Below are 72,089 nucleotides of genomic sequence, written 5' to 3' on the forward strand. Positions count from 1 at the left end.
TTTACTGCCACTTTCTAGTGGGGGGGGGGGAGGAATGTGTAAATCAGAAATGCCCAAATTTTGCCACAGAAATCACATTTATTCTTTCTTTCTTTCTTAAAGGTCTGAGGGATCAGGCTTTGGAGGGGAGCATCATAAGTTGACATTATAACTCCTATAGAAATTTGGAGCACAAGTGAGACCAGTGGGTGTTTTCCCTTTAACCAATGAATCATATTTCAACCCTGACATATGGTTTTATACAGGGCCTTTTTCCAGCAGGAACTCGTCAGAACTCAGTTCCGGAAAGTATCAGGTGGGTGCCATTACCATTACTGTATAAGAGAATAAGGGAGGCATTCATGGTGAGTTCCGGCACCTCTTTTTCTAGAAAAATAGCACTACTTTTATAGACTACTTTAGCGAAACTTACCTCAGTCATATCTGGAGATATGAGACCATGAAATGTAGATTCAAAGAATGAATTATCGTGATTAGATAACATAAAACAGTTTGGTTTTCAGTGTAGATCGTTCATTACCTTCACTTGCCACCTATCCATGCACAGCAAGGAGCATAGCTCAATGGTAGAAGCCATGTTCTGCATGCAGAAGATTACAGGTGAAATCTCAGGCATCTCCAGGCAAGGATGGGAGACAGCCCAGCCACAGAACCTAGAGAACCACTGCCAATTAGTGAAGACAACACCAAGCTAGAGCGACCTATGGTCTAACTCGCTATAAGGCTGCTTCCCATGTTCCAGGTTGAGGTGCCTCAAGAAAGTAGGCCAACTGGTGTGCAGTCTGTGGCTACCCACATCCTGGGCACATGGTGCCCCTAATTAGGACCCACTTCCAAGTTTTCTTGCAAACAGTGACATCATTGTGAGATGGCAGGTTCTTGGGGCAATTCCTCATCAAATCAAGGAGCAAGCTGGGCAGCTGGGTGGGGCAGGGGTGTGAATGGCTGCAGTTCTAAAGCACACTCCCTTTGAACTTGCCCTGACTCTCTTTGTGACTTGAAGCACAGCCTCACCATTTGGAACCAGAGACTGCAAGCCTAGCACAAGTTCCAGTGTGCCTGGCTGCAAACAACACAGCATCCATCCGATGAGGCCCTGGGTTGCTTCCTCAGCTCATTGGAGCCTAATTGCCTGCTGGGAATGGTGGGGCTTATAGTCAAAGCCCCCTTCCAACCTCCAGCTGCAAATGGAAATGATGCTCTGCACAGCCAAAGGAAAACTTGGAAGGCCTCATATCAGCTGTGCAGAGCTTTAGGTCCTAGCTTCAAGTCCTAGGATCCCTTGCTGCAAATGATGGGAGCTCCCCACCAGCTGTTCCCCCTTCCTCACTTCTAACAGAAGGATTTGGGCAGGGGGAAGGAGAGACATTCACATCGAAAAATCTAAATCAGTATGCTTGAGTCTTCCAATTGAACCCTTGAAGAGCTCAAATTATTTCTGAGGGAGGCTGGGATGAACAAAGTGTACCCTTGATTAGAGAGGGGGAAGAAGTTTGATTCAGTACCCACTGCAAGGCGAATTGACTGAATTAGCATTTTCCAGAACTATATGCAAACTGAAACACAGCCAAATTTCCAAATTCGCACTTCTCCAGAATTTTGCAATGCAGTTCTCCAGGCCAATGATGTGTACAAAAATACATATACTAAGGTAAAGTGTGCATGTAAATGCATTTATTAGTGAAAAGAACACACTAAAATGCATTACAGAATGGAAAACTGCATTGCAAATATGTATGTATCAGGCAAAACTGTATACAAAAATGTGTATATTAGGAGAAAATCACACTGGTGAATTTTCATGAGGGCTTCCCCGCCCCACACAAAAAAAATATTCCAATTGATGTGGAAATGTGGAGAACTCAAGCTAAGACTGTAAAAAAAATGAAAAACCCAAAACTGATATTTTTGCTTATCCCCATCTCTATCCCTGATTTTGAAAACAAGGCCTATCATCTTCTAAAGCTTGCTTTTGGCTGCAATCTTCCAAAATTCTTGTTAAATGAAGACTCTTTCCTGGGATTACAAGATGGAAGGTCCCTGTTTCCCCTGTTACAAAACCAGGAAGTTCTAAGGCAATGCTCAGCAAACATGTCCATGAATTGTATAATGTAAACCCTATGCCTAATACGCATGCACTCATGTATGCAAAGCTCTGTCACTTAATGTAAATCTGAAATGTAAATCTATTATTGAAAAAGAGTGCTTGATCAAACAATGAAGCATTCCTGTGCCTGCAAGGCTACTGGAAAGAGAGGCCATTCTTCCAAGGCCCCCATCATATTGCCTTGCAAAGTACCACCTCCATTATGCATCTTGGGCTCTGTATGATCCCAGTCAGCCACTAGGATAATCAAGAACAGCCCTACTAAAGTTTCATTTGTTTGTGAGATCAATGAAAGCACTGAGCACAGCCTCTCCCACCCCTTTATGACCCTAGTTTTTTGGGACCCTAGTTGTCTGTGAGACAACAATCCTTAAGTATAAATTGAGACTACAGTATCTCAACTTTTGCTGGATGGATGTTGAGCTTGACTAGATTCAGGGAAACATGAGCAGAACAATGGACACCTCCTTACTCTACCCAAGAAGAACAGGGCCATACAAACTGTTCTCCTGTAGTGGTTTTTGGTCAAAAGCAAGGAGGGGGAACCTATGGCTTTCTAGTTGTTACTGAACTACAACTCCCATCCTTCCTGAACATTGACCTGTCTGGGGCTGAGAGGATTTGGAGTCTAATAGCATCTGTTGGGCCACATCCTGTTGCTACTTTAGTCATTGTTTCTGAGATATCTCCATAATTGTGAGAATCCTCATCATTTTTTTTAAATCAAAAAATCCTACTCACTGCCATTGTTTGCCCCACCTGCTTCAGCATTACCGGTATTTATTTTCCTTCTAATGGCTGTGCTATTGTTTTCAATAGTTACATGGGTGATCCCATCCAATGGAGGATCATGTTGTAAACAGGATGACATCACTGTTGGTTTCTGCTTCCTTCACTGAGCAGCGAAGTGCTCGTCACAAGACAATGTTTACATTCCACAGTCAAATGCTGTTGGGTTTTCTCACGGGAAAGGAGACTGGATGTGACGTACACTGGTTTCCTGTTTTTCACTGTTCTTTGCAGTTCAGTGTGATTCTCTCCGTGCATTAGAGGAGAGAGGATGCCTTTCTCTGCTCCGGCAGAGGGAAGATGTTTTTCTGTAAATTACCAGCTTTGAAGTGTAAATAAAGTAATATAGAGCATGTTGGCACGTACTTTTCATCATTCCGCTGTGCACTGGACACTGCTTATCTCCAACATTTGGTTATGGGCCCAGAAAAACGCAGTGTTTTGAGAATGGACTCCAGAAGTCGGGCTCCTGGCAAAGGAACAAAGGAGCAAAGAATTGGAGTGCCGGCAAAGGATCGGAATGCAGAGGGCCGGATCGGACGATATCTCTGCGCGTCAAGATGATTTGATGAGGTATGTGCTACAGCTCCGGGCAGCCTGCCAGCTTCTAATTAATGGCTTTATGGCTGGACTTTGAACTTTTATAGCCGGTTTTGCCGTGGCACAGGCAAAAGGCTAGAAGGATAAATTTTTCCTATGCTGGGGGAAATCGAAAGTAAAGCAGCTGCAGCAGTGTCGCAGCATGAATTTAAGACAGCAGAGAGAACTTTCACTTTTGAACTTGCCTTTGGAATGCGGTTTGAAGCAGCTGCAGATAAGCAAAGCAGTTAAGCAGAAAGGCACAGGTTCACAGGCAGAGGCTGTTTTGAATTTGCTTTTGGATTGAAGCAGCTGTACACAGACGCAGCATGTATAAAGCAGCCTGATTTAAAGCAGCAAAGATGACGCTAAAGGCTAATGCCAAAGTCATGATGGCCCTTCAGGATGCTTGTGGGATTCCTAAGCTCAATAGGAAGAACTATGCGGACTGGGTTCTCTATGCAGAGGCTATTCTGCGGAAAGAGGGTCTGTTTAAAGTTATTACAGAGACCCCCCCAGCTCCAGTTACAGATGAATGGAAAGCTATGGATTCCAAGGCAAGGGGAACTCTTACGTTGATAGTATCCCCAGAAGAGCTCTGTCTGTTGCGTGATAAGACCTCAGCCAGAGAAATTTGGGACGCTTTGAGAGAGGCTCACTTGAGGACAGAAGCTGGGTCCACAATGTTTTACTTTAACAAGCTGCATAATATGGCTCTTGCTGAAGGTGGAGATGTGCGTATACATCTGATGGAGATGCAGAATCTGAGACATGAGCTGCAACAGAGAGGACTCAACTTTCCAGAGGAAGTGTATTCCTTTATGATACTACAATCTTTGGGTTCAGGTTGGGAGTCTGTTGCGACTCAGATTGCTGTACAGCCAACTGCTCAGCTAACAGTGGACTATGTTACTGCCGTGATATTGAATGAAGCGGATCGCCGGGGTGCTAGCTGCATCAACAAGGGGGAGACTTCACAGACGTCATCCCATAGTGCAGTGGAACCACCAGATGGCGCCAAAGCTTTGAAGGCAGTGAAATGCTACTCGTGTGGACGTCTAGGCCATATGAAGAGGGAATGCAGAAATCCCAGGGCCAAGACAGAGCAGCGCAGCGAAAGCTCATCGCGTGGAAAAGGCCGAGGCAAAGGCAAAGGTCCGGTGTCCAGGACAACGCAGCACAAGGCAATGGTCTCACGCTTCACTCCAAAGGTTGCAGAGGTCCAGAAGACGTCTAGATCTTTCTTCGTTATTGATTCGGCTGCAACGCACCACATGTGCAACGATAAGCGACTGTTCGTGTCTTTTACACCGCAGGAAGGTGCGATTCACCAGGCGGATGACCACACAATCCCCAGTAAAGGCTACGGAACTGTTGTTCTTCACAGTTTGGACTTGTCGATACAGGATGTGCTTTATGTGCCAGATGCCAAGCATAATCTGCTCAGCGTTGGACAGCTGAATGAGCGGAAAATTGACGTTTCCTTTAAGAACAAAAGGTGCATCATCACAAAGAAAAATGATTATGTATTGCATGCTGAATATGTTGATCGTTTGTATGTTTTGTATTTTGATGATGTTGTGCAGGATGACACTTGTTGCATTGCAGGTTCTAACAAAAGTTTGCATGCAGAATGTATTCACGATTTTCATCGAAAATTTGGTCATTTGCATTTTGAGGCAGTATCTAAAATGCCTGCCTTGGTTGAAGGTATGACTATTAAACCCTGCAGGTACCACATGAAGTGCAAGGCATGCGCAGCAAACAAGGTAAAAATGGCTGCGAAAGGTAAGGTGTCTAGTAGGCAAGCTACAGAACCATACCAGGTTGTTCATGCTGATTTGGTTGGACCACTAGCGCCCTCTTTGGGTGGAAACAGGTACTTCATGGTTCTCATTGATGCATTTTCCAGGTATATTTATGTGTACAATCTCAAGCAGAAATCAGAGGCTTTTCCAAGGTTCAAGGAATTCTGTGCTTGGTTGGGAAATGTGCATGGTAAGAAGGTAAAGACTCTTTTCAGTGATCGCGGGGGAGAATTCACTTCTCAGCAGTTTGAAGCTTTTCTGACTGAGAAAGGAATTCAACACGATTTGTCTAGTCCTCGTTCGCCATGGCAGAATGGACTTGCGGAACGAGCAAATCAGACATTGCTTCAAGGGTTAAAAACCTTGCTGCATGATGCCAATCTTCCAGAGAGTTATTGGGCCGAAGCTCTCTCATGTTTCACTTACAGTTATAATCGCAGGTTATCTTCAGCGATTGGTTGTACCCCCTATGAGAAGATGTTTGGCAAGAAGCCATACATCAAACACATGAAAATTTTTGGTTCTGACATGTGGGTTCACTCACCACAAAACTCCAAGTTAGACAAGCGTGGATTGCATGGTATCTTTCTAGGTTATCAGAAAGGGTCTTACAGAATAATGATGACTGACTCTAAGACAATTAAGCTCACAAGAAGTGTTGAGTACAATGCCAAGTGGGGGGAGAATGTGGGAATTTTCCAATGTTATCCTGATGACAGTGATGAAACTGAGGATAGTCAAAAGCAACCGCAACAACCCACACCCACTGATGAAGGTTCTGATTCTGAGTCTGAAACTGAATCGGGTGATTCAGAGGATTTCAAGAGTGCGAAAGCCTCTATGCGACCCTCTGAAAGCTCTGATCAAGAATTGGAGGAACCATTATTCACAATAGGTCACTTTTCTCCTAAGAAGGAAGAAGAGAGTGTTGAAGACTTAAGGCTAATTCGCAGGTCACAGAGAGCAACAAAAGGCAGACCTCCAAAGAGATTTGCTGATGAGTTTGCTAAGATAGCAGTAACAGCTGTTAAAAGCTCCAAGAAGGTATTTGAACCTTCAAGTTTCCAAGAAATCCAGGATTTGGATTCAAAGGAAGCTGAGCCATGGTTAAATGCCATGAAGGCTGAGCTTGATTCCTTGGAAAGGAACAAAACATGGGACCTTGTTCCAGTAGTTCCAGGAATGAAACTGCTTGGAAGCAAATGGGTCTTCAAAGCGAAGACAGATCAAAATGGCAAGATAGTCAGACACAAAGCCAGATTGGTAGCCAGAGGTTTTGCACAGGTACCAGGTGAAGACTATCACGAGACCTACTCACCCACAGTGAGGTATGAGAGCATTAGGCTTATGCTCAAGCTAGCTGCAGAGGAGAATCTACACATTAGTCACCATGATGTGAATACAGCTTTTCTGTACGGATCTCTAGATGAATCACTTTATATGCTTCCACCTGATGGCGTACAGGTAAAACAGGGATTTGTTTGTGCTCTGAGGAAGTCCCTTTATGGTCTCAAACAAAGTGCACGGTGTTGGCACACAAAACTCACTGAAGTATTGTTTTCTCTAGGTTTTAAGCAAGGGAAAGCTGATCCATGCGTATTTGTCAAAGAGGAGGGGCAAAAGAAACTGTATTGTTTGTTTTATGTTGATGATCTTTTATTCTTTTGGAAGGATGTCACAATGTACAATAACGCCCTAGCTCAACTGAAAGAGCACTTTGACATGAAAGATCTTGGTGAGGTAAACAACTACCTATCTCTGGAAATAGAGAGAGATCAAGATGGTAACATTCTAATACACCAGTCACGTAAAATTGCTGATGTGTTAAGCAAACTAAACCTGATGGATGCTAACCCTGTAGACACACCGATGACAACAGGTTATCAGGTAGATGACACTGAAGAAGCATTTTCTGACACTACACTGTACAGAAGTGTGCTAGGCAAGCTAAACTTCATTGCCAGATGTTCAAGACCAGACATTGCTGTTAGCTGTAATTTGCTAAGCAGACAAGTCAACAATCCTACTGTTAAGGATTGGAAAGCTCTGAAACGCATAGCGCGGTATTTGAAAGGCACTATGCATTACAGACTGAGATTTAACAATCAGAAGTCTGGTGGTCTTGAGATATTTGCAGATGCAAGTTTTGGAAGTGACACTACAGACAGGAAAAGTACGTCTGGAGTTTGCTATAAGTACAATCAGGGTCTATTTGATTGGTCATGCAAAAAGCAAACAACAGTTAGCTTAAGTACTTGTGAAGCTGAACTGAATGCACTGTCTTATTCACTTAAGGATTGTGAATGGTTGTTACAATTGTGCAAAGACATGAAAATTCCTGTCAAATGTCCAATCCAGGTTTACCAGGACAACAAAGCATGTTTGGCTTTGCTGAATTCTGAAGGTTGTAAGCAAAGCACGAAGCACTTGCAATTGAAGTTGCAACATGCTAGGGAACGTATTCAGAATGGACTCGTAACGGTGTCCTATATGCCAGGTAATGAAATTCCTGCTGATGTATTGTCCAAGATTGTATCAAGGGATCAACACTGTACCTATGTGCAGAAGTTGGGTTTGTACTGATATTGTACGAACACGCTGCCCAGTGATGTTCACAGAAAGGGGGAGGATGTTGGTTTCTGCTTCCTTCACTGAGCAGCGAAGTGCTCGTCACAAGACAATGTTTACATTCCACAGTCAAATGCTGTTGGGTTTTCTCACGGGAAAGGAGACTGGATGTGACGTACACTGGTTTCCTGTTTTTCACTGTTCTTTGCAGTTCAGTGTGATTCTCTCCGTGCATTAGAGGAGAGAGGATGCCTTTCTCTGCTCCGGCAGAGGGAAGATGTTTTTCTGTAAATTACCAGCTTTGAAGTGTAAATAAAGTAATATAGAGCATGTTGGCACGTACTTTTCATCATTCCGCTGTGCACTGGACACTGCTTATCTCCAACATGTTGGATCATGTTGTAAACAGGATGACATCACAACCTTAGGTAGCTAACCCATGTGCTGACATCACTGACAACAAACCAAGCCAAATGAGGGGAGTCCTTTCTGAATAGCTGGATACTTTCAAACACTTTGGAAGCAATGACTGAAAATTTGCCCACGCAAGCATGTGCCCTCTCTCTCTCTGCCTCTGCATGTTGCTGAAAATGTTCAAAAGCAACGTGGGAACACAGTTTACTTAGTCGATAGAATCTGAGGACCTCTGCATAGATATACAAAAAAACTGATTCTTAAACAACTTGATACAAATATTGATTCAATAAGTTAATATTAGGAAGTTTCTCATCAAAATGTAAGTAAAATCTCCATCTCAAGTCAGAGGGTATCCAGGAACAGTTTGATCCTTAACCTACTGAATTCACCAAAGACCCACAGGCTGTTTGCTGACTTTTAGCTTGCAGAAATGATGTTACAAACTGCTTAACAAATATGTTGCTCTGCAGTGAGACAATATTCCTTTCCCTCCCCAGCGAATACCATTCCCAGTGATCTTTCCCATTCCAAGCTACCATCCTGGCTGTTTCCTGTTTTCCCAGATTTACTAAGGTGCCGCCTTCCAGCCTGAAGTTGTAGAAAGCAACCAACTTGATCCACAGTCTCTGACACCTTTCAACTCTGAATGTCCACCAGTCTAGCGTCTACCTGGGTATGTTTGTAATGCAGTAAAACACCAGTCCCTTGTTTGGCAACATTCCAGCCTTTTTCCTATCCTCAACCATTGAAAGAAATATTACACTTTCACTTAACGGATGCCCTACAAGTCACACAAAAGTTAAATGGAAATGTAAGGTATATGAACTCCCAGCTGTCTGGACATTTTCTGGGATGAAAGGGTAAAGAAACAAGTCATTTATTAGCAAGTGGAATTCTTTCTACTTTTCTTTGAAAAGCAAAACGATGCTTTTTCTGGTAAATTATGTCATTAGAACTGGCATCTCCTCTTACCAGGCAAAGTTCAGTGGTGTCATGAACTTGTTTTCATTGTTTTCCCTTTCAAGTCACCATTCCAGCTGAATCTCTCCAGGAACATTGTTTGTGTGGTTTCATTTAGGACACCTCTGGAATGATTATGGAGAAGGGGGGAGATGAGAGAGAGAATTCAGCCATTGACTTCAACTGTGAGCAGAAGTAAACCCTTTCATGCTGCTTCCAGTGGAGCTATCTTTGAATTTTTAGCAGTGGATGATCTTGCCTAAAAGTGCATGTTCAAAAGTACTAGAGATTTGGTTATTCAGAATTAACATGTGGCACCACAATGTGGAACTTTTCTTAGGAGTGTTATGCCACCAGAAAACAGGCTTCCCACATCTACAAATGGTTTCAACAGTGGATTGTTGTGGGTTTCTATCGAAGCTTGTCTTTTAAAGGGAGGGCGTGGTGGGAAAGATATAATTGTTTGCTGGCTGTTTCATCTGGTTTAATTGTTATAGCTGCTGTGTTTCCTAATCCTTTTAGCTGAGGGATTTGCCAATATATTTTGACAGTGGTACCTCGGTTAAAATCAGCCCTGTTTACAAACTATCTGGTTTATGAACTCTGCAAAACCGCAAGTAGTGTCCTGGTTAGCGAATTTTACCCCAGTCTATGAATGGAATCCGAACGGTGGAAGGGCACCGGCAGCAAGAGGCCTCATTAGGGAAAGCATACCTCGGTTTAAGAATGGCTTTGGTTTAAGAACGAACTTTTGGAATGCATTAAATTCGTAACTGAGGTACCACTGTAATTTTATCTTTGTTTTAAGTGTTTTTATTGTAAATTATGTCTTGTATTTAATTGCTTATGCAAACTGCCTAGAGAACTTGCAGTAAACTAAAGAAACAAAAAAAAAAATCCATTTTGCACATAACACTGTGAGATTCTAGCGAGACTCTGGGTTCTTTATATTCCTAAAGTATTGTTTCCAGAAGAAAGGTGGTTGGATAGAACTTGCAGTTTACAAGAGTGAGTGTGCTAGGAAGAGTATGCACAAGGGTGGGTAACCTGTGCTTCACCCAAATGTGGATGGACTCTGACTCCCATCAACCTCAGCCAGCACAGCCAATAGTTGGAGATGTGTTATTTATTTATTTCATTTTAAAAAACACACTGCTTGATTGTAAGCAACCTCAAAGCAGTTTACAAAAAAATAAGACAATAAAAGTGAGCAAAATTTACAACCATACTTTAAAACATAAAAGAGTTAAATACAATAATAGATTAAAATTATCTCAACTTTCTAAGCTGGTAATTGAATTCCAGTAACATCTGGAGAGTCACAGGTTCCCCATCAAGTCAAAGAAATGTCACAGTTTGCACAATTTGATTTGTAGCAGTCATTGTTTTCCCTAAAAAACCTAGAATTTAGTTTTGAGTTTCTCAGATTCTCTGGGTTGTATTCAATGCAAGTTCTACTCAAAGTAGTCCTGGTCAAATTAATAGGCATGACTAATTTGAACCCATTAATTTCAGTGAACCAAGTTTGAGTAGAACCTAGATTCATGCAACCTTTTGTTTTTGAAATGATGAACATGGTATGAAAAGTGTTTTTGACAGAAGATTGAATTGCTCTTAAAAAAAAGAAAGAACTGTTTTTGTTATTAGATCTTTTCTCTTGTGCTCCATGCCCTTTCTCCCTCATCTTTATTTATGAGTGTAACAGAGGTGTCCATGATTTCCCTGATGATGAAAATCATGGGTCCCAGTGGGCTGCTATTTCTTAACTAAATATACGCTAGTAAATAAATTCATTGCCACAGTTTCATAACTCTCCTTTGGGAGGATTGAAATAAGCTTCGGCAGAAGGAAATCATGAAAACAAATGAGTTTATTTTGGGAGGTGCTGATTGCAGTTACTAGAATAAAGTGAGAGAAAACAATCATTATTTGCTAATGTAAAACCTGATGATGTATTTCTTAGTAAAGCAAAAGAAGAGCAGATAAGGAATACTATGGAAGGATCAAAACAATTTTGAATGCTTAATTTCATAGTTTGGGAATGATGCAAACATAAACCATATTTGAAATGTGGCCACACAAGAACTCCTTCCAACAATCCATAGCAGGGAATGGTTCAGCTTTTGATGACTCTCCTGATGATTCTTACAGCAAAAATAATGAGACTATTACAGAGATTATTACAGTCATACCTTGGAAGATGAATGCCTTGCGAGTTGAACGTTTTGGCTCCCAAATGCCGCAAACCCGAAAGTGAGTGTTGTGGTTTGCGAACGTTCTTTGGAACCTGAATGGCCGACGTGGGTTCCACAGCTTCCGATTGGCTGAAGGAGCTTCCTACAGCTAATCGGAAGCCGTGCCTTAGTTTCTGAATGTTATGGAATTCAAACAGACTTCCAGAACAGATTCTGTTCAACTTCTGAGCTATGACTGTATTATTATTAGGATAATAGACAGAAATGGATGGATATGTATTTAGTTTAACATTGAAGCTGGTCCTCTCTTTTGATAAAGAAAACAATGCAGATGCATAGAGTTCCTAAAGAATTAAAACATTTCTTAGGATCACTACAAATCCATTTTCCCCAATACAATGTGTTTTTTTATGCTATGTTTACCAGTATATGCATTTCTATACACAGTTCACTCCAGCATATGCATTTTTGGTACATTATGTGATCGGAGAAATTTTGCATTGCAAAATTTGGGGGCGTGCGAATTCTGATGGATGGCTGTGTTTCACTTCATGCATTGTTTTAGAAAGTGTAAATTAAATAGGTTCACCTTTAAATCCAAACTGCATCAGATTTGCCTCCCATCCCTACTGTCAAGGACCCAGTGCTTTCATACCTATCACATGGGACTGAAATGGTGTGTAAAAGTATCTCAGAGGCCCTGATAGAGATGGGACTCAGGAAGTTCCTTTGTAAGGACCCTTCTTTCCACGTCCCCCCTGCCACTTTCAAAACCACATAATTCACAGCTGTAAAAACCTTGGTCCCAGTGGAAAGTTGGAACCAAAGACCTTTGTGTGGAAGAGCTGATTTTTAATTAGAATTGAAAATAGCATCCAGCTTCCTGCAATACTTCGTGTTTAAAATACAGGGAAATAAAAATAGACATTTGCAGGGCTCAGAATAGGCCTTGTTGCCCCTCAAGTCCATTTCCTTGTCCCGTTGTGATAACCTGTCAGTCTTGGGCCAGCACTTCCTCTCCCTTGCTTATCTATTGGGAGACTGTCTACCTCTGACTGTCTGAGTGACCAGCTTATAGATATATCAGCAGTCCCTAAATAAAAGAACATTGTGTTCTTATTTTTCATTTTCCCAGTTGTTGTTTTTTACAGAGATCATGTTTTCTATCTTATGTTTCATCTCCTATCTCCCAACAATTAGAGAAAGCTGCCTATTGTTAGCAATCTCTGAACGTCTTGCTAAAGCTACCAGCAAGTGCCCTGTTACAATATTTTGCCATCCTCCGAATCTATGCAAACTATTGGCCAAAACTGTATTGGAGTCATCCATCAGCAATCCTGATAATTCCAAATGCTGTTATAATCTGTGTGTATCTCGTGGAGACAACTATCTTCAAAAGCAACAGGACATCATCTGCAGGTCCTGCAATACAATTTATATCCTGGAATGCAAAAGAAAAAACAACAACACCCCTGGAATGTCATATGCAGCATGTAGGCTAAAACAACAGCCCTACATACAAACACATTTTAGAAGCTACCAAATTGGTGATTTTGACAAGAAAAGTGGAGCAATCTGTTGCTAAGTGTTTAATTCTGAGTACTACAACCTTTCAGAGTTTGCCACAGAGATGCCAACAAATCCAACAATGTGAGCAAAAAGGGAGAACTTATGGATGTACATGGTGGACACGTTAATTTTGCATGGCCTCAGAAGATAATACCAGCATCTCTTAAGCCAATGAAGGTCTCCAGTGAATGAAGGCCAGTCCCCTTGGAAACTGCATAACAAGTGATGAAGATGGAAGCCAAAATGTTTGCCTTAAGAATTTAAAATGTATGTTTCGTTAGTCTCTCTCTCACACATGCACACATAAAAATACCACTCAACTTGTTTTCTAGAGTTAGATTCTGCAGTGTTTGTTCAGTTATATTAGAGCATAAAATAGATTGAAAAAGAACACCTCTACTGAGGTGAAACATCTATAGAATTTTGGGGGAAGTTAGAAGAATTTTCATATGCATAGCAGCATTCTCTGTGTGACAGGACTCAATGGTGCAGAATGCCATCACCAATGTTGCTTCCCATGGCAGCCATTTTGTGCTGTCACCCACAATTTTTTAAAATCAAGATATGAGTACCTGCACCTCAATTTTTTTTTAGCAATTTTTTATATTTCTTTTGGCACTGGGAGAAGCACATACCTCAGCCACATTCTGGCCAAAAGAAAACAACAATGCTTTTAACACATGGAACTCCATATATCCCGCTAAAGCCCATAAACAGCCACCAAATTCATCATCTTTGCCATTCTTTTTTTGAAGCCATTGTCGACAACAGGGGCAATGCTAGATGACACTGCATATGTAGGTCCTGGGACTTTGAAGAAGTGGCAGCCAAGATGAGCAAAAACACTTTGCAACAGCCCATTAAAACAGTGGCAAACAATTTCCTTAGTCTAAGGAAGAGAGGAAAATTTGGATGAGGAACTTAGTAGCTACTACCAACATAGCAAACATGTACAAGTCAGTTGCCAGATACCAGGGAAGGAAGTTGGCTTCATCTTTTCCAAGAAGCAAATATTTTAATTGGCTGATACTCTTCAGTTGCAAATAATGTTTCCAGGGTTCTTGGCTGCAGCTGCCAGTGAATTCACCAATCATATCACTAAGCATACATGTAAACATCCAAGAAATGAGCAGTGTTGCTGTTGGGTACCCCTAGAACAAATAAAATGAACTTCAGTTCAGCATACTGTCTTAAGACTTGTGAAGTGTATTCCATGGTCTTAGGTTTTTTTTCCCCTCTAGGAAATGAATAAGTAATTAAAATAACCTGAAAAGAACAGAATCCCCATGTCCATTCAGGTCTCTCTCAGGTTGCCAGCAAGGCAGTATTTCTAGCAATAGCTCTATGAAGTGGACAGCTGTGCCCTATAAACCAGTCTGGAAATATTTTTATTGCAGTTCCTTCAGGCTGTAACTACATAATGTCCATTAGACTGTGTTGAGACATTTACTTTTTTTAAATTAGATTTTATAGACTTGAAATGGATGACAAGGTATTTTTTACAGCATCTGCAAGTCTCCTTCTTCTGAAAAGTTCAGAGTGCCTTCCATGATTCCTTCAACCAATGCAGGGGTTTATTTATGTGCATAATGCCATTTGCACAACATTATGTACTTCCTTAGCTCACAGTTATGGACTGGGATTGGGTGTATTTAAGAGGTCAGCTCCAGCCACTGAGCCATCCATATATTGTACTACTTTATATCTGGAGTGGAAAATGTTAGGCCACATTCACACCATACATTTCAAGCATTATAATACCACTGTAAACAGTTGTGGCTTCCTTCAAAGAATTACGGGAGACACACTTTGTTAAGGGTGCTGAGAACTATTTGGAAACCTGTATTTCCCTCACAGAGTGGTTTAATCATCAAACTTTTGGAATTGTTGCTTAGTGAGGCGACTAGGGGGTCTTCTAACAACTCTCAGGACCCTTAACAAACAACAGCTTCCAGAATTCTTTGTTTAAAGTGGCATTATACTGCTTTTAAACGTAGAGTGTGAATGTGGTCTTGGAAACCATGTACAATGGGAAGAGAAAGGCCTAAAGAAAACATATGCCTTGGTTTGGGCAAAATGCCCTTAGCGCCACACTAGACAATACAATAATTGGTGTAAGGTTGCATTTTATTTAAATATAATAATGAAGAACTTGCATCAATCTCACATAACAAGTCCGAGCAGCTGTAGCCTGCATAGATGGATAAACATCTTCTGCCTGCTGCTAGGGCCCAAATTACTCTAGATCAATTGCATCAGCCAAGCTGGCATGATGGGAGACAAATGGCGTTTTCCTGTAGAGGGAAGCCAAGGGTGTATGACTTGACCAGTGCCAGCCACCCCAACTGATCGTCATTCAGTCACCCACAGGAGGTGGTTAGAGTAGTGCTCTCCGCCCAGCATGCCTCAGGGTGCTGACCAGCTGTAAGGCACTTACTTGCCCACAATAAATGCCAAAAGAACCAAGCAACCAAATCAAACCCACTATAAGACAATTAAGAGCAATGTGAAGAAGGTGAAGAAGTGCACCCAGAGACCAATCAGTGTTCACCCCCCAAAAAATCCCTCCTTAGCCCCAAGCACCAACTGGCAAAGGCTGGGATGCTGAAAAGAGGAAGGGTTCAGGGAGGCATGCTTTATAGACAGCCTGCTCCCCTGAGCTTATTGGCCAGTTCAGGCCATGTGGAGGAGACTCTCACCCAGGTGAAGGGTCCAGGTTTACATAGGTGCAGGGGAAGAAGTACAAGGAGGAAGCGAGTAAAATGAACCAAGAGAGGATTCCAGAGTCCAGAGCTCATGCTGTCATGATATGGTATGCTGAACATGAACTGAATAACAACCTGAAGTTTCATGGCTTGTTTCCAGAGTTAAGATGGAAGGAAACCAGCCTTATTTACCATGACCCATGTGACCTTCGTTCCACACCCGCTACCTGATAAGAAGTCCTGGCTTTAGCTTTGGATTTTTCAGCCACGATGGCAGTTCTCCCACTGCACTTAAAATAAAGTCTTGTTTTGCAGGAAGGAGGAAGCGATTGATCTCTTAATGCCGGAAGTAGTTGCCACATTTAGATGCACTTGGAATACAAATGTTCCTTTAGAAAGCTGAAAGGCCTGGGCAAGCAAAATATGGCGTGTGATCCTTCCAACCTCCATGAATGGGAACCCAGGAATGGATGATCATACAGTCAAGGATTTCTTAATGGGTCCCCGTTAGGTTATCTAAACAGGTTGCATAAATCATTGTCAGCATTTCCTATGCTAGCAATTAATAGGACCAAAACGGAGATAACTGTCTGGAGCCATCATACATTTATTATAACTTCCTTCCTCTTGCAACACCCTTTCATCAGTACAAAGCGATGCAGAAATGTGCACGTCCATTGTAGTCCTACCTGTTGTACTGGAGAAGATTCAAAGAGCGAGGGATATTGAGGTCATTTCAAGATCAGGACTTTCTGAGACCAGCTCAGGATTTCTGAGGATTTCTGTTTTGCTTTGTTTTTGTTTGGAGGTGGCTACTATTAACAAGTGATTGACACTGGGGTGTATCGTGCACACCTGCTGTTTTAAAACACCTATAAAGGGTTGGCAGGCATGCAGGTGCAATACTGCGGTGCAGGGGCCTAGCTTTGAAATGCTATATGCTACTTACAAAAGAGGAATATGGCACACAGTGCTGCCATATCTTCCTTGAATGCTTCCTTTGGCAAATCTGGCACTTAAGACCAAATTCGGGTGGGCTACACTCTCAGTGTATGCTGACTTGGCAATGTCCACAGAATGAAAGATGGAAGGACATGCTCTATAGAGAGCTGACTTCAGGCACTAGGTATATTGGCAGACCAATTCTGTGTAACAAAGATGTCTGCAAACGGGACATGAAGGTTGGCAACATTAACTCTTCTGTATAGGAATCCCTTGCAGATGATTGCAGTGCCTGGAGACATACAGTCAGGTTGTGTATCCATAGCAGTAAGCACAGTAAGATTGACTGCTGGGAGGAGCGCAGAGAGAAGAAACACACCTGTATCAGCGAAATCAGATGTCTTCATCTGCCCCACTTGCAATAAAACATATCTCTCCTGTATTTGTATCTACAGCCACAGCAAGCGCTGCAACTCTCCGACAGTTAGACTTAACCCCAAAGGTGCACTCTTCCATTGCCTCCCACGACAGACGGAGACCAACAAATGATACAAGATCATGTTACTCTGTAGACCAAGATCACATGCTGGATAAAGCATCTCAGATCTGCTTCAACAGTTGCAGTTTCTTGTTTTTTAAGTGGGGTGGTAGTGGGTTAAGTTCCTGAGTTTAATTTCTGCTTCAGCACATGGGTGGCATAGGGAATTGGGAAGCGGAGTGAAAAACAATATCTAACCTTGTTCATGCAATGGAAGAATGTGTGGTGTACAGAAGGGGTATATTTTACTGGCAGGTCTAAAGTCAATCTCTCACTTTGCTGGGCATATTTGGCTGTTTCTTTCTGGCAGTGTGCCAGCCCAATGCATTTGAAATATATTTATGTTAAATAGGAATGCAGAAAGAAAATGCTGGGGTGTGTCAGGGTGTAATGGTTGCAACCCTGGAGGCCAACATTTTAATTTAAAGCTTGAAAGGGCAATGCGCTGCACTTAGTTAATCCATAAGAACTTCCTTATTTTTCTTTCCTCACAGGTCTCCACTCAGTTTTGACATTCAGCCCAAAAATCCAAGAACTCCCAGGACTGAGTGCTGAGAAATGGCTTCCAAGGATTTAATATTCTTTGTCTTCTGATGCTTCCCCTGATAATCCAAGAGGATATATAAATAGGGAAAATGGTAGGTAAATGCTCCAGGCAGCCAAATTGTATTCCCACTGCTAAAACCTAAACTGTTTATAAAATAAAATCTTGATTTGATAATGAATCTAGTGAGATCATTTTTATGGAATTTTGTCCATATACTCTTATGATGCATATACCTTTGCTTTTCCAAATACAATGAATGAAGTGTCATAAAGCATATGCATCACAGCCTCATTCTTCTGAATGAATTGGGAGAGACTGATGTTAGATTCCTGCATGTTGCAAATATTAATGTAGAGAAAGGGCAGGGAAATGCAGGACGTGATGGCATCAGATCATACATTTCCACTGTGACATGCTATAAGAGAGATGGTAGGGGGTATATCACATTCAGCTGCTTTTGGCAGAAACCCAGCATTCCTTATCATGTTTGTTTATGCCCAGAGATACAGCATATTATGAAGCATTTTGGCATTTGGTGGATCAGCGGAATGCAGTAAAATCTCAGGTTTCATCAGATGGGGCTATTCAGAGCACAACTGAGGAGAATCAAGAAGATATGGGTTCTCATGACATCATCATATCTAACACTGAGGGGAGAATGCAGTCAGGTGCCACGAGAGCAGGCCTTTAAGGCTGGCCAATGATGCATGGTACAGACCAGTTCACGGGTTGAGGCAGCACTTGGAATCAAGAATGGAATTGCTCATGTAAGGTAGACAAAAGGAGGTGCATCTTCCAAGCTCTTCCTTTAAGTCAGGTGTGGGCAATATTTGGACCTCAAGATGCTGCTGAACGGCAACTGACAACATTCCTAGTCATTTGATATACGGTACTTGCTGAGGCTGATGAGAACTGTAGTTCAGCAACCTCTAGAAGGCCAAAAGTTCCCCACACCTGCCTTAAGTTTTAGAGTGCCTCCACTAATTCAGATTGCATTAAGTTGCATTTATTTGCTGTTCGCTGCAGAGCCCTAAATATTACCCCATAACTGTCTGCTGTCATTCATTCCCGGATGTGTGGAAGTGCCCCCCCCAAAAGTGTAAGCTCAGAATTTTCCTCAATTTCTAGTTCCATTTTAAGAAAATGTAGCTTCCTTGTGATTTAAGGGATTACTGCTAATCCTGTGCATTTTTGTTAAATCTGATTGAGGTGTCATACTTCAGTTTTGTTGTCCGTTTGTTGTTGGTAAAACATGTTACCAAGGTTTTCACTAGAAGGTTCACAAGAGGGTTTGCCATGGAGATGAAAAGTTTGGTTGCTCCAATCAAAGACTATTTAGAAGATGGTGGCCTGCCAGGTTTAACCACCTTGAAGATAAGACTCAAATGCTACAGAAGAACAATGGGCCTGATACGCCTTTTTGAGAAGCTTGAACTATTTAGACAGGCCCAGTGGCCTGGAAAGCTAAACAACATCCATATGCAATGATTATCTTGATTCCCAATGTCGAAACTGAAAACCTCTTGGCTTTAAACTTTAAGCCTGTGTGTCCATTCCCCTGAGTATAAGAGTTTCTGGCAAACTATCAGTTCTTAAATATCACTTCTCCAATTACGTTCTCACAGGTTAGTATTTATGCAGACCGAGCTTTTCAAATCCTTGTAGTTGGTACTGGGCTGCAACTTAATGCATTACAGGTGGCTTTTGGCGGTTTGGGCTCACAGGCCAAACTGATTCCAGATGGTCACACGGTATGAGTAATAACATCAGCTCATTAAGTTGCAAAGTTTCAACTACAGTCCCAGAATTATCAATGAAATAAAAGCTAAAGGAAAATCAGCTGTACTCTAAGTCATAAATAGGATTTTTCATAACTTTGAACTTTGGATTTGTCATTTGTTTCAATGTTATTAATAGGAGTGTTTTCTATGGAAAAAATATATGAAATGCTACTGAGCTCAGCTGCACTGTGAGTTCTGAAGATGTCTAATTTAAGAGTGATGCAGAATGAGACAATAGATACGTATAGAGATGTTCATCTTATACTGTATCCTGAAATGTCTGAAAGGGTAGCTTACATGGAGAAAGCTGTAGGCTTCCTACACAACTGTGAAATCTGATTGAACCGGGGCTTTAGTAAAATCATTAAAACTCTGTAATAAACCACTTCTAAATGCATACATAAATAGCAAAAATGAATGGTTGCTTAGACCAAGGCCTTTTTTCACTGCTTGGCTTTTGTGGTAGTAACAGAAGGGGCTCATAACTCAGGTACGTGTTCCAATACTTTTGTATCATGCCAAATAGGGAAACTATTGGTTTTGGACAAAGCAATGACCACTCACGCCTACCGATGTGGACCAAGAAGTATCTCAAAAGTGCCTAGAAACTGCAAGAGACAGAGCAAGGGAATTTTAATATAGCAAGCTTCCACAATTTACATATTATTTTTAAATAGCTAAGGAAGTAATGCACATTTAAAATATTAGCAAAATATGTGTATAATGTAATTTACAGTGCAATCCTACCCTTGTTTACTTGGAAGGTTCAGTGGGACTTACTCCCAGTAAGCGTGCTTAGGATTGCATCCCTAGCACTAAAAATCTGGATATGTTTTTTCCTGACCCAGAAGTTGTTTTCCTTCCCAGAGAACAATGCCTGCTTGGGTGGATTTCTTGGGGACAGCTTGCCCATTTAAATGATGCTTTTATTTATTCAAATTCCTTTTTTTAAAAAAGGAAGACACATTCAATCGCCATGCAAAGTGGTGTGTTTTGTGAATGCAAGGAGGATCCCACTTGGCTACACACCGTGCAAATCCATTGCAATGCTTGAATGCGAAATCCTCACATTGAATTTGCTTTGGCTCTAATCAGCGGTGAGCTGCATGCAACGCGCCATGTAGTAAAAGGGAACTTATAGGAGATAAGGACAGGCATATGTATCAAATGTTATGCTATTTGAAATTTAATTAGCCACATCGATTATTATGTAGGTAGTTCTTCCTCCCTCCTACATTTCTGAAAGTTTTGCAGATGTTGTACTACCACTATTTCCAGATGTTACAAGCTTTTCCCCCCTCCCCAAAGTGCTGGGCTGTGGCCCAAAAAAGGGATTTTCTATTGGAAAATTCTGGCACTGACTGCAATTCCAGCCATGTATTGCTCTGCTGTGAGGAAATTATTGCGTGAGAGTAGAATGAGGATGCAGAAAAGGAAGCAGAGGCTGGCTCTGGAGCTGAGCGTGGTGTCAGTCTGCAAGGGCAACTGTGGGTAAGGAAGGGGCAGCGTCCTATGATTATGTCAGCTTCCCTATCTCAAACACATCTGGATCAAAGCCCTGGCTACATGGGCCTTAATTTGCGACTCTAACTCGGGCTGACACAAGCCAAAATTATGCTTTCAGAAATATGCCTAAGCTGATCCAGCCAGAAAATTATGTGGCTATAGGTAACCCAAGTGCAGCCTGAAACTATTAGCGTACATTTCAAGCGCCGGGAAAGCAGAAATAACATCCAAAACAATTGCAAAGTGACAAACTAGATTTCTGAGGGCCTGGGGCTTTCAGGAATGTCAACATCAGAGGCTAGACATCACACAGGTCTGTCTGACCGCAGTCCTTTCCCATTTACAGCTGCCATAAGAACGTAAGACGAGTCCTGCTGGATCAGGCCATCTAGTCCAGCATCCTGTTCTCTCAGTGGCCAACCAGATGCCCTTGGGAAGCCCACAGCAGGACCTGCAACAGCACTCTTCCCACTTGCATTGCCCAGAAGATTGCCTCCAATGGAGGAGGCAGCGCACAGCTGTTGTGGCTTTGCCCTAAGGCTAGCCGGCTAGATGCACACAGCTCTGCCTAGGCAATTCCAGAAACCAACGCATTCTGGGCTTAGGGCCAGAGGTGTGTTTATCTGGGCCAGGGAGCATCTTTGGAGTGGTGGGAAAAAGCTCGAGGGGATCCACTCCAGTCTATTATTTGTGCACGAGGTGAATTGTTATGCCTTGCTTTACCCAAGGGGCCCTGGAGGGTTCCAAGGGGCGGGTGGGAGAAATGGGCAACCATGAAACCTTTTGCATAGGAGCCTCACAAAACAGCCTCTGGTGAGAAGTTATAGAGACCCGGGGAGGTCTGTGGTCTGGGCTGTTAGGAACTAAGGACGATAAAACAGACTAATAAAAGTGATGTGTTGTGCACGTCCCATACAATGTCTATGAAAACCAATGGCAGACCTCATTTAGGGGCACAGGAGTCGGAACAATGGTTAACATATGTATCAGATTATAGCAAACACATGCAAAAGGTGAAGAGTAGGGGGAGACCAGATGCTGGAGCCACAGTTCTATCCCAGCGGAGAACACTGGGACTTGTATACCGCCTGGGAGTTCATATAATTCATGGCTAGCCATGTACAAAGACTTTTTGCAAGGGCCAATAAATAGCAATTGGAAGGTTATGGGTTACTGATGGATTTAGAGCACGTCTTCTAGCTTGCTGCAATTAAAACTGATGAAGAGCCTTTGCAGAAAGTGACGAGTGGACTGGCACTTGGGGATGTGAATTTCATTTCTGCCTTTTGCACTAGCCTTCACATTATTGCAAACTCTACAGCCCAACCCTGTGCGTGTTTATTTGAAACTGAAGGCCACTGAGTTGCTTGGGGCTGACAACAGTAAGCAGTACTTTTTTTTCTGGAGGGATGCAGGGGAACGCATACCCCTAAACATTTTGTGGATCTTTGTACTTTTGTCCATTTACTGAATTTCCCCCCCCAATTTGAACTATAAAACAATGATTTTCTTGAGTCAAAATGATAGTACCCCAAACATTATTTGTTAAGAAAAAAAAGCACTGCCAATGAGACAAATTAGACACAGTGCTAAAGATCATAGAGAGCCAGTGTGGTGTAGTAGTTAAGAGAGGTAGTCTCGTAATCTGGGGAACCGGGTTCGCGTCTCCGCTCCTCCACATGCAGCTGCTGGGTGACCTTGGGCTAGTTACACTTCTCTGAAGTCTCTCAGCCTCACTCACCTCACAGAGTGTTTGTTGTGGGGGAGGAAGGGAAAGGAGAATGTTAGCCACTTTGAGACTCCCTGGGGTAGTGATAAAGTGGGATATCAAATCCAAACTCTTCTTCTTCATCATCATATTTGAAGCGATGTGGTTGGTTTCTTGATGTCAAGAGCCACCTTAGAAGGTTTGATGTTGTGTCATGAAGGGGGGGTGAGAGCAAGGTTTCCCTCTCTAGTTGTGCTCCTTATTAGTGTCTCCCTGGTGCAGCAGCTGTTAGCCTCAAAAGACAAAATCCCGATAGATGTTTCTAGTGACATGTCTAGTTTGGCTCTAAGTGTGCCTGATTAGGGTTTCAGCCTTAGGCCTTAGGCAAATATTATCTTAATAATTAAGGAATGCGGCTAATAAATGAAACCAAGATGGAAACTAGTTTTGTCCTGGGTAAGTGATTAACAGTATCAAAGCAGAAAGAAAGCTGCTTGCAAGATTTAAGGTTTTATTCTTAAAACCTGTGCCTTCTATTGCAAATAGAAATTTTCCGTGTAAAATTCAAATGGATCTGGCCATTTTCTCACCTATTTCCATCCCCGCCAGTGTGTGATACTCAGCTCTTTTCTGTTATAAATGTCAAGAAACAACGGCAGGTTTGGGTGGCACTACTGCTTATCAACTCTGTGCATTCTTTATTATGAATGAGAGCAGTAACTATGATTGCATAGCCCATTGATTCCAATAGTGAGTCTATGCTGATTATGACTTAGCAGGTTACCACCATCTAAGGGACTGCCAGAATGTCAGAGTTAGGTTCATTTGTCATCCTGGATCCCCTCTGGGAGCCAATTTGGAAGCAGGAGGCGGCTGCTACCGTTCCATCACTTTGTGTTGCTTTGAGGAGACAAAGAGGAACTTGTTTGCTACTTGCTTTCATCTTGGTGCATTATCAGCCCTATTAAAAATAAGAGCTCTTTCCCTCAGACTGAGCAGTGCCACCAAAGAGAGAAAAGAGAGAGAGAAAGCAAAAGGTAGCTTTTTATTCAAAGGACCTAAAGACCCCTGACATATCAATCATTGTCACGTGTGATCGCAGCTAGGAGTATAAGAGAAACCTGCAGCCTGTCAGCCTTGCAGACAGATTCAGTGGTTATATGAGCAAAACCAAAGTGTACAAATCACTGAATTCTCATTACAAAAGACCTTCAGAATAAGAGGGACTTCACATCTAGCTGTGGTGAGAGAGGAGCCATTTATTCCACAGCTGTAGTGTACCCTACACTTTCTCTTATATGGATTACTCTTGATATGTGTTGGGGTTGGAGAAGCAAGTATGAGTCACATTTGCTCGTATGTGGGATTGGCTTCCTTTATATGGATCAAGGCTGGCCAGATTGACATTTGTTTGCCAACCAAGTCATTCTAGATAAACCTAGAACCTAGAACCTTTATTAGGCTTTGATTCACCACACAAAAATATATAAACACAAATAACTAAGACTTTTCTTGTAAAGGTCTTGTAAGGTTGACAGGTAGCTATGTACATGAAACACTGTGGACATCTGAAAGTGTTGTACAGATGTGTAGGTGTAGCAGTAAAGTTTTTGTAAAGGATCAATCAATTTCCTTTATTCAACCGATAGTCAGAAATAAAACATTACACAATACAGAATTATAAACTAAAACAATTGTAAAGGATTTTATGGATCTGTCTTCCAACACTGCGATTACTTAAAGCAGGCATAGGCAAACTCCGGCCCACCAGATGTTTGGGACTACAATTCCCATCATCCCTGACCACTGGTCCTGTTAGCTAGGGATGATGGGAATTGTAGTCCCAAACATCTGGATGGCCAGAGTTTGCCTATGCCTGACTTAAAGCACACACCCCAGGATCGCCGAGGATCAGGCTTGAAAACTGTATACAGAACTCTCTGAATTTTTCAGCCACATGGGAAACAATTAATGCCTCTGAGTGTCTATCCAGTGGCGTAGCGTGGGGAGTGCACGGAGGGCCGGCCGCACCGGGCGCAACATCTGGGGGGTAGGGTTAGGGGGCGCAAATTACTTGCCTTGCCCCGGTTGCTGACAACCCACGCTACGCCACTGTGTCTATCTGGTTAATTTGTGTGTTGCTAGTTAAGCATGGTTGTTGCAACAAACCATCAAGTTCACAGCAATTGGAGGAAAAAAATGTTTTATGTGAAAAAGCCTTTAGCTATTTCTCTCAAAGAGTCCTTTAATGCCCTCACATGGTCCTCTCTGCAAGTGTCTCACAGGGCATATGTTTTAAAGTTTGAGCTTAATAGTTCTAAACTGACGTTCCCCTCTTCCAGTTGGCAGCATCTGACCACAATGTGCTATAATAATGAAGGCCATCCAACATGACTCTGACCTATTTTTTCTTAAAACACCACCAACAAAAACATATTTTGGTTCCGGACTTTTGCTCCTGTTACTAAGCGCATGGGCTCCATCTGTACTATGCATTTAAAACAGGAACATATCACTTTAAGCAGTGATGGCTCCCCCCACAAAGACTCATGGGAACCATTAGGGGTTCGGAGAATTGATTGACACCCTTGGTCCCCTCAGCGAGCTGCAGGTCTCAGAGTGGTTTAACAGTCAATCCCTCTTCCTAGAGAATTTTGGGAATTGTAGCTCTGTGAGGGAAATAGGGATCTCCTGATCACCGTCAGCACCATTGACAAACTACAGTTCCCAGGATTCTTTGGGGGAAGCCATCACTTCAAAGTGGTATGCTGCTGCTTTAAATGTACAGTGATACCTCGGGTTACAGACACTTCAGGTTACAGACACTTCAGGTTACAGACTCCGCTAACCCAGAAATAGTACCTCAGGTTAATAACTTTGCTTCAGGATGAGAACAGAAATCCCACAGCAGCAGCAGGAGGCCCCATTAGCTAAAGTGGTGCTTCAGGTTAAGAACAGTTTCAGGTTAAGAACGGACCTCCGGAACGAATTAAGTACTTAACCTGAGGTACCACTGTATAGTGAAGACAGCGGCTTATTAAAAGAAGGGGAAGAATCTGTGAGGGAACAAAATGGAGAACAGAAGGAGGCACATGCTCTGTGCAAAGAAAACAGGAGGCTAAGCTAAGAAGTGATTCATGCTGCCTAGATTAAGCATCTTCCGTACAGTGTGAGAAGCTTCCTGTGGGTTATAAGGGCCTGCTAAAGTGAAAACAACCCTGCTGGCCATAAGTCTAAAGCCTTACACATTCTTATAAAGTTCTGTCAGCAGTATCAAATAGTTTATAGCCCTGCATCAAATTAAGAACTGATTTCATCTAGCATCACCAGACATATCAGGTCAATGGATTACGCAATGTTTTTTATGATTCTCAACTTAGTGATCAACATTGCAGGGATGGTCAAATGGGATATTCCCTTTGGTAACTCGGATGACTATGATGCCCTTTTCAGAGAGCCAAATGCCTGCAAAATCTCAACTGGAAAATATCTATATATATTCAGCTGTCAATTATTATTATTTTATTTGGGTGTGCCAAAACTGGGGCCATGATGATGAAGTTTTCAGGTCTCATGAGGACAATCCACCCAATTAGGTGTTCCGCTGTGGAATTCATGAAGCATTATGCAATTGGATCATGTGATGTGGGTGCAATTGGATCATGTGATGTGGGTGGTTCAGGCATTTAGCAGTTAATCCTTGAGTGTTCTGGGTACAGGATGATGCGAATGCATTTCGATTTTGATGCCAAAGTGGAGTTAAAACTGCACAATTAATAGTACTGTGTCATTAAGTTTGTGTGCCTTCTAGTTTTCTGGATTCAGTTCATGGCTGAGTGTGAACTGGCAGCTATTGAAATTGTATCATGATTTGGATGGATTTGAGTGTAAACACATGTACCCAATTAATAAACAAGTAAGTAATTTTTTTTAATACAAAAAGAAAAGACACAAAGAGTTCCACTTGGATGTAAAGATTTATCAAATAAACAGCCTCTGCTGCTATGATTTCTATTGGAACAGATGAATGAGCAATGAAACAGCAGAAATTACAGAGTATTTAGCTCAGTGTTGCCCAGAGCATTGCTTCCTCATGAATGCTTGTAGATCTTCAACCTTTTGCTCAGTTGCTCCTCTGGACATAGCAGTTTACACCACAACGTCTTTTTAGAAGCAAGCTTTGTTGAGTTCAAAGTGCATATAGGATTGGTGCCTTCATTTCCCTAACCCTGTTGGACACAATTTGATGGTTTCACTCCCTTCATCAGAAATGACTGTTGCAAACCATTGTGAGTACCTTCCTAGAAGGGTTCTAAAACTGCCCAACTAATATCTTAAAGGTAAAGGTAAAGGTACCCCTGCCCATACGGGCCAGTCTTGACAGACTCTGGGGTTGTGCGCCCATCTCACTCAAGAGGCCAGGGGCCAGCGCTGTCCGGAGACACTTCCGGGTCACGTGGCCAGCGTGACATCGCTGCTCTGGCGAGCCAGAGCCGCACACGGAAACGCCGTTTACCTTCCCGCTGGTAAGCGGTCCCTATTTATCTACTTGCACCCGGAGGTGCTTTCGAACTGCTAGCTTGGCAGGCGCTGGGACCGAGCAGCGGGAGCGCACCCCGCCACAGGGATTCGAACCGCCGACCTTTCGATCGGCAAGTCCTAGGCGCTGAGGCTTTAACCCACAGCGCCACCTGCGTCCCTAACTAATATCTTAGAAGGAGCTATTTGTATTCCCACCCCGCAAGACTATAGAGCGATTTGTGAAAGTTATTCTGTCAGTTACTTACTCTTAATATTAAGATGGGGAGGGGGTACACTGTTTGGAGACAATAAAAATAAAATATCTCACTATCTTGTCCAATCCCCAAAGCACCTAATGCTAAAACAGCAGTTCTCAACCTGTGGGTCCCCAGATGTTGTTGGGATGACAACTCCCATCATCCCTGAGCTCTGGCCTTGCTAGTTAGGGGTGATGGGAGTTGTAGTTCAACAACATCTGGGGACCCACAGGTTGAGAAAGGCTGTGCTAAAACCTTCTGCTCACTTCCTTGGAATGACCCAGTATCTTGGCCTTTGACTCTATCATCTATCTATATCATCTATCTATCTATCTATCTATCTATCTATCTATCTATCTATCATCTATCATCTATCATCTATCTATCTATCTATCTATCTATCTATCTATCTATCTATCTATCTATCTATCATCTATCTATCTATCATCATCTATCTATCTATCTATCATCTATCTATCATCTATCTATCTATCTATCTATCTATCTATCTATCTATCATCTATCTATCTATCTATCTATCATCTATCTATCTATCTATCTATCTATCTATCTATCTATCTATCTATCTATCATCTATCTATCTATCATCTATCTATCATCTATCATCTATCTATCTATCTATCTATCTATCTATCTATCTATCTATCTATCTCTCTCTATCTATCTATCTATCTATCTATCTATCTATATCTATCTATCTATCATCTATCTATCATCTATCTATCTATCTATCTATCATCTATCTATCTGTCTATAGTTTAGGACCTACCCTATTGTCCTGTCTGTATTTTTAAAACCAGTTTGAATATTGTTCTTTTAAGATGGTTTAAGAGGGACCTCATGGTGAAAGGTAAGAAATCTCATTCATTAAGGGTGCTTCTGAAATTCTCCCCATTCAAATTCCTCATTGGATTTTGGCATTTGAATAACTTGACTTGCTTTCTGAAGGACCAATGCATGGAAAGTCCTCCACTCTTCCATTTTGCACAGTGTGCTCACACCAGCCATGCATCCATCTCCTCCACCTAGAGCACATGTGAAACCTTCCCTGTCCCCCTCCTTCCAAGGTACCTATTCAAAAATTAAGGGGAAGGAGGAGCACAAATGGATCAAGAACACTTTGTGCATGGAGGACTCTACCACATGCCCCCTGCATTACATCCTTTAATGATGTCTTCTTACCAGGGGCTGCCACCTCTGCTCACAGTGCCCCCAACCCTGCCAACTGGTGGCCACACAACCTGCAGAGTGATGACATTTTCCTTTACAAAAATATTATATAGGAAGATATACAGTGTTTTCACGCAACCTTAATAATGAATGGCTTATTAGTCAATTGCTATTGGTGAGTGCAATGGAATGCAAAGCAGATCATTTTCTCTTGGTTGTATATATTTGATGGAAACATAAGTCAAAGGCATACAAGGTGCAACTATATTATGAAGATATTGTTTCAAATGTAGTGACTTTTCTGCCCAGAAGCTTCTATTTTTATTTTGTTTTAAAGAAAGCAATGAGCTTTGAGTGTCAGGCTGGATACTCAAAGGACTTAAGTTAATGCAGCACTAACGTCCACGGAAGATGGATCTGATTACTATAGAATACTTTATTCAATACTCAGGACAGGGAACAAACCATCAACTCATAAAGTCAATAAAGACAACATAGCCGCTTCTTAAAAAGATTGCCAGGGAACATGATATCTACAGTGTGGTTAACTATGAAATGTTCAAATCACAAATGAGCCAGGCGGTTAGCATCTGGATTATTTTAGCAATCAGCGAACGGAAGCTGGGCACGTGACTTCTGCCGGAGGCCAAAGGGCAAAACTGGCTATGATTATCTTGTAAGTCAAATGAAATGGTGACCATAGTTCTGGAAAAAAAAGAATAAAAAAAGAACCCGTGAATAAATTGGTTTTGAAAAAACAAAAACAAAACAACCCGTAATGATTTGCCTTCATGCTTGATCCTAATGGTTGCAGGAGCATTTTGCTTCAGAGATTACTTACATGTTAACTCTGCTGAGTGCTTGCTCTAGCTAGATTCCACAACCCAGAAATAAAATGGAAGTTTGGTGGTCAAGTGGGATTGGTGGGAGAATAGTTGCATTTCTGGCTTTGTTTCTCCTTGTGTGATTAAATTCATGTGCGGGGAAGCAGGAGTGTGCTAATAAGCTGTGCCCCCTCTAACATGTCATCACCTTTTTGTTTACAGCCCTTTGGGAGCTGGAGAGACCTCTTGGAGTGGGGAGCTTTCCTGTCTTTGTCTTCATTAACTTCCTGCAGGTGAAGTCTCAGTTAGGGATAGATAAATTTGCTGGTTTCCATTTTCCATTTTTCCAATTATTTTCCATTTTTCCAATTATTTTCAATTTTTCCAATTATTTTTCATTTTTCCAATTTATGTGTGGTTCTCTACATTTCCACATCAGTCTGAGGTTGTTGTTGTTTTTATATATGTTGTTTTTATATGTTTTTATGGACAGATCCTGAAGCTGAGGCTCCAATACTTTGGCCACCTCATGAGAAGAGAAGACTCCCTGGAAAAGACCCTGATGTTGGGAAAGATGGAGGGCACAAGGAGAAGGGGACAACAGAGGATGAGATGGTTGGACAGTGTTGTCGAAGCTACCAGCATGAGTTTGACTAAACTGCGGGAGGCAATGGAAGACAGGAGTGCCTGGCGTGCTCTGGTCCAGGGGGTCATGAAGAGTCGGACACGACTAAATGACTAAACAACAACAGCATATGTTGTTTTTATATATACATTTTAAAAATCCTTATGAAAATTTATTAGCATTTTAGTCTTCTATCTTTGAGTGCAGTTTTGCCCAAAACAGACAACTCCCCATTCCTGCGGGGGTTGTGTTCATGGCTGCCGTGAACGTCAGCAGGATGTACATAAGTCTGCCCCACCCCACTCCACCCCAGCCCCCTTGCAGCATTGAAAATGGCATGTTGTGCATGTGCCAGTTGGGGCAAATGGGTCAGCGCTTCTATACACAATTTTGCAAGGCAACTTTGCCTAACATAATGCATTTTTGCATGTTACTTTCACTGATATATGCATTTTTAATGCACACTTTCTCTTAGCGTATGCATTTTTGTACACCTTATTTGGCTGCAGAACTGCACTGCCAAATTCAGAGTGATCTACGTTTTGAAAGATGGCTTTGTCTTGTTTCATGGAACGTTTCAGAAATGAGGAAGGTTCACCTTTAAATGAGAACTGAATCAGATTTCTCCCTCAGCCCTACCACCAAGTTATGAAGGGCTATACAAAAGTGGAAAGTGATGCAGCAGAGGGGCGGGGCGCTTGCCATCTCCATCACAGGATTTTAATTGTGTGAGGAAAAAGAACACTGGAATAGGACCATCGCCTTGCCAGTATCACACCTAACTGGGAGCCATGATGGCTGTGGTCTGGGGTCAAACCTCAAGAAAGCACCAACCATGCATCCAACTGAAGAACCACATACATCAGCTCACCATTTCATCCCATATTTCATTCTCTTTTTCAAATGTTACTGGAGTAGTCTGGGATTCAGCCAGGGTGAAGTGACAACTATGCCACAGAACTAACATTTCAGGTGGGACTATATAGTAATCCTTACTGAAAGAACCTGCTGAGATATGGTCTCTCATGTAACCTGGGTCACATCAGCACCATACATTGAAAGCACTCTTAACCACTTTAACAGTCATGGCTTCCCCAAAATAATTCTGAGAACTGTAGATGGTGCAGGATGCTGTCCTCATTGATCTAACATTCCCAGGACTCTTAAACAACAGCTCCCAGTGGCATAAGAGTGCTTCACATGTATGGTGTGGGTGCGACCTTTGAAAGTCCGTATTGAATTTTATTTTCTTCAGTTCATCGCTATAGCTTTGTATTCTCTTCTTGCTCTGTGGTGGTCAATATGTCTAAAAAAAAATTCATTTGCAAGGACAGTTTGTTCCCCTCTGAAATTCAGAATGTCAACAAATAATTCAGAAGCAATGAGAGCTCCTGCAGCCATTATTAGCTCAGAGTGTCGTTTTATGATTCTCTAATAAAGCCCTTCATAAAACTAACAATGTTTACAATGGCTGTAATCATGGCAACTTAACAAAAGCTTTACTTCTGGGATCCCCACTCTCCATTACCAATAAAATCACTGGGAAACTTACTGATTCCAGTGGCTTCTATCCAGCATTTTGCTTTTGCAAAATAATTTGTTTTACAAATATCTGGGTGCCATTTCTTTCACAATGCAATGCAGGTATGTTGCTTCCTGCAATGCGACTCTTTGGCTTACTTCATGCTGCAAAGAAATCCTGTTATGGGTACTATATCTGAGTGTTTTTCATGACCATGAGCAATGCTTGTTTTTTTGGTGCAGAACTATTAGAATTAGGTCAGTATATATTTTTTTATTTTACTACTCAGAGAGATTTGTTGGAGTGAAACTTTAAACTTGTGTTGAAGCATAAATCACCCATCAATGGTCACTTCTCTGATTTGGGTCAGATTCCTTCAGATTTCGCAGACGTTCTTTGTGTTATGCAATTATGAGTGTTGAAAATGAAAACAAACTTCTCCAGTTAACGTCTCCCTTTCTCCTTCCAGACTCATTGACTGATGAAGGGTATCTTTAATGGGTCGTGATTAATGAGGAGCATAAAATGGAATAATAAATTATTAGAGTGTATGTGAATCTCTCTAGATAGATCTGTGTATATATGTATATCAATAGTTCTAGCTAAAGTATTATACAAAGAAAGCAGTGGGGTTATCTGCAGAGCAGGCACTCCTAAAGAAAAGGAAAAGGAAAAAGAACCAAACCCAGACCTTACTTAGTGAGCAGTGCATGAAAACTCTACAATTTGCAAAGAAGCAGATAATTCCCCAACTGTGTCAACAACCAAGGGGCAAAATGGGTTTTGAGACAGAAATGGACCATATAGAAAAACAGTGCTTAATCACTGCTAATTAAAAGTCAATATTCTAAGCGGGTGGGGGTGGGACAGCAAACCCAACTTGGTAGCCACCTGCCTTCTCTTTGACAATCGTTTTGAAGATCTGTAACTTGCACTACATTGGGAGTGCTGCCTGTAAGTGTATCACCTGGTTGGAATTTTTCACGGAGCTTGAATTTTTTACAAAACATCCCCAGTCAGGCAGAACTGTGCAAATTAAATTGGATTTACATTACAAAATAGGTACCAAGTTCAGGCATCGAGGAAACGCCCGGGGGGAGGGGGACAAAAGCTCTGTAGAAAATGGGGAAAAGAACTGAGCCCTGGTCTAGGTAAACAACATTAAAAGGGTGGATTTGACTAAAAGTGCAATCAATTTGCTCTTGCAGCCTTCCTGAAGGCATCTTGGCTGGCCACAGCTAGAAACAGGATGCTGGGGCTAGATGGACCCTTGGTCTGATCCAGCAGGGTTCTTAAGTTCTTATGTTCTCAAATGGAAATTCCAGCTTCATCTACCCTGAGGGTACAGAACTGAGACGCATAAGAATGAATTAAATGTCAGAGGAAATAAACAGATTTTGGTACACCATAAGAAAGTGGCTGTGAAGTTATTATAGGATAAAGTGTGCAGGGTCACAATGGCCTGACCCTCCTGTTTAACCCACCCCCACCCTCCACTGTAAAGGAAAATGAGAAACTTATTTCAGTAACCCCCGCACATCAGGATCCAGTTCGTGACTGAATAGTATACAGTTGACTAATTTGATTTTCCAGGAATAGCTGAATCCTCTCTGACTTGTTGCAGGTTGTGTTATCAAAATATGGGGCTTGCCCCTGCAACACAGAGAGGTATGCATATGAGGATCTGTAAATATGGAATTGCTTCCATATGCTGTCAAGATTGCATCTACTTTGGGAATGTCATTACAGTCCAACATAATCTTGCGTAAGCTGTAATGTAAACTGAAATCTTATTGCAATTTATTAACAATTGGAAATGAATCCAGGCTTTAAGTTTGGAGAAGCAGAAAAGTGAAAAGGAACTCGGCATATCCCTTCCAACAAGCCACCCTCAAAATCAAAGTCACTAGGGCTCCCATCCTGACTCATAGTGCACATCCACTGTACTATCACAGTGTAGGCTCTGCCATTCACAGATCAGCCTGCAAAATATGGATGGCCTTATCTCAATGAGTAAACTGCTAACTCAGTGCTAGAGCACACATTTCCCAGGTCCAATCCCTGGTATCTTCAGGTATCTGAAATTTAGAAAGCAACTGCTGGTCAGTGTAGAGTCTACAATGTAGAACACTATAGACCAGCCTTCTCCAACATGGCCCCTTCCATAAGTTTTGGACTACAAATCCCACCGGACCTAGGAAGCTATGCCAATGGTTGGGAATGATGGGACAATACTGAGCTAGATGAGATAACTTACTTTGACACTGTTTACTATGCTCTGGAGCACACCTTTTGAAAACACACCACCACATTAAGAACAGCCTTATGGAACCAAACGTATTCTCCAGGTAGTCACTGAGAGCAGCTAGTTAAGGATGTAAGAAGGGCTGGGCCATTTTGCTACTTGAGGCAAAAAAGAAAATAGTGCCCCACCACCACTGGCCCCCTGCTGCTACCACGTGAGGTAACTGGAGGCAGCCCAGGGTAGGCCCAGGGTGCTGAAGGCAGCAGGGAAGAAAAAAGGAGGCTGCAGAGGAACAGATGGCAGCAGGTGGCAGTGAATGAGGAGAGCGACAATTGCAGGAGACAATGAGTGGCACGTTCATTGGGGCCTAGATCTGCCACGCCTCCTAGCTGTCCCCAGCCTGCCACCTGAGGGAACTGCATCATGGGTGGACTGGCCCTGGATGTATGCCTTGACCGCAAGAGGGAAGGCTGAAATATTTCTGCATATTACACTACACACCATAACCCCCCACAAACTAACATGCTTGGGTCAACTCACTGGACTATTCCTCTAACAATACAGTAGGTCTCAGATGTTTCAAAAGGAAATATAGGAACAGGGTCACATGGGGCATTTTGGCTGATGCCAGGAACTTCATCCTTCTCTGTATGAAGACCAAGGAAAGGAGTTCATGGAGGTTAAATTGTAAGCTAACACAATTTGTGTTGTATAAAATCATTACTGATGCCAGGGCATGCCCATTCATGCATCAGCCTTAGCTTCCCATTTCCTGGCTTTGAGCTAATATGAGATTCTGGTCTTAAATCAACAGGGTGGTTTTTTTTAAATAAAAAAATCACTGAATTAGTGTTTGCCATTGATAATTGATCATTCATTTCCCTAACTGTGACGATCAAATCTTCAAATAAGCCCTCTTAAGGGTGACATACTATTCCGCTCCCAAACCAGCTAAAACTTGCTAATCCAGGGAAATGTTTTGCAATGACATCAGTGTGATATCTGGCTTCATATCCAGAAATGATACGCACGTTGACTCAGTATCCTGATGTGACTTTCCATGCTCTACGAACCATTTGTTAAATGGATTTCCATTTCATTGGAAACAAATAAACTCCTTGCCCCGCATGCCAAGCATCAGCGTAGCGATGAGTGAAAGGGGAGAGGCATTCCAAGGAGAGGTCAGCAAGGAACTTTGGGTTAAAAGAAGGTATGCAAAGCCTTGTGGCAAGTATTAAATATGCCATTTCCTGCTACAATAATGCAGATTTAAATAAGCACGGAGTTCTTCAACCCTACTGTTCTGGTTCCACACGGTGAGAACCCTCATACGTTAGCTTGGCATATTTTGAATCTTCTGGTCCCATCTCCCCCGATATTGTTACACTTCCAGCTCCTACCATTCCTGGCCACTGATTGTGCTGACTTGGGCTCCTGGAAGCTGGAGTCCAATGACATCAGGAGGACCACAGGCCCCTCATCCCCAGGCTACATCTTATACCTTATCCTAGAGATCCTAAGAAGCAGCTCTGTCTATAGCTCCTGATCTCAATCCTCTTCACTGTGTTCTCTTCACTATGTTTAACAAACACAGCACTGTCTCTCAATAGTCCCAACACTACAAAAATCTGTGGAATTTCCACATACTCTATAAAGGATGAAATAACACTGATTTAGAATTCCTTTTGTGACATAATGTGAGTTCCTGTCCTTTTGAAGGCTGTTGAATGGTTTTTAGCAAACTAGGACCCAGACCTGAATGAAAGTAGAGTTTTGATGAATTTGAAAGAAGTCTTGCTGGACTGTAAAAGCTCTGCACATACACTTCCCCTCCTTAACCCCCAAACAAATAGGGAAAGCTTTCATTTTCAAGACAGTGGAAAGAGGAAAGCCGTTCTGGTGGTTGCTTAAAGAGCGTTTAGTAATTTTATGCATACTCTCTTGGGGACTGAGTGATGAAAACGCCTGCATGTTTTAACACAGCCTCTTGCATGTTTCGGTTCAAAAGAGAAATGGCAAAATTACTGGAACAAACCCTAGGCTAATGATCTACAGTGTTATTCCCTGCTGGGCATGACATTGAGCAAGCAGAATGAATACACTCATGGTAGGAACCTCTAAATTAAGGTTCTCTTATTCTTAGTTGTAATGGTAGTCACTGAACGTTACAATTTTTCTTGAATCTACTGCTTATCGCCTTTGCAGTGTCCTTAGTTTTCATCATACATTCCTGGTCTGGATCTGACTGCAACATTATCTAGTGGTTGGTGAGTATAAGGTAATTTCTTTGTAGCAGGCGTTGCTCTCCAGCCCCAGACCTGCACAGACGAGAGCTGTGGTTAAAAAAAATCTGAAAGGCACCAGGTTGGCCAAGGGTGCACTGGCAGAGGAAGGGAGGGGCAGGGAGAGCGCACCTCCCCTGGCACCATCAGGGAGGGGGGTACCATTGCGGCTGTTCCCCATGACACTCGCCACACACACCCCACCGTGCTGGGTGCCATGCCCCCGCAGGCAGCGCCACACATGGGTGGTGTACCATTCCCCCAGGACGCATGCCACATTCCCAGGATGTGTGCCAGCCTTGCCCCCACCTGCTCTCCGCCCCTGGTACCAGAGCTTGCAGCTTCACCACTGCAAGGGTGCTTTGGAGATACTCCCGCAATACTATGGTTCCCAGTAATCCCTGTAAGGGATGCAGGAATGAAAGGGAACCAGGAAGAAAGCTAGCCAGAAGGGGAGGGAAGAGCTAGAGATTAGAACTGTAATACAATGAAGAGGTTAAAGCACCTCATTTCCTGTCCCAAGAGAAACCTGATAGAGATACAACAGTCACCAGAAGAAGCAGTGGCAATTTTGTATGATTTTGCAGAACATGCTTGCCACCAACGTGATATTCTGATTTCTTTCTTCTTAATTTCCCCCCGTGAGACTTGCATTACATTCCTAATTGGAACATTACCCCCAACCATCAAGAAGCCTATCCAGATTATCAGTCTTCCAGCCATGTCTTTAACATTTGTCTGTGATTGTTCTCCAAGTCCCATTCCAAGACACTCTGCCACAGTTCACCTGAACCTATTTGTTTTATTCACCTAACTGAAAATATTCTCTAGGAAACAAATACAGTTATCTAGATAACATTAAAAGAAGCCATACAATAGCTTCTTACAATAAAACCGCAAATCTCTAAAAGCAACACAGTAATAGATAAAACTCAGCCATAAAATCTAGCTACAGGTGCTTCCAGACTGCTGTTATTTCCAGATGAGATTCAGTCACATGCTGGCAAATTCAAGTTGAGCAATCATAGTTGAATGGGAGCTCTTGTGCAAACCACTTCCACTGAAGATCATACTTTTTGTGATAAGGAAAATGATGGCAGGAAAGTCCTGGAATATGTGGGATAACACTTGCTGTGATGTGGTGTTATCCAGCCTCCCCACAAACAAATGAGAATGAATGCTCATTAAATAGTGCCTGGGACAATCCAGCCAGATGGGTGGGGTATTTTATTATTATTATTATTATTATTATTATTATTATTATTATTATTATTATTGCCATCTAACCTCCCCACAAACCAATTAGGCCAAATGCTCAATGAAAGCTGGAAGCGGCCATAGGCTCAAATTAAAACTGCAGAACCTAATCCCTACAAAATTCGGCCCAGCTAGAAACACATGCTAAGCAGCAGATAATATTGGACTAGTGGTGGATTTGGTAGACTTAAATAAAAATAAGGATCAATTCTCCATTATATTACTAGACACTAAGAAGGCTTTCGACAACATTTATAAACAGTATATGGAAGTAGCTTTAACTAAATTTGGATTTCCAGTGGACTTTATAAAATGGATTAAAGTATTGTATGTTTCACCAACATCTAGTTAAACATCACCAACATCTAGTTTCACCAACATCGATTTAAAATGAACAATATTATGTCTGCTCTTTTTCCAGTGCCTCAAAGGTGTCAGCCAAGGATGTCCACTTTCACTTTTGCTTTTTGATATATGTTTAGAACCCCTGGCTTGCGCTATTAAACAACATTGTGAGATTCACGGAGCAGTTCACAATCCAGCTGAATACAAAATGGTATTGTTTGCAGATGATATCCTTCTGTTAGATTAGGAATACAGGTTTGAAGCCTCAAACCTGTATTCCTAATCTAACATGCAACAACAGCTCTATATGTATCACATGAAAAAGAATAATAATTGAGGGAAACCCCAGAGAAGTAAGTTTCCAGCAACAGGCTATCAGGGACTAACTTGCCACAACTCCAGAGGGCACATCAAAAGAACCTTATAAGCCAAAGCTGAAAGAGAGCTTGAAAAGTCACAGGAAGACAGAATATACTTTTTTTTTGCAAGCACCATGCATTCAGACATATGAACTGACCCTTAGTAAAACCACAGAGATAACTCAAAACAATTTTTCTATAATCTTGTAAAGAATTGTGCTGATGTTGCTTCTTAATAAATATTCCTCTGGTTTACAAGCTGCATCTTGAAATTCTCAATATGACATCTAATAAACATAACAAATCCCAGCCACATCCCAGCAGCATTTGCTTCAAATTAGTGTCTGAGCTTGGAGTCCAGTTCAGGGGTGTCTGTGTTCCTTATGCATAAAACCTGCCCTCCTTCAAATAACAAATGTAGCAAATCAGTCAAATGACCCCACAAAGGCTCCCCAAATGAATGAGTCTCATTGTTTTTAGGAGACTTCAGTGTTACCCAAGGAATTATGCCTTCAGGGAAATTTGTCCTGAGATTTCCATTTGCTAATGAAGAAGGATGTATTGGATTAATCAGGTGCAAAAGGGCCTCAGTAAACCTTTCCAAACTCTGCTTTCAGTTAGGTACATCTGTATACTAACATCAATTCTAGACTTTCCATGAATCCAAAACTGCACAAGAGAAAGAGCTATCAGTTGTTCCTAGGTAACCCAAACAAAAGCACATTTACAGGGCTTCTGAAGGTAGGGAGAAGCTTTCCAAACAGCATCATAATAACTCTGAAGCTCTCTCAACATTCCACACCGTTGAATTTTGGGTGGTGCAGTCTTAGGTCAGGACATCACCAGCACTCCATGCATCAGCATTGGTGACCACACAATTGAGGTGGTAGACAAGTATGCCTACCTGGGTTCCACTATAACCAGCAATCTCTCAATTGCCACTGAGCTAGACAAGCATTTTGGGAAGGAAGCTACAGCAATAGCTCGCTTCTCCAAAAGGGCATGGGAGAATGTGATGCTAACATCTAATACCAAGATGAAGGTCTACCAGGCTTGCGCATTGAGCACACTGATTTATGGAAGTGAGTTGTGGGCAACTTACAACTGTCAGGAGCGACACCTCAACACCTTCCACATGCTCTGTGTCCGGAGGATTTTGGGTATCACATGGCAGAACAGAATTCCCAACAAAGATGTGCTTTCCCAAGCCCACATTCCCAGCATGTTCTCACTCCTATCTTAGCGATATCTGCACTGGCATGGTCTTGTCCATAGAATGGAGGATGGCAGGCTCTCCAAGGATGTGCTCTACAGGCAATCTGGCTTCAGGTATCTGGCCCACTGGAAGACCAATTCTGCATTACAAAGATGTTTGCAAATGTGATGTGAATGCTGGCAACATCAACCCTGCCATGCTGGAATCCCTTGCAGACAACCACAGTGCCTGGAGACATCAATAGCAGTGACTAGAGGAGGAATGACCGCTGGAAGGAGCATAGAGAGAAGAAATGCCATGGTGCATCTGCAGCAACACCCCCAAATGCTTTCACCTGCCCCACCTGCAACAAAACATGTCTCTCTTGCATCGGTCTGTACCACAGCAGGCGCTGCAACTTCCAAGAGCTTGACTTCACCCGCAAAGGCGCACTGCTTCATTGTACCCTGAGACAGATGGATGCCCACAATGAAAAGTGTTGGTGTGGGCAGTGCAGAGTTTCATTAATTTGTGGGGAGGAAAACCTGGGGGAAGGGGATTGGAATAGAGTGACATTTACAACTACACTCCCCTCCCACAAAGAAATATCCATAAAATCCTGTAGCTCTGACACGCCCCCAAGAAGCAAAGGATTATGACCTCAGTTGCTTTTCTTCCCCACAACCACCACCCTAGACGGAAATGTCCATTGTTAGAAAGGAGCAGCTTGAACTCATGATGCCTTTGGATGGCAAAGCGATTTCACAACAATACCGTTATCCTCAATCAGGATAGATTCACCAACAACATTGAAAGTTCTGGTACATCTTAATGGTTAATCATTATATCCTACATGGAGAGTTTTATTCTAACAAATCCCTAAAAATCAAGCTTTATGAATTTATACTTGGTCTTTGCAGAATGTTTTCAATCACATCAGTCTAAACACTGAGTAGTATTTTAAACAGATGTAGGCCATCAACTTCTCTAAACACTATAATTGTTTGGCAGGCCTATTGCTTACATTTAAAGATATAGTGTGCAAGAATACGTAGAGATACCAGGGACACACTTTCTGTTTTTAACCCCAAAATACAATTTATAGTATGTCAGAGGCCCCTAACTCTACCCCTGTAAAACCCTTTTTAATGCAAAAAGGCCTGGCATCAAACCTCAACCATTATCCCACATCTTTATATAGCTGTGAGCTCCAGGCCCTGCCATTTTAAAATATTTTGTTTGCTGGGTTTGATAGAAGGATGTGGTTTGGACTGCAACCCTAGCTCTTTGTTCTCATTAGGTTGTATAAAACAACACAGATATTATGAAGTTCTCAACTGGAATTCTCAACTGCTTGCGTTGCACAAAGCAAGAAATGCTGGATTTCCAAAGAGTTGAGCAGTCTAGAAGATAAAGAGGTATAGCCAGGTGATTCTCTGAAGAACAGTTATTTTAGCTTTCGCTGCCCTGTTTGGTTTAGATGGGAACTTTAGTCCAGCATCTGAACTGGCAGTGCGGTGTTTTCAGGACTGATGTCACATGGTTCCACTGGGCTGTCCCAGTACCAACATTGAAGCATTCTGCAATAGCTGCAGCTTCTGGATCTTTCTCAAGGAAAGACCCATACAGAGTGCAGTACAGTACAGGATATATATGACTTAGAAGTGTGAGGCTCTCATATATATAGGACACACACACACACACACACACACACACACACACACGGAAAGCCATTCCTTAGTCAAGTTAATTCTTTTTAATGAAGTAGAGTAGAGTTGAGTGTAGTCCCCATTTCCCCCTGTAGCTTATTAGTTTGGAAACCAGTTTCAAGTATTTGGCATCTCTCCCTGACCACCACAGAGACCACTTTATCATTCCCATTCCCCACTTTCCCCTCATGGGCTTAGCTGGCTCTTACATCTCTGTTGGCTGATGCTGATTGATTGTATTAATATCACTGTAAATGTTCCACAATCTCATTTTTATAACACTTGCGGGGGTATGGAAGGAGGAATGGATGAGATTTATTGTGCCATGGCTCTTAAGGCTAGGTGGTGGTGGGGAAGGCCATCTCTATTCTGTCGATTACTTTGAATTGTAAAAGCTTGCTTTGCAATTAATGGAGTTATAGTGGGTCAACTGCATACCCTCCAACATTTCTCCAGTGAAAATAGGGACATCCTATTCTACTACTACTACTACTACTACTACTACTACTACTACTACTACCTATTTATACCCCACACATTGTACCCCAGCCACTCTGGGCGGCTTTCAACATATATAAACACATAATAAAACAATAAACATTTTAAAAAATCCCTATTCATGGCTGCCTTCAGATGGCTCAGGGGTCAGATGACTCCATACCCTCCAACATTTCTCCAGTGAAAATAGGGATGTCCTAAGGAAAAGCAGGATCAAATCAGAAACTGTAAATCTGGAACTGTCCCTGGAAAATAGGGACACTTGGAGGGTCTGCGAATGATGCTGGCTAGTTTGGGAAGCATGGAAAGATCCTTAGGCTCTTTTATGGGTCCTGACCATCAAATGCACTCTACACAGGGCTCCCTTTGAAGAGTTTCCAGGAGCTTCAGCTTGCTCAAAATGGGGGTGGTTGGAGCTGGACATTGGAAATGTCAATTTCCAGGTCCAGTTCAGATTCAAAGTCTGGTTATTTGTATGTTTGTTGTAGGTGCTGTGCACAAAGGGACAGAGATATGCTCTGAGATTACTGAGTAACAAAAGTTCCAACCCTCTGGAATTGATGTGGAGGGTATGTAGAGGGCTGAGGAGAAGGAGGGGAAGCTGCAGAACTGGATATGGCCCATTGTTTTTAATGAGTGCCTTCTGTGCCAACTTTTAAATGTCTGCTGAAACATTTTCTATTCCATCAGGTCTATGCAGGCAGTTAAGACTATACCCCCCACAAGGGTCTATTAATGTTTGCTTTAAACTATTTTTGTTTTTCACCTGTTATTTTTAAAAACCTTCTATTATTTTATTGTTTGGTTTTATGTTTTTATACTCTGTGTGCGTGTTTGTTTATGATTCAGCGGTATATAAATATTTTTTAAATAAAATAAATAATAAATAATTGCTGGCTTGCTGTTCTTATTGGTTTGCCTTACATTTAAAAAATATATTCTTATGTTTATTTTGTCTGTTGCTAGCCCCCTTGAACCGCATGAGGAAATGCAAGCTATAATATTGTAATGAATATATAAATAGTAGAAAACAGAGCCTAGGATGTAGAAGGCTTCTTAAATAACTTATATGGCAGATATCTGTAAGTCTAGATTTTCTATATAAAATTTTACTATACATAAATATGTAGATCAGGCCAAAGGCCCATCTAGTTCAGAATTCCGTTCTCCCAATGCCCAACCAGCTGCCTGTGAGAAGCCCACAAGTGGAACATGAACACATCAGCACATGTTGCGATTTCTAGCAACTAGCATCCTGACACTGGAGGTATAACTTCGCTACTGTGGTTAGTAGTTGTTGATAGCCCTGTCCTCCGTTGTCTAATAATCTTTTAAAGCCAGCCAAGATGGTGGTCATCATTGCCTCCTGCTGGAGAGAATTCCCTTGTTTAACAAAGTTCTAGTGTTACAGACAGCATCTTAAAAAGTAGAGACATCACCTTGCCAACAAAGGTCTGTATAGTAAAAGCTATGGTTTTCCCAGTAGTGATGTATGAAAGTGAGAGCTGGACCATAAAGAAGGCTCATCGCCAAAGAATTGATGCTTTTGAATTATGGTGTTGGAGACTCCTGAGAGTCCCATGGACTGCAAGAAGATCAAACCTTTCTGAAGGAAATCAGCCCAGAGTGCTCACTGGAAGGACAGATCCTGAAGCTGAGGCTCCAATACTTTGGCCACCTCATGAGAAGAGAAGACTCCCTGGAAAAGATCCTGATGTTGGGAAAGATGGAGGGCACAAGGAGAAGGGGACGACAGAGGACGAGATGGTTGGACAGTGTTCTCGAAGCTACGAAGATGAGTTTGACCAAACTGCGGGAGGCAGTCGAAGACAGGAGTGCCTGGCGTGCTCTGGTCCATGGGATCACAAAGAGTCGGACACGACTAAACAACAACAACAACAACAAAGTGTTACAGAACCTTTTCCCACTTTCTGCGTGCATGGTTTTTATAAACTTCTATCATGTCACCTCTTGCTCTCTAACCTAAAAAAATCCCAACTGATCATTTTGGTTACCCATTTCTGAACCTTTTCCAATTCTGCAGTATCCTTTTTTTGAGGTAAGGCGGCCAGAGCTGCTCACAGTATTCCAAATATGGTCTCATCACAGATATGCATAACAGCATTATGATACTGGCAGTTTTATTTTCACAAAAGGAGTAGCTTGACAAGGCTTGCCAATGAAATAAAAACAGCACCCCTTATGCAAGCACAGAACAGTCTGTCCTCTTTTACTCCACTGAGGTGGAGATTTCTCTTCCTTGAAACTCAATGGGACCGAAAAAATAAAAATAAAAAAGCTTAGCTTTGGCTGGATCATGCCCACAATATTTTCTGTTCCTCCCCATATGATGTGACCATTTACACTTTGTACAAACACTGATGTTGATTAGCTGGTGCAATTAACGTCCGCAAGACTGGTTGAATCTCTTGTTATTTGTAGATACGTATCTAGTAGATAAATAATCTTAGTGCCAGTGCCATGTTGCAAAAAATAAAAATAAAAATGTTTTGACCCTGGAGTTATCACCAGTAGCTGGAACTTATGCGGTTTTACAAATCAAAATATCACTTAGGTATCACTTTCCCGAGACGCCATCTGTGAAAACAAGAAACTGAATGAAAAAATAAAACTAGGCGGTGCAGTGAACATCACTAGTTTTTAAACTGAGGGTTACTTATGTGGTAGCACTATTGTTGAATGTTATCCACAGCAAGCCCACCTTCCTTTCATCTCAGTGTTTCCTATCTGCAGACCTGAAATAGTAAGTTCAGAAAATATATGCATTTGCCTGGGATCTGAATTTCTGAGGAAGGAAGCAACACATTTTAAAAGCCAAAAACACAAAAATGAGAATATTTTGGAAAGCTCTGGTGCCACTTCTGAAAATATCTGTGCGTTCAGTTCAAGTATTATATGTTTCCACTTCTGCTAACCAGGGCATACTTTGCCCTCGCCCTTCCCATTAAAGTTGGATGTTTACTTTACTCTTAAACCTGAAAAAAGATTTACTTATGCATTGTGCAAGGGTTAGGGTTAGGCCTACCTTCAGAGGAGACCGCCCAGCCTTATTACAGGAGCAATTGTTTGGGGGCATGCCTCATTACTGAAAGAAGGCATGACCAGTACCAGGACTGATTCAGAGACACAACAGGCAGCTGCCTCTGTGGATACAGTCTTTAGAATTACAAAAGTATTTTAGTTACTTTTTGTATACACAGTTTGGCAGGGGGTTGGAGATCATGGCAGCACCCTGGGCATCCATAGGAAGTTGTGGGTGCTGAGAGCCATTAGGAGAGCCCTCACAGAGCTACAATTCCACACAACTACAGCCGGGGTGGACTTTGGTCTTTCAAATTTCAGTGGCGCCCTGTGCAAGGCCAAAATTTGGTGTCCCACCACCTCTCACCTTCCGTCTTGCTCCGTACACTTCATCATAGTTGCAACGTCCCCTAGGCTCAACATCCAGTGCAGCAGAACTGGTTGCACTGCCCTAAATCAACCTCTGCTACAACTGCCAGGATTCTTTGGAGGAAGCTAGTACTGTTAAGGTATACAAGCGCTGTAAATGTATGGTTTAGATGTGGCCTACATCTACCATGGGACGCAGGTGGTGCTGTGGGTTAAACCACAGAGCCTAGGACTTGCCGATCAGTAGGTCGGCGGTTCGAATCCCTGCGATGGGGTGAGCTCCCGTTGCTCAGTCCCTGCTCCTGCCAACCTAGCAGTTCGAAAGCATGTCAAAGTGCAAGTAGATAAATAGGTACTGCTCTGGCGGGAAAGTAAACAGCGTTTCCGTGTGCTGCTCTGGTTCGCCAGCAGCGGCTTAGTCCTGCTGGCGACATGACCCGGAAGCTGTATGCCGGCTCCCTCGGCCAATAAAGTGAGATGAGCGCCGCAACCCCAGAGTCGGTCACGACTGGACCTAATGGTCAGGGGTCCCTTTACCTTTACCTTACATCTACCATTTCTGGTAGATCTGTCCATGGAGTGGTGGTGATGTGGCAGCAGCTTAAAATGCCCTGCAGATCCCCAAGCAGCAGTTTTGTGCATGTTGCAATGGAGGGCCCTTGCAACTCTGGGACTCTTTTGGGCTCTGGTTCTTTGCAACAGTAGGAGTTCCCAAAGACAGGAGAATCTTCATTATCTTCATGGCTTACCTCAGAAGTTTATTGTAAATGACCCCTAGATGATTAAGTCCAGTCAAAGGCGACTATGGGGTGCGGTGCTTATCTTGCTTCAGGCTGAGGGAGCCGGCATTTGTCCACAGACAGCTTTCCGGGTCATGCGGCCAGCATGACTAAACTGCTACTGGAGCACGGAGGACTGTGATGAATGCCAGAGTGCATGGAAACACCATTTACCTTCCCGCCACAGCGGTACCTATTTATCTACTTGCACTGGCATGCTTTCGAACTGCTAGATTGGTAGAGGTTGGGACGGAACAACAGGAGCTCACCACCATCGTGCGGATTCGAAACGCCGACGTTCGGCAAGCCCAAGAGGCTCAGTGGTTTAGACCACAGCGCCACCTGTATCCTTTACCTTTTACCTTATTGTATAGCCACAAGCAAATAAGTTACCCTAATTTATTTGAACTTCATGTTGACCAAATCATGCCTGTCCCAACTGTAGTACTGAAGTGCTTGTGATTAATCACTTTATGCAAATATTCCTTAGTATATTTGCACATTTGGAGGCAAGGCAGAGTCTGATGGCCTCATGTTGGATAGCATGAGAAACAACTTGGCCCATTACATAAGTACTTTAGCAGCTGGTGACCTGAGAGCTGTTTTGCTGAAATAAATCACCTAAGTGGAAAAAAATTCTGAAAAGCTGCAGATGGTGGAAACTTGACAGAGCCTTTGTTGGCAATATTTGGAGATGGCCTGAAAAACGAGTCAACTGTTTTCCTATTATTTTCAACACCTCAACTATAAAAACTTGATATCCCTGGTGCTGCTGTGCCTCAGAAGGTAGTGGACAGAGGAGCACCTCCTGTATAGCTCATTGCCACCTTGGATCAAATACAGATGCTGTCAGGCTCAAGGGTTTGCGAGTTGGTGTGTGCTTTTTGGATCCATTAAAGCCAAAGCTACTTGGCAGAACTTGGGAAGTTCCAATAAAGTTGTAGGGCAACTTTTTCCAATGGCCTGCAAAACTCCGCCTATAAAGCAGCACCTTCAAATATCATGCCTATCATGGATTCCAAGTGTGTATATTGACATATGCGGTCGTGGGTACTTGCAGAGTCATATCTAGAAAAGGCAATTGCTGGCAGACATCTTGGAAAGAGTGGTCTGTGCTCGGGGTGGCCTCAAAATAGTTTCCTCCTGAGTGCAGAGGAAGGAAGCACTAAGGGAAGAGTCTTCCCATACCTGTGTCCAGTGCTTTTTTCTGGGGGGAAGCAGGGGGACGCATACCTCTAAACGTTTTGTGAATCTAAGTTTGGCCTCATTGACGGGCAGTATTTCAATAGGAGTAGGAAAGTACCCCTAAACGTTTTTTAGGGGGGAAAGCACTGCCTGTGTCCCCTCCCATAAATCTTGAAGTGCATTTAACTCCACACTTAGCAATGCTAGTAGGAACAGTGGGCATCCCTAGAAACATTTGGCTTCTGTCTTGTTTGTTGATTTACAACAATTGTGTCCCTCCTTAGTTTCTGACGTTTTATTAAAAACATCAGTTGAAGGAGACAATGGCACAGCAATATGGCATTTAGGGAAACGTACAATGTGTAACACCAGTAACATTACATTTTAAAAGACCTGAACACTATTAAAAGGTTATGTTTTCAAATGACATGGAAAATCATTTGGAAGAAGGCGCCGAGGATGGAGAAGTTGTCCGAAATGGAGGAGTCATGACTGATAAAGGGGTGTCTGCTTTGTTCCCCCACCAAATATCAGAAGGTGGGAACTGTCCTTGTCCCCACAGTGCTTCCCCCAGTTCCACCAATGTCACACTTCAACTCTATGATAATACGGATCACCCACAGAAAGTAAAAATGGTCTAGAACCCAGGAAAAAAGGGTTGCCTCAGTTGTATGCTCCAAAACCTGACTGTGTTTCATAGATCAGTTATGCTGAAGGAGACTATTCCAAGAAAGGTGAGCCAGGTAGTCCCTAAGAGGTGGTCCAGCTATGTTGACATATTAAGCTGATACACCGATTTGTGATGTATTTTGTACTTATTTTATGGCTACAGTTTTATTATTGATTTTATGCACAATATATATTGTGTGTGTGTGTGTGTGTGTGTGTGTGGCACAGTAATGTTTCCAAATATTAAAATAATAACATTTTAGTTGGTTGAATAAAGGCATTGCTTTAAAAATGGACTTTGGTTTTCTTCTTATTGGCTAACATGGCTACCTTTACTTTGTTTATCCCTTGTGGTTATGTTTGCATAGCCCGTTTTTCTCCTATGCTTTAGCGCTTGCAGTGTAAAATTAAAATTTGCACTGAGATTTTGTTCTTCTGTGTTTTGAATCATACTACTTTCAAACAACTTGGTTAACTTTCTTTTATTTAAAAAATCCCTCTATATCCTCCCAGTTTCTGTATTTCATTTTCTTTATTATGTTTCAGTTAACAATGCACTTTTTTAAAAGAGGGGGGAGCAGAGTTAAGTCTTGAACCCAGTTGATCTGAGAATGGTTCCTGTCACAGCGCTGAACATACGCAGAAGTACTAAAGGGATAATCCTTCACTGCCTGTTCCCCCATTAAGCCTACGTTCTCAAATATACTCATGAATAAGGCAAACTGTGTGTGTGGATATTTTTCTTATTGATTAAAACAATATTCCTTTCCGTCTGCCCAGGAACTTTCAACCTGCAGTAAAAGACACCAATTTCCCCTGCAGTAAAACACAGATTTTCCTTTAATAGGTGCCTTGAAATGCTAAGGTCCTGCAAGTCCAAGAGGGGCATGTTGAAAGATGGAAGGGAATATTGTTTTACTGCAGGGGAGAGATTGTGTTCGGAACATCAAGGGTCAAGGTTTTCCACCTGCGCTACCCCACCCCCAGCCTGGGACCCTCACAAGGAGAAGCCAGGGCCTGGGGGTTTACTCCTGTTCTTTTTGACATATTGGAGAGGGACTGCCCTTTGCCTTCAGGCAGGAGAGTAGACAAATTTGGCTTTTTAGTGTTATTGCTTATAAACATCATGTTTTTCTGTCTTATATTTTTGTAAGTTACATCTTATTGCTTGAGCATTTCACATTAAAATAGAAATGTTAAACAAATTTTAGTAGATTTTAAAATTGAGGACTGCATCTCAAAATAATAATAATTATTGTTATTTAGGAGATATCTGAAGGCAGCACTGTATAGGGAAGTTTTTAGTGTATGGAGGTTTTAAAATTTGTTGGAATCTGCCCAGAGTGGCTATGGCAACTCAGTCAGATGGGCAGCATATGAATTATTATTATTATTATTATTATTATTATTATTATTATTATTAAATCTGCAGTATAATTTCCTGATCTGCATGCTAGTCCAGGAAATGTGGGCAATATCAGTTCCCTCTGGAAATGGGATTCCCTCAGCATCCCTACCTGAAACAATTTGGGAGAGGTTCCCTACTCTTTCAGAACATTCGACTTGTTATTTTTTTTAAAAAATGTTTTTATTAAAGATTTTCTTGGGTTAGAAAGGTACATACATTGTCTCTTATTATCAGATAATAAAGTCCTTTCAACAGAACAGTTATATTCAATGTGAGTCTTTAGTGCTGTATAAAGTATAAAGTTGGAAGAGAAGAGAGGTGAGGAGAAAGAACGGGCAGAGGGGGCGGGTAGTATTTTTTTATTTTTTTATATAGTGTATGTGCAAGGTTTTGGGTCAGTGTCACATGGGTAGGTTCTCTTTCTATTCATTTGTTAGTTTTCAAGGGCAATGAAAGACGTTGGTGGGCAGCCAGACCATGTTTGGTTGCCTCCAGTTGGCTGCAATGAGTTTTGTGTGGACAGGCAGAGTCCCCCAAACCCTGGATGGCCCCCGTGTGGAATAACAATTCAAGATAATGTGCTATGGGATTAAATTAGCCACAGCTTTATTATGTTTCAGATGTGGGTAGACCTTGGCTCAGGCATTGGGCGTTTATCCCTCCCAGTCGCCTGCCGGGGATCTGAGGAACATCAGGGTTATCCATTGTGGAGGGGGGGGATGGGCTGGCTCTGGAGAACATATGTTCCAGCAGAGAAAGCCTGCCCCCATTACGCCGCCATCGCAGGGGAGAGCAATGATGACCTCTAGGCGTACGGCCAAAGCCTCCCCTCAAACAACCCCTTTAACGGGGTACCCTGGTATCGCCGCCACAAAGAGGAGGGGGGCGTGGGTCACCGCTGCACGTCCACCCCCCTATTCAGGGAAGATAGACTAAAGGATTCCGCACAAGGCCTTTAGTTGTGACATTTTGCTATGGGAAAGGCAAACCTGCCAATGCAGGGGAATTCCTTTCTGGCCCTTCAACAGTGACCCTGATGTAGCAGCGCCCGCGTACCTGTGGAGAACCTGCAAAAGAAGTCTTAACTGAGGGTGGGTAGGGTGGGAGACGCTTTGGAGTGAACTGATGATTCCCAGGTAAGATCCTCCCTCTATTGTGTGGGCAGGTAGTCCCTCCCCCTACCTGGCCTGGTCTCCTTGGCAATGCTTCCCCAGGCGGGATTGGGCAACTGACTGAGGTAGGTGGAGACCTCCAGATATCCCACCTGGGGGGAGGCGAAGCCAAGCCTGTGATAATGGTGCCACATAGGGTCCAGGGGCTGCACACGACCATTTAATGTGGGGAGCGGTCATTGTTTGCATGTGTGAGGTTGGGAGGGGTTGTTGGGTCTAGTTAGCCACATTGATTCATATGTTGTTCTGAAGACACAACTAGCAACATTCGTCAGGCCATTGTGGGAAACTAAAAGCAGGGCTAGATCCACACTTCCGGAGGCGGCGCGAAACAGCAATGGCGGTCCTCTTTGCGCTGTGAAGAGGGGCTCCGCGAAAAAGGGTCGTCCGCTGCGGCAAAGCGGAGACCCATTAAGAAAAACCGCAGGCAGAGTGAGCCTGCGGCCGTGGGACTCGGCGGGCGCCTGGAGCCCCCCCAGAAGCGGGGAAGGAGCCTCGTAAGAGGCTCCGGAACGTGAAAGGGGGAGCGGCGCTGTGAGTTCATCGCTCTTTTCGTGGAAGCAAAGCCGCGCTGCTGCTGCTGATGAGCGCTGACCTTTCTTCTTGAAAGTATCGGAATTGGAGCAACATACCCGTGAGTAAGGGTCCTAAATTTTCTAACTAAATTGAAGAAATTCGGCCGAAAGCGGGAGGCGAGTAACAGGAAGTCAGCCTCCCGACTCTGCTAATTAGATCAAAGCAAGGGCTCGGAAACGAGCTGAAGTATTTAAAAAGGGATTGTCAAAGTGGAAGAAAGGGTGCATTGAGAGACTCTGTATTTTGAAGACAAAAAGGAAAGAACTGTGGGTTGTATAGACTTTTATTCTTTAGAACTATCCTCCAATTTCTGAGCTAAACGGGGCTGAAAGAGATAACCCCGTCACCGGGCTGCCAGTGCATAGAAAAGAACTGTTAAACTGCTGTCAAACTGATGACATCGTTGCAGAGATTGAAATTGTTGCATAGACTGAGATACAAATATTAAACATTGTTGCATGGACCTGTATTGATACTTTATGGCTGGATTTTAAAAGACTAGAAGTTCTGGAAACCTTCCTTTTGTGTTTGGGAATTATTAAACTCAATATGGGGAATTGAGGAACTTCAATGGCGGAAAATAGTTCCTTTCTTTTTTGAAGCTTCGAAATACTCCCCCTATAGGACTGTGGAAACATAGTTGCATGGGAACTGAACTTTATTGAAACCTTTTGTGGTTCTTTTTATTTATATTTGGGACTTGTTTTTCCCATGGGACAAAAGACCATTTGACCTTGAACAGAGGCAGGTGTGGAATGAGCGGCACAGGGAGAACAAGAGCAGCTAAAGCTAAAGATAAAGAAAAAGAGAAAAAATCTGGGCAACTTTTGCAAACAACTTTAACTCATCACCGCAGATCATCTGTCCCAACTGTGCTGACAGCACAGGAGGTGGAACTAGTGCAGCCTGCTGCAGAAGACATGGCAACTGGAGGATCTGAAACAGTTTTAAAACAAATTTTGGAACAATTGGCAGTCTTAAACCAAAAAGTGGACAATCAAACATCAAAGATTGACCAAGCTACATCCTCTATTGGCAAATTAACTGAACAGGTTTCGCAGCACACCCAGGCAATTGAGAAATTGCAAGGAGCTACGGCTGAAAACTTTAAATTAGCTGTGGAAGCCAACCAAAAAGCAGAACAGGCGAACCTAAAGGTGGATGAAATTAAAGGAGAGGTAAGACCTTTGAGAAGGCAGGTAGGGGAACAACAAGCCTACCTGGCATTGGTTGAACTGAAAAGTAAAGATAGTAATCTCAGGATAAGGGCTATCCCGGAATTGGAACAGAATAATCTAGAGGGATTTTTGACACTTTTGTTCACCAAATTCTGGGGAATTGAGGAAGAAAAGGACTTTAAAATTGTGACAGCCTTTAGACTGGGAAAATCAGTAAAGAAAGATAAGCCCAGAGACTGTTTGGTTGCTCTGAGATCAAGAGAAGAAAGGGATAAGATACTAGGCCTACATTTTAAGAAATCTTTGGAGGTAGAAGGTAAAAGGGCCGAAATTTACAGAGATATACCCAAATATCTCTTGGAACTTAGGACTACCTATATAGATTTGACCAAATTGTTGAGACATAACGGAATTCCTTACAGGTGGGAGTTTCCACAAGGACTTTCATTTACTTACAAAGGAAGGAAAATAAAGATTAAATCACCTGAAGACCAGCAGAAGTTCCTACACGACCACGAGGAGGACCTGCAAAAAGGAGCCGCAGCTTCTTGGCCTCCACCACCACCGGGACCATCTCCAAGAGTTATACCACCAGGACCAGGACCAGCATTACCTCCCCCGGGATCGGGAGGAAGCTTAGATACCCCATTGTAGAACCCGTCAACTGATTCAGGATGTCTCTGCAGCTTCTTAGTTGGAATATAAATGGCGGAAACTCCCCGGAAAAAAGAAGGAAAGTCTTTCACATTTTGAAAAAGGAACAATTGGACGTTATCTGCCTACAGGAAACACATGTGACAAGGCTCCATAGAAAAGTGTTAATTAACAAAAGACTAGGCCAAGAATTTATTTCTTCGGACAAAGTTAAGAAGAGAGGAGTGGTGATTTATGCAAAGGAGAGCCTGTCACCGAAATTTTTATTTAAAGATGAATATGGCCGAATTTTGGCGATTGAAATACAGACGCAAGGAGAAAAAATTTTGATATTAGGAATATATGCTCCAAATGAGGGAAAGTCGGAATTCTTCAGGAAGCTGCACGAGACCATGCTGGATTATTTGGACTATAGCAACATCATTATGCTGGGTGATATGAATGGGGTCGTGTCTGTACATATGGATAAGTCACAAAGTGCTAACATATCGAAAGACGGCAGACTACCCAAAACTTTTTTTGAAATGACAGACAATATGGACTTAATTGATATTTGGAGGGTTAAGAACCCGCTAGGGAAAGAAGGGACCTTCTTCTCTGAAGCTCATCTGACATGGACACGAATCGACCAAATCTGGACAACTAGAGGACTGGCACCTAAGACTAGAAAAGTGGAAATCTGCCCAAAAACCTGCTCCGACCATAATGCTTTGAAAGTGGAATTGAGACTTAACACAACCGGTACCTTTAGATGGAAAATGAATGACATCTTATTAAGAGATCAGGAGATTGTGAAGAAGGCCCAAAAAACCTTAAAGGACTATTTTGAGATAAATTTGAATACCACCGTGGAAAAAAGAACAATCTGGGACGCAAGTAAGGCAGTCATGAGAGGGTTTCTAATACAACAAAATACGATTAAGAAAAGGCTCTGGAATGAAAAGAAGGAGAAGATATTGGAGAAAATAAGAGAAGGAGAGAAAAAATTGAGATCCAGGCCTAAGTCGAAGGATGTGTTAAGAGAAGTGAAATTTTTCCAGGCGCAATACTCAAAATTGATAAACCAAGAGGTGGAATGGAAAATTAAACAAATGAAACAAAGATCCTTCGAATCGGCGAATAAGTGTGGGAAACTGCTAGCCTGGCAGTTGAAAAAGAGACAAAAGCTTAATACGGTTACAAACCTAGAGATCGAAGGGAGAATGGTTCAGAAACCCGAGGAAATCAGAAAATGCTTCCAGAGGTATTTCAAAGAACTTTATACACAAGGGCCGCAAAAAGCCTCAGAGGTGGATCAATTTCTTAAAATCAATGGATTACAAAAAATACCCCTGGAAATGAGAACAAACCTGAATTGTAACATTACACAGCAAGAAATTGAAAGTGCCATTCAAAATCTCCAACTTGGCAAGTCCCCAGGCCCGGACGGCCTAACCTCCAAATACTATAAAGTTTTAAAGGACTATTTGACACAACCTTTGATGGAGGTTTGCAACCAGATAATGGAGGGAAGGAAGGCACCGGAAACGTGGAAAGAAGCTTTCATCACATTGATACCTAAATCAGAGACTGAAAAGACCCAACTTAAGAACTACCACCCCATTTCACTCCTAAATGTGGATTACAAAATTTTTGCTGATATTTTGGCAAATAGACTTAAAAAAGTACTAAATGAAGTGATTCACAAGGACCAGGCTGGCTTTCTCCCTGGTAGGCATTTGTTTGACAATACAAGAAACATTATTGACATTATGGAACTTCTACAAACAAATCTGAATACCAGAGCGGTTTTGATTTTTGTTGACGCAGAGAAGGCCTTTGATAATGTTTCTTGGATGTTTATGAAGAAAAATTTGGAAGGGATGGGAGTGGGGCGGGGGTTCGAAAATGGTATAGAAGCAATCTATACAGAACAAAAAGCTAAATTAATTGTAAATAATGTGGTGACAGAGGAGTTTAAAATTGAAAAAGGGACACGCCAGGGGTGCCCTCTATCCCCCCTATTGTTCATTTCAGTTCTGGAGGTATTGCTAAATATGATTAGAAAGGACCGGTTGGTTCAGGGAATCGAGGTCGGAGTGAAACAATACAAATTGAAAGCATTTGCAGATGACTTGGTATTAACACTTCAGGAACCAGTCTCTAGCACTAAAAGAGTGTTAGAATTAATTTCTGATTTTGGTCGGGTGGCGGGGTTTAAGTTAAATAAGCAAAAAACTAAGGTTTTAGCAAAAAATTTGACAGTTACAGAAACAGATGAGTTTTCTAAAGAAATGGAGCTGAATGTGGTTAAAAAAGTAAAATACCTAGGGGTGTACTTGACCTCCAAAAATTTGAATTTGTTTAAAGACAATTATGAGAAATGTTGGTCAGAAATCAAAAGAGACTTGGAAATATGGTCAAGATTGAAACTTTCCTTGTTAGGCCGAATAGCTGCTGTAAAGATGAATGTATTGCCGAAAATGTTATTTTTGTTTCAGGCCCTACAGATCGTGGACAAGGTGGAATGTTTTGGAAAGTGGCAGAAGGATATTTCTAAGTTTGTTTGGCAGGGCAAAAAGCCCCGAATAAAGTTTAAAATATTAACTGATGTGAAAGAAAGAGGGGGATTTGCCCTGCCGGACTTGAGGTTATATTATGAATCTGCAGCCTTCTGCTGGTTGAAAGATTGGATTTTATTGGAGAACACTGACGTCCTGGATCTGGAAGGGTTTGACAATGCGTTTGGTTGGCATGCATATTTGTGGTATGACAAGGTTAAAGTGCACAAATTGTTTAAAAACCATATTGTCAGAAGAGCAATTTGGAGGGTCTGGAAAAAATACAAAGACTTATTAGAGAGTAAAACTCCGAGGTGGCTCTCACCGGTGGAGGCCAAGGCACGTAAGAGACCCAACATGGAGGCCCATTGGCCCAAATATTGGGAAATAATTGAAAAAATTGGAGACAATTGGAGGCTGCTAAGTTTGGAGAAATTGAAAACTAAGGTACGAGATTGGCTGCACTATGCGCAAATTCAAGAGGTATTCAAAATAGATAAAAAAGTTGGATTCCAGGTGGAAAAATCGAAACTGGAGATTGAATTGTTAGAGCCAAAAAGTAAACTACTTTCGAGAATGTATAACTTGCTGCTTAAGTGGAATACACAGGATGAGACAGTCAAATCCGCCATGATAAAATGGGCTCAGGATGTGGGGCATAACATTATGTTTGCAGACTGGGAAAGGTTATGGAACACCGGTTTGAAATTCACGGCTTGCACTGCCTTGAAGGAAAATATTATGAAAATGGTATACCGGTGGTACATGACCCCAGTCAAGTTAGCTAAGATATATCATCTGTCTGACAACAAATGTTGGAAATGTGGAGAGGCGGAAGGGACATTCTTTCATCTCTGGTGGACCTGCCCGAAAGTGAAGGCCTTCTGGGAAATGATCCATAATGAACTAAAAAAGGTACTGAGATTTACCTTACCTAAAAAACCAGAGGCCTTCCTTCTGGGCATGGTGGACCAGAGAGTGTTTAAGAAGGACAGAATCTTTTTTATGTATGCTACCACAGCAGCAAGGATCCTGATTGCAAAATATTGGAAGACACAAGATTTACCCACGCTGGAGGAATGGCAATCGCAGTTGATGGACTATATGGAACTGGCTGAAATGACTGGCAGAATCCGAGACGCGGGAGAAGAAACAACTGAGGAGGACTGGGAAAAGTTTAAGGACTATTTGAAAAAACATTATAAGCTGTATGAATGTTAAAAAATGCACCTTTCAGGAAATTCTAGCTTCAGCAAATGTAAGTTAATGATATGAAAATTAAGACACAAGAATTCAGAGGTAAAATAATGAAACAACTTTATTGTGTTTAATACAAAATATATAAGAATTGAGCTACAGTAAAATTGAAAATAGGGAACATGATAAAATGGAAGTTACAATAAGTTTTGAAATAAGTTAACAAATTGCTGATGCTTTATAAGACAGAGAACGCAGGGTTCGGAGGATGTGGGGAAGTCCTATAGAATAGATGGAAAAAGAATATGGAAACTTGTTACTTATACCCTATCTTCTTATAACCACTCTTTATTCTTTTTTCTGTATTTTTAAAAAGCAATAAAAAATGTTTATAAAAAATAAAAATAAAAGCAGGGCTAGATCCAGCCCCACCTGGCTCAGAGCACCAGGTTAATTCCTGTTCCCCAGCCAGGATGGGGGCGGGGGCAGGTCAGGCACTGGCAGTGGGCCCTGGCACATCTTTGGGCCCTGATAGCAGCCCAAGGATACCAGTTGCTGCCCCAGCTCCTAACCTAGGAATGTCTTGTTCCAGCTGCCAAACTTGCTGTAGAAACTAGTGAAAGTACCTATTTCTGCAATGTAAAGCCTGGTGTTATGTTAATTTCCTTCTACTTGTGAGGGAGGGGGAAGACTTCATGCTATAATTGAGTTTGCGGTATGAAGCCATTATTGATTATGCTTTGAGTCAGGAAATATTAAGTGTATACAGATGAAAAAAGTAGATGTGAGTTTTCCATGTAACTCAATAGGAAGTTGGGAGAAAAGAGCTAATTCCCTTTTTGGAATAAAATCTGAGTATAATTTTATCTAGCAATCATTTAAAAGAGACATTGGGGGGGGAATACTACCAGTTATTAAAAAAAAAAACAGCACAGCAACTTTTTAAACTTGACTTGCAGCCAGATGATTAATCGTTTAAACAATCTTTATCTATGATCTCCTTGGATTGGGGGACTTGACTTTGCAAGGTCTTTTTTTTGTATGGTGATTTAGCAATGCATAGGATGTGCACACCATTAAAATGGAAATTCCTTGGTTCACACTGAAAACCTGTTCTTAAATGTCCCCAAGGATGGAAGAAATCAATGGCCATAGAAATCAATTGAGAAATCCAAGATTTTAACGTAGACGGAATTAGGCTAAGGTTACCAGATGTCCCCATTTCCATGGGACAGTCCCAGGATTTACAAATCAGTCCCCATACAAAATCCATTGAAGTTGAAAAGTGTCCCTGGGTTCATTGAAAAAAATCTGGTAACCTTAAATTAGGCAGCAGTTGTTTCCATCACCACCACCCAAAATCTAAAGTGGGGAAAGAAACAATATAGCCCAATGAGTACTGAGCATGCTCAGTGGACATGGAATGCTAATTTATTCTGTGTGCGTCTGTGTGTGGCAATGAGTGGATTAAACAGACACACTCCTCGGAACAACATTTTGGTCCAGGACTCCACTTTATAATATCAGTACAGTGGTACCTCGGGTTAAAAACTTAATTCATTCTGGAGGTCCGTTCTTAACCTGAAACTGTTCTTAACCTGAAGCAACACTTTAGCTAATGGGGCCTCCCGCTGCCGCCCAATTTCTGTTCTCATCCTTAAGCAAAGTTCTTAACCCAAGGTACTATTTCTGGGTTAGCGGAGTCTGTAACCTGAAGCATCTGTAACCTGAGGTACCACTGTAGTGGATGGTGAAGCAAGGCAGCACCACTCATCTCACCTCCTGTCAGTTGTATCGCGGCTGCTTATTGGGAGCTGGAGAGGAAAGGGGTGAGGTCGCTGTGGTGCAAGCACACCAGCAAGAACACTGGATTGACTCTGTCCATGTTTCTGCCCTGCCCTGCCTTCACTGCCATCTGCTTCCCAATAATCAGCAGCAACTAGATCCCCCGGAGATCAGGTGATCGGTGCTGACCCATCCCACCTCTGTTGTATAATATATATCTCCAGAACTGAATACATTTCCAAACTCTGCAAGATTGTATTTTGTGATACAGGCTTCCATACATAGATTTAAAATATTAAGAAAATGATGGAGAATTTTCCTATATTTGTTTCAGTTCTTGTTAGATCTCTCTATATTTCTGGATATATACTTCTGGTAAGAAAAGGAGAGGGTGGTAAGAAAGACAAGAGGAGGAAGAACTATGGGAGGAGTAGCTACAATCATTTCATGTTTAAGGGCAACATGTCATTTTGGCAAAAAAACAAACCAATATTTCGAAAATGCAGTAAAAATACAAGTGAATATTTGGTACTTGCTCTGATGAACTTGTATTATTAATATTAAATAATAAAAAGGATGGGGGAATCATCAAAATGTACAGGGAATGTCAGACCCTCATCCACACATGGGAGAAATTAGAGGAAAAGAATGTAACAACATTTGAGCACGAATATACAGTATATGTGAGTGTGTGTGTGTGTGTCACATCAAGCTATACCATAAACACTTCCAAACCCTGAACCAGGGGACTGCCAGGAAAAACAGAATATCTCAAAGGGATCACTCTACACTATGCCACACAATCCATCTCTCACTGACTTTGATGGAAAGCCTCCTATCGATTTCCTTGGACTGGCCAAGCCCAAGGGAAAACAAGCTATGCCTATCTCAGTAAGGCTACAAGATTCAGGTTGGTGAGCTTTTTAAGAATGACATACACAGGAGACTGGTTCATAATATGCCATATACACAATGAGTCTGCAAATCAAGCTCCCAAATAGGTCGTGAAAGAGTGAGCTGGTTTGTTTATTTTTAAACACACACAATTCTCTGATCAAACCAATTTGGCTGAAAATTGTGTCATAGAACATTACCTTAAGAAAAGATTCACTCAAAAGAAAAGTTTTAACAGACTCGGGAAATACTAACCACTTTAAACATTTGTTAGAGTGGTGGGGTGTACACACGAAGTGGTGTGGGGACTCAAGACGCAAAGTAAGTATTGTGGCAAAGCAGATATGTCACTATCAGCTGAGGTGTTTTTTGTTTCGTTTTGAATTTTTGAGTTTTGATTTATATAAGCAACCATACAATCCCACTTAGCAAGGGAGGATGGGGACCGCATATAAATTTTCTCATTCAAAACAAAATCAAAATGGAGAGACATAATGATAAATGAAACAATCATACATACTTAGGAAAGGCATATTTCATGCATTGGTAAAGCCATGGAGCCCTTGAGGCTATTTGAGATGAGGCCCCACCATGCAGCTTGGAAATGTTCCGGAATTTCCAGTCTCTTGGAAAAATACAAATTATGCACAATTTTTTTCACAGTCGCAATGTTCCCTATGTTTTTATACCATAAGGAAATCTTTAATCCTTGCAGTGTCTTCCATTTTTGTACAACCTTCTGGCTTCTGCCAACAACCATGTGATGAATTATCTTTCGAATGCCCACATTGAGTCTGCTTGTCCCATAGACTTAAAGTGGAAAAAGCGGAGTCATTTGAACAGGACGTCTTACAAACAGCAGAGATTTCTTGGCACAACTCAGACCAAAATTACGGTACAAGTGGACACTCCCACTAAAAATGTAGCAGGGCTCACATCCACACCGACAATGTGATGTATTCTGTCAAGTTATATATGAAAGCTGATTCAGCATGTGATGCCATTTATGGGAGATGTTAGTGTGGTTGGTGCGGTGCAAAAGCCCTGGCAGAGCCAGTCTCTCCTCCTCTTCTAGCAACAGTGACATGACTGAATAACTGGAGGTGCCTCACGTGCCATCTGCTTGGAGGACAATTCTCAAAGACAAAACTTCAAGCATAAACTCATTTTCCCTCCCCTGTGCTGCATTCCCAATGTGGAGCATACATCACTATTGTGTGCCTAAATTACCTCATGGAAATTCTCCACTCTTATTTGTGGGCAAAAAAGAAGAAGAAAGAAAGAGGCAACTGTTTCGCTAAATGCCTCCAGGTGAAGGAGAAATTCTCTAACCATTTCCTAGGAGCGGCTCTGACCATTAGCTGTGGTAGTAGTGCTGCTGCTTCTTTTTTCATTTTTTTCTGCAACAGCAGCAACAACTGTGTTGACAGGCTGCCCGCCATTTTGCATCCTCCAAACTGCCATTAACCAAGTGTGCTTCTGGGGCCCTGTGCATAGAAATGGTGGCTGCTGAGAAATTTCAGCTCAGCTCTGGTTTGACTCTAAGATCGTGACACTCTGGAATAAAATATGTCATGTTAATTACAAAGGGGGAACATTTAGGTTTATTTTCCTTTCCCCTGGATTTGAGCTTAATTTACAAGCAGTATTTTTCCTTGGCACGGAAGTCCCATCAGAGTCGGCTAATGGTTATTTTCCTCAGCTTGTATCCAATCAGCACCTCTTACATCAGCTATGCTGCATTAATGAAATGTCTGTAAATATTTACAGTGACTAGTTAGCTGCAGACTCCTAGTAGCAATTATGCTGATGTTCTCACATAAACAGGATGGGCCATCTCATTTTGAAAAAAATGCACAATAGGAACAGAAAGACAAATAAGAATCTAAATCGATTAATCCTAGAAGAGTCACTTGATATGAACTATGGCTCTTTCCCAATCAATAAAGGCCTAATGGAGTTATTGCCCTGTTGTAGACCTTTGGCAACAATGGACCTAAATCCATACTCCAAAATGGAATGTTCTGAACAGTGCTTTTTTTCCTTTAAAAAATGTTTAGGGGTACTCTCATTTTGACTCAAGAAAATCACCATTTTACAGTTCATGTCGGGAAAAATAAATACAGTAAATGGACAAAGGTACAAAGATTCACAAAATGTTTAGGGGTATGCATACCCCTGCATCTCCCCCAGAAAAAAAGCACTGGTTCTGAACATTTCCTGAGTGAGTGTTATCTTCAGGAACCACAGAATCCCAACCAAGACACCTTTAAACACACACACACACACACACACACACACACACACACACACACACACGATAGCTTATGGATAGTAACAACTGGCATGTTGGCACAGTTGTTGCTGTCTTTGCTACCAGCACTGCAGCACTGCCAGTTACCAAGAGAGAGGGGCAAGGCAGCAGGGCATGGCAGGGGAACAGCATGAGAAGCATCAGACTCCATTGCTGCCTCCTCATCATTCTGAGCAACCTGATGCCCTCTCTCTCTTGGTAACTGGCAGTGGCTCACAGAGCTGGGAAGCTAGGAGAGCAACACAACTTCACCCATGCTGCTTCACCAGCTGCCTCTGTTTATCTGGTAGTCTTTAAGGGGTCACAAGACTTGTCACTTTTTGCTACAACAAGCCAACACAATTCCCTTACTGTAATTTATCTGCAACAACAACTTTTCAAATTACACTTAAACCAGCTTTACATATTTGCACATTTTTTTTTTGGCTCTGAGGAACTCAGCCACTCTAATATTTAATATTTCTTCAAAACATTTAGCTCAGTGCAAACACAATTTATTGTGAGAAATGTGAATCAGAATTTATTAGCATTTACTTGCTCAATGGAGTAGTGCTGCCTGCACGATATGTGAGCAAGCCAACCATTATTGTCCCAGGGGACATGTCATTTATCCACTTTGCGGCATGGAACATTTCACTGAAATGTGTTTCATTCTCTAGAGAGTTACAAAGTAGGAAATACAATCTCTTTTTGTTGGATTAATTATCAGAGAGCCACCTCAGCAATATCCCCCCTCCTCCCTCTCTCAGATGAACTATATCTTAGTTTTGATATATTCTTATGGTTCAGTCATTCTTGAAAAATAAAATGCCCGATATTTTAGAAAAACGAAGCATTTTCAAGACCAATACATGCTACGGCATAGAAATGAATAAAGGTTCATTTGAAATGGAATCTGAACTTGCTTCATCTTGCTTTTCCACTATATTTAAGATCAGTACTATCTCTGAAAATGCTGAAATCGTTGTGATGAATGGAAAAGTCATATTCTAGTAAGAGGCATGGGTGGTGGTGAGAAGGGTAGCTCAGGAGACCTACAAATATGGGCAAATTTACCTCTGTAATGCCACTGAACTTTCCTTTCCCATTCATTTGTTTAACTGACCTGCTTGAGGAATGAAATACAATGAACATATAAACTGTTCTTATATTCTGGGGAAGGAAAACACTCAGGGCACCTGCCAGTTCATCTGATCAAGTAATGAGAGCTGTGAAAAATCCCTCCTGTCTCTTCCACAGTTTCAGTGGTTTTCAATAAAGGTTGTGCTGGGGGCCTGGCAGACAGACCAAGCAATCTTATACACACTTCCCAAGGGGTAAGTCTACTGAATTTGGTGGGGCTTAGGTGTATACATGTCATGTATCAATGTGCAGTGTAAGACATTGAAGGCAGTGCTAGATCTTATGACGGAAACGGAATTCCTCATTTTTCCTTCATAACTTTAATGTGAGGCTGGAGAGGAGAACTTGCAGGAGAGAACTAATGGGCCAGAAGTGATGGCTGAGCAATTCCTCACCTGCCAGTTCTCCCAAATGCAGACGACCGACCCAGCAATTTGATTCCACACACACACACATATACCAGCTTGGCTTTGAAATCTGAAGTGACTCAAGAGCCATTGGCAGGTGAAAATTGATAGGAGTGGGACCCACCAGCTCTCCTTTGCAAGTGTCCCATCACCCAATCCCTCTTACACTGTCAAATACAGGGCTTGGAACCATGCAGTTGCCAATGCCATAATGCCTTATCGGGCAGTAGATTCTGAGGGCAGCATATGGATAGTTCTTTAATTAATTTACATTGTAATTTTAATTCCAGGGGGAGACAGGGGTGCTTACAGGATTCTCTTCCACTGATGTCAAAATAATTTAACTGGTCTTGGATACTCTGCACCAACGTCTGGGAGCAGTGGCACTGTTTCCTGCTCTGTTTCAGACAAGAAAATATCCCGGGCCAGCCATATGTCAAATCCAGTGATCAGGAACCTGTGATCCTCCAGCTCGACTACAATTTCCATCATTCCTGACCATTGGCCATGCTGGCTGGGGCTGATGGGAGCTGGAGCTCCACAACACCTAAAGGATTGATCACAGGTTCCTCCCTGCTCAGCAATCTAGTTCTTCCCTAAACCACCTAGCTTGGGAAGCAAGAAGTTTTCTCTTTTGTTTTTACATTAAGAATACCTAAATCTATTTACATGGCTAATCTAAACTCTTTCAAATAGTTTAACAGATACCTTAAAAGAGACAACTGATAACAAAAGCTTATCCTTAGATTTATAGAGAACAAATGCCAACATTTTGAACTATACACTCTCCATATTTCTGAATGTTTTCATTCTACAAATGGAGTGGCAAGAAGGATATTTGATTTGGACGTAGGAAGATGTCTGACAAAATAATGTGAGCAAATTAAGACAGATGAGAAGTGTTGGGCTTCCTCCTCTCTACTCAAAAGCTAACATATGCCAATATTTACATCATTACACATGGCATTCATTTCCCACTTGTAACTAATTGGGAACTGGAATGGTTTTCTTTCCATTTTTTTTAATGCTCCGACATTGTCTTGTTATGTGAGAAATTAAGCTATAAATCCATTGTTACCTTATTACTACAATTGGCAATGACTGAAGTAGTAAAACGAACAAAACAACAGCCCCAGTGTGAGAGAACTACAAAACAGGGGGAGGAAAAACTGTGAAAACTACCAAAACCAAATGTGTATGGAAAAAGGACACTGCCATTTCCATTAAAATAATGTTTTTCATGCATTATCTTTAACTGTGAAACTCTTATGTGAGGCCCAATGCAGACTCTACGGAACTCCCCTTGCTATTTATTGGATGAGGCAGGGTGATGGCAGCAGACCTTTCTGATTCCCAGATGAAGCAGGGAAATTCTTCTGGAACTTATAGGTCATTACCAAAGCTTGTGTCAACATGCACAAAAAGCAATCTTAAGGTGAGTTAAAAAGCTGATTGAAAAGAATACAATATACTTTTAAATTGTAGGTACTTTGTACACACCCCACTGAACTGCGGAATAAGCCTTGGGATACCAACCAGTATATTTTTGGAATCATGAAGCAGGGGTGGCTAAGCTTTGGCCCTCCAGGTGTTGCTGGACTTCAGCTCCCATCATTACCCACCACTAGTCCTGTTGCCTGGGGCTGATGGGAATTGGAGACTAACATCTGAAGGACCACAGGTTAGAAAAGAGCAACATTTCCAGGGCATTTTTTCAGCTGGAACTCACCAGAACCCAGTTTTAGCATCTCTCAGGTGGGCACCATAGCCATAATAAGACAACAAAGGAGGTGTTTATGGTGAGTTCTAGTACCCCTTTTTCTAGAAAAATAGCATAAAAAGGTAAAGTTACCCCTGACCGTTAGGTCCAGTCATGGATGACTTTGGGGTTGCACGCTCATCTCGCTCTATAGGCCGAGGGAACCGGTGTTTGTCCACAGCTTTCTGGGTCATGTGGCCAGCCTGACTAAGCCGCTTCTGGAGAACCAGAGCAGCGCACGGAAATGCCGTTTACCTTCCCGCCGGAGCGGGACCTATTTATCTACTTGCACTTGACATGCTTTCGAACTGCTAGGTGGGCAGGAGCTGGGACCAAACAATGGGAGCTCACCCCATCACAGGGATTCGAACTGCTCACCTTCCGATTGGCAAGCCCTAGGCTCTGTGGTTCAGACCACAGCACCACCCGCATGTGTTAACTAAATCAAAATGTTGTGTGACAAAACTTCCCTGACTGATGTCTTAAGAAGTTCCCTTGTATATCAATCTATTGGTTCTTTATATAGCACCTTCTGCTGGAAAACTACAAAACCTGCAATGGATCAAGAGTCCATGAAGGAATCCAGCAGCATCTGTCAGCGACAATACAGGAAACTTCAGAGGACTGGATCAAACCAAGAGACATTGATTACTAAATATAATAAATTTGGGACCCACCAGGAGGCGCCATTATAGCCTTCTCTCACACTGCTGAAAGCTTAGCAGAAACTCAATATGCTGCTTTTAATCTTTCCCTCTGCTTATACTAGAAGAATCCACGAACCCGACAGCTTCCAAATCTCCTCTGTCTCTGTTTAATATTGCATTTCAATAACTCTCACTTGGCTATTGAGAAGATGAACAAGTTGAGAATGTTAAGCTTTTTACATGCAAAATATTCCAAAGAATATTAACAGGGCTAAACTGAACATTTTCATATATTTTTTTCTTTTTTCTTTTTTGCCAGCTGAAAACCTGGAAAGAACCTAGAAACTTTGGCTGTGTCAAAATGCCGTACCAAATTTGCTTAAAAGATGGGTTTTCCCAACCTATTCAGCATTCTTGCTTAACCATGATTACTGTTTCTTTCTAAAAAAATGGACTAGATTAACACAAGCAATCACAGAAGAGCCATATCTCAGTGGTCGAGCATTTGCGCTGCATGTAGAGGATGCTGCAATGGCCCACGCCAGATGCCAGATTCCTCCGTCGAGGTGCCCAGAGGAACCTGTGCCACCCAGAGAAGGGAAGGAGTGGCTTGGGGAGTGGGCAGGCAGGCAGTTTCCGAGCTACTCTGAGCCAGAGTGGAGAGGCACATTTTCTGTAACCCCCCGCCCAGGCCTGTGTCCTTGGAAGGGGCAACCTGACCAACCCCTGGGTATGCCCCTGGCGATGCTACAATGTGAAAAAGCTAGTCAAATCTGACCACTTGATTACATCAGCGAGGGCAAGTGGTTTCCATTAATTTCAATGGACCTACTCTGAGTAAAAGTTGAATGCCACCCATTGTGAAGGCAAATGGCAGCCATTTAAAGAAACACCTATGGACACAAATCATTTCAACTCAGCCTTATGCATAGCAATAATACAGAATATTAATCCTCTTAAGTACCGTCACTCCCTCTAAAAATAAACTTGGGTGGTTGAGTGTCCAACTGTTTGGAACTGAAATGGGATCACCTAGAAATAAGGTACTCGTTTCTGTATACTTTGAGGACTCTCATGGATATGCAGAAGCAGGTAAGTCTGTAAATTAAATGCAAATTTAAAATATGGACAGTTCCATCCACCAAAACCCAGCCTTGAACAAATCCTTCTGCATCTGGCTAAATGTGGGCATAAACTGGATCACATCTCTTAGCCCCCCACAGTCCTCAATGGATGAGCCATTGTGCTCCATAAATGTGTGATGTTAGGGTCAGCTGATTCACACTGATTATCCCAATGTTTAGCCACCTAGACAAGGTTTTTACAGGGAAACTGGAGCTAATTTTCATATTATATATGAAAAAATAATATTGCAACAGAATTGCAGCCAAATAGCATTAGCCTTTAGAATTAGGGTACCCACCACTAAAGGGTATTTAAGTTTCTCTGCAAACTGTGCATTTTTACCTCTTGTTTTCACATTCCCTTTCCCGTTTCCATTTTTTAAAAAAAATGTTTCCGCATTGATACCATCAATGGCCTGGCCTCTCTCTAAGAATTATGCATAATCCCGGCTGTTTCTAGAAAATAACCTCTTCTTAACCAACACTAGCCACATAGCTTACACATGGTGGGAATAAGCTGTAATTCGGATAGATGTTTGGAAACAGAATGCAGTGTAGTTCACCAGGCTGGTTTCCAAATGGCAAATCCATCTCAACTCCAATGCACTTACTGTATTTGTCAAAGTCTGGATGCAGGTTTGAGGGGTTCTTGGCAAAGTGCCCTCTGGTGGCCTTGCGAGAGCTGGCGAGGGGTTTGAGTGTCCTGAGGAATCATCCTCCAGTAAGCCTGGCTTGCAAGTGGGTCTGACTGTAAGATCCCTGTCGGGTGCTCTTTTGCTGAGCCCCTGTAGCAAGAGAAGTAGCTTCCTTGAGCCAAACAGCATCTCCACAGGCTCACCTGTCTCCCTCCTTGCTGCATGCTGCTGCCCTGCTCAGCCCAGGCAGAGCAATCCCTGGGTCCAGGATTCTAACTGGGTAAGAGAGGAACCCTTAGCATGGAAAAGGTAGGAATACTTTGAATGTTTTTTCCAATACAGTTGGTTTACTTGCAACATTTTCCCCCAAAATGAAGTTCTTACATGTTTAGTGAAAAAACTAACATCGTAGCAAAAGGAGAGCATGATGACGTTAACAACTGTGTAAAGACCTGTCACTGGAAGAAAAGAAAAGAAAAGAGGAACAAATTGTGGTATGTGGTGCAGGAATCAAACAGCAATGGAATGGAAACAGCCCTTTCTTTAGCTAATATATGTTGGAACTGAAACTGGCAACCTGTGACTCCTGAGTAGGGATCAGTGGCGGATTTATGTACAGGCTGAGGCCCAATTTGAAGCAGTGGGGCGCAACTTGGATTTTTTTTTTTTTGTAGGGGCCCAGCTCACAGCCAAAGTCTGCAAAATTTTATAGATATAAATAAAATCCATCTAGATTGCCCTGTAATTTATAAATAAAACTGCAATTTAATTGTCATATAAAAAAAATGCAAAGCACAATTCCTGATGGCAATAACATATCATATTACTATTAACCTTCTATATGCATTATTGTCATACAGTCCAAAGATTGTCAAGTCCAAAGATTGTCAAGTCCAACAATTACAATGTACAGTTCCTGTTGGTAATGCCATCTCATACTGATATCTTCCTTCTGCATTGTCCTATGTCTTAAAAGTGTAACAAATGAAACTTCCTTCTGTTTTGTCCTATGTCTTGAGAGTGTAACAAATGGAACTACTTAGTAACAACAAGGCAGCTGATGATAGACCAGTTCTCAGGATACACCCTTTTTTTCACCCATTGGGCTTCTTCTGAAAAATCTCATGGAAACCTTGTTGCTGAAGAAGTCTGAGAACTGGCCAGACTATATATATATATTGGGGGGGGGGGGGGATGAACAAATTCCTATGCCCCACAAATAACCCAGAGATGCATTTTAAATAAAAGCATACATTCTACTCATGTAAAAACATGGACTACTCATGTAATCCACAGGCCAGATTAGAAGGTGATTGGGCCGGATCCGGCCCCTGGGCCTTAGTTTGCCTACCTATGCTCTACATCTTTCTGGGTGCATCTCAATCTACAGTATCACCCACATTGGTCCCATCTTTGTCTCCACTAACAGTCTTTGAAATAGCTTAGGGCAAAAGGGGGGAAAATGAGGTCTAGGTAAGAAAACCTGCAAATCAGTATGGTGCATCTTAAAAAAAAAAAAAACAGGACTATTTGGTGTTTGCAGTTGTGAAATGAAACCAGCTGTCCCCAGAAAGCCTAGGAGGCTTTTTGGTGTCAGATGATACTCTGTTCCTTTATTTTAAAGTACTCCATATTTCTTGCCCTTTTACAAGATGAGAGATTTACCTTCTGTTTTGGTTCAAAGGCGTGTTTTTTTGTTTTTTGTTTTAACTTCAATTGGTCCAGTGGGGTGTTGAAAAGTCATCTTATGAAAATCAGGGATGATGTTTCTCTCTGTACTGCTGGCGAAATAATGTATCTGCCTTAAGGCCAGAAAGCTTGCTTTTTAGATTGAAGGCTACTTGAGTATATATATGAGTTTTGGTGGTGGTGGGTTTTTCTTTCTTTTTAAAATCTTCAATATGTTTAGCAGCAACTGAAGATAGTTCCAGTCAAGTGAAAACATATGCTTTTTAAAAACAACAGCAACAACCCACAAACTAATTTCTAGAACAGAGTGTGTGCGTATCTGAAACCACAGGCACAAACGGCAGGGTGTCATTCACTTAGGACCAGAACTTTATAAAGAGTTAACATGCTTTCCTAGATGCACATATGAAAAATATTATTTTACCATGTATTCTTGGGGGTGCAGTATCCTCAAGAAAATGCTCAGAGACAGTGCAGACCAGAAATGGCATGGTGCTTCAGTTAGAAGGGGTATGTGTTTCTCTTTTTGCTGGATCTGGAGAAAGATGATTCCAGGCCTACTTTGGATGTGCAGAATTGGTCCTAAAAGACACAAGCTTTACCTGAGGCCTCAGTGCCTGGTATTCCCTCAAGACCCAAAAGGACCAAACTGTTATTAGTGCTACAATTTTTTTTAATAAAAAAATTTATTCATTCAAATTATCTGTTAACATCTTTCATTTCAAATAAATAAATACCAAGGTGGGTTATGGGGCAATATAACAATGAGATATAATAATAAAATCATCTCCCTAGGGTGATGAGATGCAAAAAAGGTCAAGCCTATACCTTTTTAGGTTACTACCAATTAGTGGGAAAGTGTGTTTTAGCTCCATAAAAGCTGACATATCACCCAGTTGGTAGAAATTAATGTGGTTCCTACCCAAAAAATTAAGGCTCAAGGTGAATTTTGAGATGGCACAGATGAGCCATATGTTCCTTGCTTTAGAACAAATTCTCAGACTGTGAAGGTGGTTTGAAACCATTGCTCCCACAGTTAGCATGATTAGGGCTGTCTACATAGAAACAGAAGACAGGAGTGCCTGCGTGCTCTGGTCAATGGGGTCACGAAAAGTTGGACACGAGTAAACGACTAAACAACAACACAGAAACATGAATGTATGTGTGGGGGAAGGGCAGGATTGTGCCTGCCAACCATGCCACCTGACACCAACCCAGGAGGTCTGCAGGCATACAGATGTTTACACTTAGGGCTCCACTAAACTGGTTACCAGATACAGTGGTACCTTGGTTCTCAAACTTAATCCGTTCCGGAAGTCCAATCCAAAACCAAAACATTCCAAAACCCAGGCACACCTTCCCATAGAAAGTAATGCAAAACAGATTAATCCATTCCAGATTTTTAAAAACAACCCCTAAAACAGCAATTTAACATGAATTTTACTATCTAAAGAGACCAATGATCCATAAAATGAAAGCAATAAACAATGTACTGCAGTCACGCAATCAATCAATCAGTAGCTGAACTGGGTTCCACACAGTCACAAAAGAAGAGCCGCAAAAACAAAAAAGGAAAATAAATAGCAAAAAATAGACAGACCTCAGTGTAACACTCAAAATGGAAATGTGACACTCAAAAAGGAAGTGTGGCACTCAAATCAGAAGTGTAACACTCGAAATGGAGCATGTTCGGCTTCTGGAAAAAGTTCACAAACCGGAACACTTACTTCCAAGTTTGCAGTGTTTGAGTTCCAAGTTGTTTGAGTACCAAGGCGTTTGAGAACCAAGGTACCACTGTAGTCCTTTCTCCCACGCATGAAGGATAATCAGCATAAAGACAAAGTTGTTTCATTGCAGATGGTTGTCCTTAAAGCTAAACGGAAAACCAAACAAAAACCCTCCATCTTCGTTTCCAGGGCCTAGCATCAATGGCTCCAACGTTGATGTAGCACTGGTATCTCCAACACAGTGCCAACAAGGGTAATTGAACCCATTATCACCTCCCTCCACCCTTTTCTCCCTTTTAGAGCGCATTCAGTTTATTTAATTTTCACAACTTTCCCCTCACTGTTAAGTTCTGCATTTTATCTGAGCTTTCAGATGACGTAAAAGCCATTTCTGCAACCATAGTGAAATATAGTGCACTTTTAGTGCTTATTTTTCCTCAAAAAATAAATACAGTGGCACCTCTAGATGTGAATGGGATCTGTTCCAGAGTCCCGTTCACATCCTGAAGCGAACGCAACCCGTGTCTGCACATCTGCGAATGCGCGGGTCGCAATTCATCGCTTCCACGCATGAGCATGACGTCATTTTGAGTGTCTGCGCATGCGTGAGTGGCAAAACCCAGAAGTAACGTGCTCAGTTACTTCCGGGTCACCACGGAGCGCAACCCGAAAAGGCTTAACCTGAAGCGACTTCAACCCAAGGTATGACTGTGAATCTATTTGCAAATGAGTCCTAAACGTGTGCTATATTCCACTATAGTTCCAGAAGTGGCTTTTACATCATTTGAAAGCACAAATATAATGTAGAAATTAACAGTTAGGGAAGCATAATAATAACGGAATGAATGGCCATGTGAATGCAGCCTTAGGAAATGGAAAGGGAAGCAATCGCAGACTTAAACAGTGCATAAAGTTGAGGGTGGAAGTGAAAATGGTGTCAGTTTCCCCCACTTCCAATCTCAACTCTATGAACTTTTCCAGGCTGAGAATGGAACCAATGTTGCTGTTTTCTGCCCTGAAAAGTACATAGATGTGAGGAAGGAAGTGAGAGAAGGGTGTTTCTCTTTCCTTTGTCCTCTCTGAAATCTTATGAACTTTTCCAGGCTGACCTTGGTACCTAAGCAGCTAAGCACGAATGCACTCGCAAGGTTTCAAATGGGCCCCAAAACGTCCGCGACTCCTGGGTAGTGAGAATGTCTCTGCCTTTTATTAGGTATTCAGTTATGAAGAGAATGAGTGGAATATGCACATTTGCAAACACTATGCCAGGAACTTCTTTTGTTTTCTTTTGCTGTTCTCCTACACAAGCAGTGCTCAGAATACTTGAAATACTTTGAAGCCCTAGCATTATTCTTTTATTTCTCCCATGGTAACCGGGTCACAGTTGCACAGTTGCAGATGTTCATTTGTAGTCACAATCAATTACAAAGGCTAGGTTTGGGAAGTGTTGGTTAAATCTCATTGAATGAGAGATAAGCATTTTGAACAAAACCAAGAAAGAGTAATAGAAAGAAAAGCTGAGAGAAGCAAGAAGAAAAAAACTTTCTTTGTTCATAAGGTGGTGTGAGTGTGAACAGAAATGGCAAATCTCTTTTTAAAAGGGAAAACAATCATTACAGCAAATGGTCACAAGTTTAACCTGCCTGTAGACCTAGACACATATGAAAT

At 42.0% G+C, this 72,089-nt stretch overlaps 1 long non-coding RNA gene across 1 annotated transcript; it reads left to right on the plus strand.

The window, feature by feature from the left end:
- The first annotated feature begins 8,793 nt into the window (after positions 1 to 8,793).
- On the plus strand, positions 8,794 to 30,377 carry LOC310846398. Its single transcript, XR_014565277.1, has 3 exons — positions 8,794 to 8,941; positions 17,672 to 17,815; positions 30,006 to 30,377. It is a non-coding gene; the product is annotated as an uncharacterized lncRNA (long non-coding RNA).
- Positions 30,378 to 72,089: the final 41,712 nt, after the last annotated feature.

Source organism: Podarcis gaigeae (genome assembly GCF_964106915.1).
Source record: "Podarcis gaigeae genome assembly, chromosome: 6".
NCBI lineage: Eukaryota > Metazoa > Chordata > Lepidosauria > Squamata > Lacertidae > Podarcis > Podarcis gaigeae.